The sequence below is a fragment of the Gastrolobium bilobum genome, unplaced genomic scaffold (genome assembly GCF_033153095.1).
Source record: "Gastrolobium bilobum isolate Gb01-03AN ecotype WA unplaced genomic scaffold, APGP_CSIRO_Gbil_v1 utg5188, whole genome shotgun sequence".
NCBI classification, from domain to species: Eukaryota; Viridiplantae; Streptophyta; class Magnoliopsida; order Fabales; family Fabaceae; genus Gastrolobium; species Gastrolobium bilobum.
The window spans coordinates 1,122,972-1,186,710 of NW_026899969.1; the positions used below are offsets into that span (position 1 = coordinate 1,122,972).

Here is a 63,739-nt window from a genome sequence, read left to right on the forward strand (position 1 = left end):
TGTATTTGAAGTGATGTGTGTATATGTGTGCATGTGTTGAGAAGGAAATGATGCATGTGTGTATGTGTGCTAGGGTGTTTGCTGGTGTGTATGTGTGTATGGGTGTTTGCTAGGGTGTTGAGAAGGAAATGATGCATGTGTATATGTGTGCTAGGGTGTTTGCTGGATCCATTATTGTTGTGTTTCTAGTATGTATATATCTTGCAAGTAGGCTGGAGTAAAATTTAAAATGTGGTTCTGTTGAGATTTGCTGGTGTAATGAATTGTTGTTCATGCAATATATGTAGCATGACTTATGTATTTGAAGTTATGTTTATTGGCACAAAATGTTGTATAAACTCGATGGAGATAAAAAAAGGAATGAAAACAATATATAAAGACTAAACTAAGAATGTCATGGTGTGAATTATGCAGAAGTTGATTGTGTTATGCATGACTAATATGAGCATGTACAAGGGGAAATGACATTGCTGGTGTGTTAATAACAAATGGTGGCACTGATGTTAACAAAACTTTAGCAGGGACTAAAAAGGACCTCGATAAAAATGTTAGGGACCATACTGGTCCCCTTTGTTAAAACTGTTAGGGACCATACTGACCAACGTGGATGAGTCTCTCAAAACGACGTCGTTCCTCAACCCACGTGGCCTCCAGCATGTCACTTAACGTGACACGTCATCACCGTCATTGACACCGTAAGTTTTGGATTGACAGAAGGACTAACGTGGGTCCTGTTTCACTTTGTTGGGGACTATCTAACGAGTTTATTTTTGTGAGGGACTAATTTGGGCACCGAGTTTTTTGTCAGGGACCAATTTGGGTCTTTACTCTAAAAAGAATTCGTTGATATTGTGTTTATTACAGGAAAAACTTATAATCCTCCATATGAAACAAAAAAATTGTGAGACACAAATTAAAAAAAAAGAAAAGCTGATGGGATAGATTTTTGTATCTGCAGCCTGCAGGAGTGGAATAGTTTCTCGTGCTCATTCCCCTTATTTTTATAGTAAATAAGTAAGAATTGTTTTATTTATAAATTTTAGTTATTCAATAATATAATACACGTTAAATTAAATTAAATATAGATACGTTTTAATTATTTTATTTTAAAGATAAGTTCACTTTAAATTTTCTATTTACTTTTATATAATAAAAATATTACGGAGATAAAGTGATAAAATCAACATCACTATTGTCTCAAATTAATTGCTGGATAGAACACTCAGAGATGTTTTTAGATTTTCTGACACGAGTTACGTTGATATGTCATTTGGTGGAAAAATTGTAGTTCTAGGCGGTGACTTTCGGCAAATATTACTTGTCATTTCTCACGGCAGCAGACAGGAGATAGTAAATGCAACCATAAATTCTTCTCATCTATGGTTCTATTGTCATTTATTAACTTTGACCAAGAACATGTGTCTTAGTTCTGGAAGTACCACCGATGATGTGAAGGAAATAAGAGAATTTTCTGAGTGGCTACTTAAAGTTGGGGATGGTGATCTTGGAGATGATGAAGATGGAGAATCGATGATAACAATTCCAGATGAATTGTTGATTACAACATCAGATGATCCCGTTTCAGATATGGTTAATTTTGTTTATCCGAATCTCTTGGATAATATTTTAGATCCAACGTTTTTCAAAGAACGTGCTATCTTAACTCCTAAATTGTCCGATGTTGCTATGCTGAACGAGCACCTGATGTCGATGATTCCTGAAGAAATGATATTTTTGAGTTCTGATAAAATTCTGAAGCAAGATGTGGCTTCCTCTGTTGAAGATGATGAATTCACACCTGAGATCTTAAATACATTATCGTGTTCGAGGATTCCTGATCATAAATTAACCTTGAAGGTTAAAGTTCTAGTAATGCTATTGAGAAATATTGATCAGTCCAGAGGTTTGTGCAATGGCACAAGGCTGCTCATTACAAAATTGGGGGATCATGTTGTTCAGGCAATTGTTCTTACAGGAAGCAATATATGTGAAACTGTGTTAATCCCTAGGCTGACGATGAGCCCATCAAGTCACACATTTCCTATAAACTTCCAAATAAGACAATTCCCTCTGATTGTTTCATTTGCCATGACTATCAATAAGAGCCAAGGACAATCTCTTTCTCATGTTGTAATTTATCTCCCCAAACCTGTCTTCACTCATGGGCAATTATATGTGGCACTGTCTAGAGTAAAGAGCAAGCGTGGATTGAATATATTGATACTTGATGAAAACGGTTGTCACAAATAGTACCCTTAATATAGTTTACAAGGAAGTATTTCAAAGATTAATGTCGTGAATTTCCTTCAGTCTACTATGACATAACATCACTGCTTGGTACAGGTAAAGACAAAAAAAAATGGCAATGGAGTGTTTTTTTACTTATTTTCGTTACCGTTTGGTTTTTTTAACTGCTAACTTTTTCTACTCATACAGAAATCATTTTTCATACACACATGCTATTTTTGAACAAAGAATATTCCATCGTCATGAATATATGGAGGTATTGTTATGACAGTTTTTATTTGTACTCATTTGTTCGTGTGCCTTTTTCTTTCATACTTTGATTTGTACATTATTACTCATTGATTCCTTTTATACTGAAGGATAAAAAATGCAGGTTTAGCATCTTACATGTGTTGCGTTAGTTCTCACGAGACAAACAAATTGATTTTTTTCTTCTTCCGTGCAATACACGGGTAATTCACTAGTATAAAATTATAAATATGTACAAGTAAATCCTTGGTTGGCTAAAATATACTAATACTAATGTAGATGAAACTAGTGAGCATATTTTTAATAAAAATGATGACCAACGAAAAATAAAAGTATGATTTAACGTACATTGGGTCAGGTCATGACTCAGTTCCACCAATCTAGCAATTCTGCTCCTCCTCCTAGACCAACCAGCCCCAAGTGCATCTTCTTTTACGCAAATGAAGTAAGTAAAATGTGTGCAGCGAAACATGGACAACGACAATGTGGAATGATTTATAACCAATAAAATAAAACTAGTCATAGTCGTGACTCGTGAACTAACTACCATTCGCCACGTGGCCACTCTCAACTTCATTACATAATAAAACTGCTCTCTAGCCCTCTGTCCGAATTTCAAGCATTTTCCTTCTTCCCACTCGATTCTACGAAGCGAGTGAATCAGGTACACTCTAATTCCCGCTTCTCTCTCTCTCTCCCTCTCTTTTGCGATCTCAGATCTCCGTTCCGTTTCTCCTCTGTGGATTCCAATCCCGTCATTGTGAGTTAACGTTTTCACCATTTGGATTCTGTGTTTTCGTTGCGCGCTGAACAGTGATATGCTGCATTCCTAATTCTCCATTCGTTGTTTCTTTTTTTGCTGAGTTTGAAAACTGCGGAATTTCAGAAAATCTGCGTATTCACGATATCCTCTCTCTCTCTCTCTCTCTCTCTCTCTCTCTCTCTCTCTCTCTCTCTCTTTTAATTTTGATGTTAGAATCGAAATTTCGGTTTCCGTGGATCGTTTGGAGTTTGGGAAATCTTAATGGATTCCGTCGCGTGCATTGCGGCAGATTTGGTTTTGCTTAGAGATCCGGCGGGTTACGTTTTTGTGGGTTTGATGAGCCTTAGCTTTTAGTTAATTTAATTAAATGTCTCGTGCCACGTCTGTTTTGTTGGGGTAGCTGTTTGGAAGTTCAAAACTTGTTTTGGTTTTGCATCTGCTCCGTTGATAAGTTTGCTTATTGTGTTTCCCTTTTTGCGAATTCAATAATGCACTTTTGCATCATTTTTTTTCTTGTGGTTATTTGCTAAAGGGAATGAGTAATGGGTTTTGTTTTTCTTTGTAAATGTGTTTGCTGTATGTGTTGCTCTTTTTCTTTTCTAGTTAAAGAGATTTCATAGTCTGGTTTGTTCTCTTCCTTTTCTGAGTGTGATAACTTCATGCCTCGTGGATTTTTGGCTTTTTTCGCATTATGAGTCTGGTTGATCTCTTTTGTTTTGTTACATCACTAATCCATATGTCTTTTTGATTGTTTATTTATTAATCCTTTGATCTTGGAATAGTTACATGTAACTATTAGCCGAATGAGTCAGTCGACCTTAAGAGCCACGTTGCTATTTTATAACCTACGTATCTTAAATAATTTATCTTCTTAAATTTGCATGTTGCATTTATGTTTGATCCTGGAGAGAGATATCAATCTCCATGTGTGATTTTGACTGGATTAGAGAATACGTTATAATTTTTTATATTTTAATTTTATTTATTTATTTATATTACATTTTATGCTTACAAGGATTTCCTTCACCCCACACCCGCTAGTCAGGTTTAACGAGGAGTGTTTTTTTTTTTTATATTACATTTTAAATATCACTTTTGGTATGGTCCCAAATTTTCCTTTAAACAGTTAATAGTTTCTATTGCAATCTAGAAAGTAATGCACTGGTATGTAATCAGATCTATCTGTTTCTTCGTCATGGCCACTGGACAACTATTCTCCCGTAATACACAAGCTTTGTTTTACAACTACAAGCAACTTCCCATCCAGCGGATGCTTGATTTTGACTTTCTTTGTGGTTTGTATCATCAACTTTATCATCTTAATATTCTTCCAGACAAATAGTAGCAAATTATAGAGTTACATTAATCTGTTTTTAATATTAATGGAATCTCCAATTTTGTATTCACAGGTAGGGAAACACCATCAGTTGCTGGAATAATTAATCCTGGTTCTGAGGGATTTCAAAAGCTCTTTTTTGGTCTGGAGGAAATTGCAATCCCAGTTCATGCTGCGTATGTGTTGTTCATTCATAATTCACTAACTGTTCTTTTTCTGCCTTAAATTTGGATTTGGTGACTTGAACACAGTCAAGGAGTGCTTTTTCTTCATTTTGGTGATCTCCTTACTATTTGCTACATGCTACTGAAATATAATGTAGCCTGTAATGAATGACATTCTTGTTTGTCTGATTGTAATGTGTTCTTGGCCCATATGTTGACTTAATTTGCAGCATCGAAGCAGCTTGTGCTGCTCATCCTACTGCTGATGTGTTCATCAATTTTGCATCATTTAGAAGGTTTGTATTATTACTATTAAATTATTCATTGTTTTGAGTCTAGGGGCATCTTATTGCATGGTGCAATGAGAAAAGTTTGATATACTTGCAGTGCTGCTGCATCATCCATGGTCGCTTTGCAGCAGCCAACAATTAGAGTTGTTGCTATTATTGCTGAAGGTGTACCTGAGTCAGACACTAAGCAATTGATTGCATATGCTCGGGCAAACAATAAGGTGAAATGAGAAATGGAAATTCAAATAAAATAAAATCAACTTAATAGCTGATTAAATTAACCTGGAAATACTTATTTTAGTGCTGATGATGTGCTAGGTTGTTATTGGCCCAGCCACTGTTGGAGGCATTCAAGCTGGTGCTTTTAAGATAGGTGACACAGCTGGAACAATTGACAATATAATTCATTGCAAGCTCTATAGGCCTGGATCTGTTGGATTTGTTTCTAAATCTGTATGTAGTTATTCACTTCCCGTTTAATTCATTGTCATCTTTCTCATATTGAGAATAGACCTTTTTATCTAATACTCAAGTGAAAGAATCAAAGAGATTACTTGCCTTTTAATAGTTTGGTGAACACTCATTCTCATTGTTGATTTCAGAATGGAAATTAAGGTTTAAGAGTGATGTATCTATTTATTACTAGAACTGCAGTGCTACTTAATAGCCTAACACTTGGTAATTAACTTTCATGATAGGATTTGTATTATTAGTAGCTATTATCCCCCCCGCCCCCTACCTATTGATAAATAATGGGAAGGGGAGCCTTGTCACAACTGTTAGAGTTGCCGCCATGTGATCTAGAGGTCACAACTTTGAACATGTAATCATCCTCTTGCAAATGCAAGGTAAGGATGCCTACTAAAGACCCACACAATGTGTCTGACCCTCCCTTGGATCCTACTCAAAGCGGGAGCTATATAGCATGAGGTTTCCCTTTTATTGATAAATAATGGCGCTAGCTAATATAGCTAAGATGATGTGCTTACATTTTGCAAGTGAAATTGCTTTTCTCCAATGTTAGATTACCGAATGGTGGTTTATAGTCACTAGAAATTTGGAATTTGAGCTTTATTTCTTTTGGTATGGTCTAATGTATACACTGATGGTTTTGAGAGAAGACAGCCTTATTGAAATGCAGGGTGGGATGTCCAATGAATTATACAACACTATTGCCCGTGTAACTGATGGAATTTATGAAGGTACTGCTGAATTTATCTTTCCGTATTTCCTAATGCTAGTTTTGAGTTATATCCTGTTTTGTAATAGGCATTGCCATCGGAGGAGATGTTTTCCCAGGTTCCACACTTTCTGACCATGTTTTGCGGTTTAACAACATACCACAGGTAAATTTTTGCTTTCATATTGGGGTACTGCATATAATATCTGCAATTCTTAAAGAATTGCCAATATTTTGGATTATATCTCTTTCTTGTCAATGACCTGTCTGCATTCACATTATACTTAACCTCAGGTTAAAATGATGGTAGTACTCGGGGAACTTGGTGGGCGTGATGAATATTCTCTAGTGGAAGCCATAAAACAAGGGAAAGTAACCAAACCAGTTGTTGCCTGGGTTAGTGGAACCTGTGCACGACTCTTCAAATCTGAAGTACAATTTGGTCATGCTGTATGTCACTGCTCCATTATCTTTGACTAATTCTCAATTAAAGCATTTATCACAAGGAGGCTAAACTCCTAACGTCCATTGGCACTTGTATAAATTAGGGAGCTAAAAGTGGTGGTGAGATGGAGTCTGCTCAAGCAAAGAATCAGGCACTGAGGGAAGCTGGAGCTGTTGTTCCCACTTCATATGAAGCTTTTGAAGCTGCAATAAAGGAAACATTTGACAAACTGGTTAGTTTATCTTGAGATTTTCCATCTCTCTAACTGACATTTTTACCTTGTCCCCATCCCCTGAAGGATTGAACATTTTAATGAAGTCTCTTCATTTTCTTATATTAGCTATAATATCATAGTTGGCTTTTCTTTTGTTAGGTTGAAGAAGGGCAGATCACGCCAGTGAAGGAATTTACTCCTCCACTAATCCCTGAGGACCTTAACACTGCAATTAAGAGTGGAAAAGTTCGTGCTCCAACTCATATTATTTCCACCATCTCTGATGATAGAGGTATGTTGGGATGCATTGATGTTGTATGTAAGTTGCAACTTAGAAATGAGGTGTCTTTCTTTTTGCTTCCTATTAGTTAAATTAAAGTTCTCTTTCAATATTTTCTAAAGGTGAGGAGCCTTGCTATGCTGGTGTACCCATGTCGTCCATTATTGAAAAGGGTTATGGTGTCGGTGATGTTATCTCTCTTTTGTGGTTCAAACGCAGCCTTCCCCGTTATTGTACTCAATTTATTGAGGTAGACTATTCAATACTCCAGTCTGTGGAACTTTCCTTGATTTTTTCTCTCTCATTCTCTGTGTATCTGTCTCTTACGTATGTGAAACTGTTTATGCTCAAACTTTTTTGGATACGTCATTTTTCTGTCAGTTTTTTTTTTTTTCCTTTCCTTTTTTTTCTCTTCTTTTTTCATGTACATATTGTTTTTGAAAGCAAACTAATTATATCATCTTCTAGTTTCTATTTTTCTGATATGCTACATTGGTCAGATATGCATCATGCTATGTGCCGACCATGGTCCTTGTGTCTCTGGTGCTCACAATGCTATAGTGACAGCAAGGGCTGGGAAGGACCTTGTCTCCTGTCTTGTATCAGGTAAATACATGCCGTCAGTCTTACTACTGCTGTAGTAAGCTTAGTATCTGATTAGGTGACCACATCTCTGCGTGCTAATATTTTCATTAAATGGTATGCACTTCTGAAACAGGTTTGCTTACAATTGGTCCTCGATTTGGGGGTGCCATTGATGATGCTGCTCGCTACTTCAAGGATGCTTATGACAGAGTATGATCAATAGCCTTTTCATGTTAAGCTGCCATATGTCATCTTTGATCATCCAACTACAATTCTAACGTGGTACTATGCTTTTTCTTGTTGCAGAGCCTTACACCTTACGAATTTGTTGAAAGTATGAAGAAGAAGGGCATTCGTGTGCCAGGAATAGGGCACAGGTAATGTATACTGCCAGTTCATTTACTAATTTATAATTATTCTGTTTTTCTTGATGTTATTATAAAAATCTAAATGTATGAAGTTTGCTTTTGTTCTGTAAAACAGAATCAAGAATAGGGATAACAAAGATAAGAGAGTCGAGCTGCTACAGAAGTTTGCGCGCGCACATTTTCCATCAGTGAAATATATGGAATATGCTGTTGAAGTTGAAAATTACACCCTTACAAAGGCAAATAACCTAGTTCTAAACGTAGATGGTGCCATCGGGTCACTTTTCTTGGATCTTCTTGCTGGTAGTGGAATGTTCACTAAACAAGAGGTTGATGAAATTGTGGAAATTGGCTATCTGAATGGGCTTTTTGTTCTGGCACGCACCATTGGTCTGATTGGGTGAGTTTAATTTAAATAATCCATATTTGTCATGAAGAGCAGTTTAATATTTTGGTAATTCATGAATAGCATATTTTGGATATATATATATGCTCAAGTTACAACCATGCTCGGTGTCAAACAAGTGAAACATTATTGTAGTTTTAGAACTTTTCCCGTTTATCCACAATTCCCCTACCTCCAAAAACACAGAAACTAACAAAAAAGAAAAAGACAGAGTATTCATGACTTGGTATAATTCATTGTTCCTTATTTAAAAATTTCAGGCATACCTTTGACCAAAAGAGATTGAAACAACCGCTCTACCGCCACCCATGGGAGGATGTTCTCTACACAAAGTGAGGGGTTTCTGTGGCCAGCTTGAAGAACTTTGTCATGCTTCTAATCAGCAAATTTTTGGGAAAACTTGCATCATACTGGAATGATTATTTTTTTTAGCCGTTAGCTAGCGTACAGATCTATTGGTGCTGAGGCATATTCCATTTGTAAGTTGTATTAAAAAATTGTTAAGGAATGTCTAATTTAAAATTATTCTTTTTTCCTGGTGAATATTATGATCTTTTTCTATTTTGGCTACAAAAGGAAATGATCGCTAAGTTAGAGGGCATTATTCTGCAATTTTGTCAAGTTCTGATCATCTTAAACTTATATGGTATATATGTAGGGGTTTGCATTTATCATTTAACATGACCACAAAAATTTTTCTACACACACAACATTTTGTGGGGCCCACATGTTTTGAAGAGAAAAAAAAAAACTACCGCACGCAAAACGAATATCTATAACATAACATAATCATTTTTCCTACGACATAACTTTTATAGAACACATATATGTATTCTAATAACAATTTTAATAGGCCATAAGTAGGTGCAACACAATTTTCTTATATTATATCAAGCAGCGTGTATCAAATCAGTCATTTTTATCACTAATCTTTGATACTGTATGAGTTGAAGTCGTTGTTAGTGTGTAAGAATGGGAAAAAAAAGATCGAAAGTGAAAGTCAGATGTAATTCTAACAATTCGTATTGCTATTTTGCATTAAAACAGAACCTGTTTGCTACAGCAACCTAGTGAATGGCTTTGGTTAATATATAGCCAAATGTAATCTTGAAGCTCACTGATGAAGCTATGGTAGAGTATATGAAAAGCTCTTCGGTCAACATTTGCACATCTCTATAACCAAGTGGCTGCCCTGCGAAATTGTTGAGAGAAAATGCTTACAGGATGAGCAGCTGCTGCGGACTTCACGGTTGGATTGAACTGCATCCATCTCCTGCCATTGTTCTCTATCCTGAAAGAAACTGCTTATGCTCTATTTGAGTATTTGTTTCCACATTTGCGTGAAACTGTAAAATATTTGCCTGCTTCAAGTTTACTATCTACCGTGTTAAGTACCGGTGAGTGAATGTCTTCTTCGAGAACTTCATTGCAGATGTTAAGTATAATGGTTTGATGAGCTCCTAGGCTTGCGTAGTATTAATTCTTGTGCTCACCATTCAGAGTTCTGACCATCACGAATTGGAAAATTATTTATTTTTATTATTCAACAATAAAATATAGAGTAAACACCTTTTTTAGTCCCTAACAGTATGTAAAAAGGGCCACATCAGTGACGGAGGAGTTGACATAAGGACTAACGTGGCCCCTTTTTTCATAATTTTAGGGACTGATTTGGTCCTTTTTTATTGTCAGGGACTAAAAAGAATTTCGTAGATATTGTCAAGGACCAAAAATGGTGTTTACTCTATATTTTATGGATAACATGACTGAAGAAAATTTCGTAGCTTTTACAGCAGTAACTTTGGGTTTTAGTTTGAAATATATTTTCTAGAAGATTTTATTCTATAATAGAAATAGAATCTTACATATACATATATAGAAGATGGCTTTAATAGCTCTCCTGTTGCTCCAGATCAAAAAATGTGCAGCAACACTTACTTCCACTAAGATCCGATTCTGTATCTTGAAATTTTTATTTTTTTTTAATTTCAAGATTCGGCTCTGTATCTTACGTAAATATATTTGCTGCAAATTTTTCCATCAACAGTGATAGTAGAAACGAGGAACCCACAGAAGATATATATGAAAAAGAGATCATTCTTCACGTTACTGTTTAATGCAGATTTATCTTCTCTTAGTAGAACTCATAGTATTATTGTTTTTTAACATGCTTGTCTGTTTGAGGGAGAAAGAGAGTTCAACGATGACCCAGCAGCATAATTGAACATCATGACAGAAATTTCGTCAGGACTGCCGTGCTATTCTTCTCCCATGACAAAGTTCTTATTAGATATAGCTTTGGCAACTCCAAAAATGGTTTATAAGGATATGTTTCAAAATATAAAATAAAAATAACTCAGATATGTTATCTAAATTATTTTAAAAACAAAAAAATAGCTACATTTTTTAAAAAAATTTAACAAAACAAATCCTATCAAACAGATTTTTTTTTATATTTTTTCTTCTAAAAATCAAAAAATTATTTTTCAAAACAAATTTCAAATATGTCCTAACTCTCCGTTTTATTGCCTGTGGGGTCAGCATGTTCTGACTAACGATGGGTTTTTTGAATCGGGACGACAAGATAATTTTACAAAATATATAAATTTAAAATATTAAACTATAATTAAGTCAAAATAATTTAAAGACACTAATTTGACAAATTTTGTTATTTATCATTATTGAAATTCTTACAAATTTTAAAATATTATATGACATCGAATTATTTGGTACAGCATCAATTGAAACCGAGTTTAATTCAAAAAACATGTCAGGTGTAATTTCTAAAATTAAAACTGTGCCAATTAATTTTAAATCAAGATTAGTTATCGAGACAAAACCAGTTTTAAATACATTAATTAAGCAAGGTTCCATTGTCTACATTACTGTTCTGGTCACAATTACTTATTCCGTTTTAACAGTTTGAATAAAAATAAAAATCCTACCACTAAAACCCAAGCTAATGCCAAGTTGTTAGTACTTGGTGGCACTTCCAATGCATGCATTATAGGACAGTAAGTCAGTAAGTCAGTAAGTTGCTTTGATGATAGCTGAAAATTCCACCTATTCCAGCTGGCAATGTAGCACTTCGTATTGGTAAAATCATTCGGATATCTTGGTTAGTTGGAAGCCACAATTGAATAAAGCTAAACACTGATGGAGCCGTAAAGGGTAATTAAAGATTGGCAGTTTGTGGTGACGTCAGAATTTTGGGATAATTTAAAAGTTCGGAACTTGATTGAAAAGATGAACGGAGGAATGTTATTGTAGAAAGTGACTCTAAATCAGCTATTGCTCTGCTCTCACTAGTAATGGTGATGTAGTCCGTGAGAATCAGCTGATTTCTAGAGTACGGACATGGATTCAAAAGGATTGGAGAGCTCATATGGTTCACACCTTCAGAGAAGGAAATTTTTGTGCAGATTGGCTGACAAATTTTTTTTTTATGAATGTTAATTCTGATTATTTTTGTATTTTTAATTCCCCTCCCCTTGAAATTGGTCTGCTGTTTGATGCAGATTTAGCTTCTGTTTGTAGAACTCGTCGTATTTTAGTTATTTAATTTGTGTTGTGGTGTGTTTTACCCAGCTTACCAAAAAAAAGTACCATCAATGTTTTGTACTAAAAAAATAAAAGTAAAAAATGTTTATCCTTTTAAATGATACAAGTTATATTATTTCACTTTCACAAAGAGATGAGACTTACATCTTTATTTTTTTTGTCAACTATCTCCTCCTTTATCTATCTCTTTCTCTCTTTTAAAATGACACAACTTTACATCCTTTAAGATGACACACACTTTTCCCAAAACAAAAAATACATCAGGGGGCGTTTGGTAGAGGAGAAATATTTTTTTATCTGAAAAATAATTGTTACTGGAATGTAGCCGGAAATATATTTTACTGAAATATTATTAAAAAACTGTTTGGTAGACCTATATTTTCCTGGAAAAATTAAGGTTATTTTGCTGAGTTTGTGTTTGGTTGATTATGAAATATTAGTGGGAATCTCAGCTTTACCCTTTTGATTCAAAATTTCTAACGTTCGTTCCTGAAGACAAACTGAAACAGATCTGAGTTTGAAGTGAGTCAGATCTATTGACGCCAGGGAGCTTTGCAAAATAACCCAGCTTTGCTTTGGTGGGAGCTCTGCAAAATAATATCCCACTTTTTAGCGGAAAAAAAAACCCATATAGTTACTTACGGGTTCCACCATGGGAGTAGCATGTTCAAAGCATGCAGCCCAGATTTCAACAATCTACAAGTATACCTTCTAATGGGAGTAGCATGTGGTTCTCTTTTGCGAAGACCTTATCCTCAGATTGTATAAGGACAAGGTCAGTTTTGTCAATAACTTCGCGTCCTACTTTTTGGTTCCCCGCGTAGCGAAAAACTCCCCATATTTTATAGATTTCATATTTGTCAATCCGTACCAAAATTATCAAACACTCACATTTTCCCGTAAACAATTTTCGACAGTGAAGTTATAGATTTGGGGCTACCAAACGCAGGTAACAATTTTCCCCTACCTGCCTTTCCCGGACATTCAAAAATAAGCTGGCTACCAAACACGCCTTCAATGTTAAGCGTGTAGCTCAATTGTTAAATGGATTTCAACTTCAGGATCAGGATAGTTGATGAAGTTATTTATAAGAAATATTTTAAGGTTAGTAATAAAAACTTTCTTATTTTAAGTCACGAAGAAATTACTCTTATTTTATGGAATGGGAACACCCTGAGTTTACTGGGAAAAAAAAGCACTATCAATGTTTCGATTTGTAGTCAAAAAAAGCAATAACTATCCCCTATTACAATGCTACATTTGCGTCATTTAACAAAGTACGAAAAATTATTTATATTTATATTTATGTTATAAAATTTAAATATTTGATTAGTTATATGACTTATTATGGACTCTTATATGTATTAAATATAAATTATATTATATATTAAAAATTTTATTTAATATCAAAACGTGTTACAACGTGTCAAAATATGACATTTTTTAGAATTAACGTGTCAGCGTGTCGTGTCATGTGTCCGTGTCCGTGCATCATAGCCCTAAACCTTTAGTCACCCTAATTTTTTATACAACAGCTACTCTTTTAAGAGAGGGGCAAAAAAAGTAGAGTCACATAAAATTTACTGTAAAAAAAATATACATATAATATATGCTCTAAATGTGATATACTCATATCATATAAAATATGACATATAATAACGCATTTACATATAAATTATCAAATTAGTTTTCAAAAATAATTTAAGTCGTTAAGCATATTAAAAATTGTTGACTGCAAGACTTTTAGTTTTTGCCTTTTTATTTTTTTTAATAGCTCTTTTGTCTTTTCATTATGACAAGTTGCCATTTGCCAGGTCAAAAAAATCTCTAGTTCTGTGAATGCTGGGTTCGAACCGAACGCTTGAGGATATTACTGTTTACTCATCACAGAAGATAAGGATGCAGTTACGAATACCATTATCATAGTATGGTGCATTCCGTTTCACAGAAAAGTAACCTTTCGAAAAGCATGCAACTCTAACTTTATTTCTCTTTAAAGGAATATATATTCTAAATGGGGAAAGATAACAAGATTCCATTTTGTCTATTGTGTCTTTGAAGCCTCCCAAAGTTTTGTGCGTGCACGCCCTTATATATTTATGATGTACACGAAACCAACCCCTTACCCCTAATAATTAAGGTATGAGTTGTTTCTTTAGCAGATAATTTTATCTCTACAAGGCTTCATTAAGAGAAAGAAACCACGCAATATTTTAAAAGAGAGAGAGAGAGAAAGAAGGAAGGTTGATGATCATCACTAGTTCATTACTGCTTCACCTAACAGCAGATCAGAAGTTTGAAGTTCCTATCCATTATCTTATGATACTGTTTTAATGATCTCTCTATCAGAAATGTTTATGCATCATGAAAATATATATTACATCGATCCTGATATAACATAATAATACATGTCAACGAATAAAATTTAAAATGATATAAAATACAATTTAAATTAAATTGAAATTGTTGAAAATATTACTATTCCAAATATATTAGAATTTTTCCTATCTATAATATAGTGTACCATTTATAAAATGTTTTCAAAATTTTAATATAGTCAAGGTAATGAATACTTAAAATAAAAAATACAACTGTCTTGTTACAAGAGGTTTTATAGCTAAATTATCACTTGGCATGAAAAATAATTACATATTTTTACTATAATTAATTTTTATTTAATTATTCCAAACATTTAAGATAAATATGTGTAAGAAGCACGAGCCCATCCAGCAGCTCGAGAGTAAAATATTAACATACCGCAAAAGGTAAATGTTCGTATTCCGCAACATTTCTCCCACATAATTGATATACTTTACATTTTGATTATATTTTTTATTTATTTTTTTCTCTCGTTTCTTATATATTATTAGTAATTCCCATTTTTTAAATGCGACTAATGTAAGTTGCTAAACATTACTCATTGCAAAATACTCATTATAATAATCATCTAAGAAATTATACGCCTAACTTCTATTCGAAGTTTTAAACCTCTGAGATAAAGGCACTCTCAGAGGCAGAGGAGCTGCGTTCAAGTGAGGGGAAGATTTTATGTGGTAAAATTACAAGAGTGAATTAAGAAATTGTGTGGGTTTCACCCAAAAAAAGAAAAAGAAAAATTGTTGGTTACTTTTTTACCACTTGCGAATCTAATGGATTAGGATAACAAGGTACAAAACAACAAATCCGAGAGTGACAAGGTACAAATTCAACAGTAACGAGGTAAAAACCGGAGATGGTTACGACTTACGGCAAGTTGCAACACAAGCTCGCGGCTTTTTATTTTTAGAACAAAGTTATGGTAAATACTCTGGCTCAGTTTTATTTTCTAAAAACTAAGAGATGGTATAATATAAAAAAGGAAATATTACTCATTTTTCACATGAGATATCATCTCTTATTTTTTCTCACTTCGATTTTTGTACCTCACTTTCTTCTTGTAATGATGAGACTCACCTATTTTCTCTCTACAACATAGTTATCTTATGTTAAATGAGATTAATAAAACCCATATAAAAAACGATTTAATATTTTTATTTTTTGTTGCAAAAAAATCTCTCTATCATTATTGTATAAAAGTAAGTGGGTCTGGTTGTTAAGAAAAGAGAATGAAAAAAATTAATAAAATTCACTTATTTTTTATGTAACTGTAGCAAAGAGACTTTTTCTATAGCAAAAAGTAAAAATATTTTTTTCTATAAAAAAGTTATTTTTTAACTGATCAACTGAATACTGATGTAAAGTAATACACCAACAAGCTTTTCTTTATACTGTTATCTATGCAAGTCCTAGAGAAGAAATTCGGAAGAGACTTTGGGATGATTTACTTCAGTTATCAGAAGATATCTCGGTTCCTTGGTTAATTGCAGGTGATTTTAATGAAATTGCCTTTCCAAGTGAGAAGCGTGGTGGTGCTCCAGTTGATACTAGCAGATGTAATAAATTTTCTTCTCTTCTAACTGATATAAAGATGATTGATCTTGAAGGAATAGGTTCTAAATTTACATGGTGAGGACCAAGATTTCTTCATTTAGATAGAGTCTTTAAACGTTTAGATCGAGCTTGTAGCAATGCTGAATGGAGGTTGATGTTTCATGAAGGCCAGGTTCGAGTGCTTCCTCGTATTAACAGTGACCATAATCCTATCCTTATTACCTTAGAGCCAAGCAAAGTTGATGGGGTGGAACGCCCTTTCCGTTTTCATTCTTTTTGGTTGGATCATCAATTTTTTAACAATTTCATCAAGAAAAACTGGCGTCAGGATCAAAGAACAGTTGATAGTCTTCGTGATTTCACTCCTCTTATTAAGCAGTGGAATAAAGATGTGTTTGGTAATATCCATCATAAGAAGAACAAGTTGATTGGTAGGCTTGAAGGTATCCAGAGGGCAATTTCTGAGCAGAATAAAAGCCATTTAGAAAAGATTGAAGGCAAGATAAGGGGTGAACTTGAACAAGTTTTAGAACAGGAGGAACTTTTGTGGTTTGAAAAGTCTCGTGCTACTTGGATAGCTCAAGGAGATAGGAATACAAAGTACTATCATACAAAAACAATTGTTAGACGTAGAAGGAGCAAGATCTTGGAGTTGAAAGATGATGCTGGAAACTTGATTAGAGAAGATCACAACATTGCACGGGTAATAAATGCTTACTTCTCTAAACTATTTTCTGAAGAAAACCATGATCGTCTTTGGGTCCAGACTCTTTGGCCAAAGGTGGATGATGAGACTGCTATTAACTTAGGTGCTCCAATTTCAAAAGATGAAGTCAGACGAGCTTTCTTTTCTATGAAAGATTCGAAAGCTCCAGGGGAGGATGGCTATACCGCAACATTCTACAAAAAGAACTGGGAATTTATTGGTGAACAGATTTGGAGAGATATCAAGTATTACGCAGAAAACCCTTCCAGCATTGAGGAAGTCAACGGTACTCTGATCACTTTGATCCCCAAAGTTCCTAAGCCAATGTATGTTTCTCAATTCAGGCCTATTTCTTTGTGTAATGTCATTTATAAGGGTATGAGCAAGATCATTGTGGATAGGCTTAAGCTTACAATGGAGAATTTAGTTTCTCCTTACCAAGCTAGCTTCGTGCCAAATCGTCAGCTTCAGGATAATATTATAGTAGCAAAGGAGCTGGTTCATTCTATGGGGAGAGTAAAAGGAAAGAAAGGTACAATGGCAATCAAACTGGACCTTGAAAAAGCTTATGATAAACTCAGTTGGAGTTTTATCTATAAAGTGCTTATTGAAGTTCAGTTTCCTGATTGGATGATTGGTGTTATAATGGCTTCTATAACTTCTAATCGTTCGAGGGTCTTGATAAATGGTGTGGCTTCGGATTGCATAGTTCCTCAGAGAGGAATTCGTCAAGGGGATCCAATCTCTCCTTATATTTTTGTGTTGTGTGTTGAGAAGCTTTCCCACTTGATCGCTGAAAAAGTGACTATGGGTTCGTGGAAGCCTATTAGAGTCTGCAGAAGAGGGCCGAGTGTATCCCACCTTTTATTTGCAGATGATATCATTCTCTTTGCGGAAGCAGATATGGAGCAAGCTAAGGTGATTATGGATTGTATTAATCTCTTTTGTGAGATGTCGGGGCAAAGTGTTAGTGCAAATAAATCTTTGATTTATTTTTCCCCCAATACTGATACTCAAGTTGCTGCAAGGATTGTCAACAGAATGGGCTTTAAGCGCACTTCTAGTATTGGCAGATATTTAGGCTCTATTGTTAAACAAGGGAGATATATTAAAGCAGACTATGGAGCTATCAAGGATAGGATACGTTCAAAACTGGATGGTTGGAAAAGCCATTGCCTTTCTTTTGCTGGTCGAGTTACTTTGGTGAAATCAGTCATTGCTGCAATCCCTTCTTTCCATATGCAGAATGGTCTTTTACCAGTAACGTTTTGTGATGAAATTGAGCAGATACAAAGGGCTTTCATTTGGGGAGATCAGGATAGCAGAAGGCGGGCTCATTTAGTAGCTTGGGATCAAATGTATAAACCCAAAGATAGAGGTGGTTTGGGAATAATTAATCTTTGACTCCAAAATGAAGCTTATATTCATAAACTGGCGTGGAAGGTGTTAACTAAGAAAGATGATTTATGGGTTAAGATTTTAGTAGCCAAGTATGGTAGAGGTCAAGACTTAAGGAGAGGTATAAAGGCAAAATCATATGACTCTAAACTTTGGTGTGATCTTGCTAAATGTTGGAGTAATTTTCTTGCTGGTCTTAGATGGGAAATAGCATATGGTTCTGAAGTAAAGCTTTGGACTGATAACTGGTTGGGATGGGAGGAAAATTTGCAGCAGTTGTCGAGCAATCAGGTGCCGTGGGAGGAGAGTCAGAAATCAATTGCAAATTACATGGTGGATGATGGTTTCCGTCTTGAAGTTGTTCATCAATTTCTGGAGTCAGATTTGGCTGATGCAGTAACAAATCATCTCTGGCTTATTCCAAGGAATGGGGAGGATAGATTAGTTTGGATCAATAATCATCACTCAACTTCTTTGGTTAAGGTCGCTTACTGTAATCTTATGAACTTCCCAGCAGATGTTCACACTAGCTTATGGAAAAAAGTTTGGTCGTGGAATGGACCTGAACGAGTGAAAGTGTTTATGTGGATGACTTTGCTTGCTAAACTTTCAGTGCGCAGCAGAACCAGTAAGTGGTGTGGAGGTTCAAATGTCTGTCCAAGTTGTCCAAATCATGAGGAAACTATTATTCATGTTCTTCGTGATTGTAGACATGCTAGGAAAATTTGGCAATCTTGGTTTACAGGTTCGATACCCAATTCCTTTATGAATTCGAATTTGCAGGATTGGTTGACTTTAAATATCGATAACATGTGGTCCTCCAATAAAGTGAAGGACTGGAGGGATATTTTCTTTACTACTTGTTGGTTTTTGTGGAAGTGGAGAAATTTGGAGATCCATGAAGATCATTTATGTCATGATGAGCAATCGCAGGCTTCAATTTGGATGTTTGTCCAACAGATTCTGCAAGCCCGAATTTATCAGCGTAGTGGTGATTCCAACGATAGCGTTTGGACAGCCCCCAAGCAAAGGTGGGTTAAGTTGAATTGTGATGGAGCTTCTTCTAGTGGCATGAAAAAAGCTAGTTGTGGTGGTATATTAAGAGATCACAATGGATCCTTTTTGGGAAGCTTCTATTGTAATTTAGGTTCCTGCAATCCTCTTGATGCAGAATTATGGGGATTACTGAAAGGTTTGGAACTGCTTTGAGGAACAGGATTAAAAAGAATAGAACTAGAATGTGATTCTAGCCAAGCCATCCAGATGTTAAAGGAGCAGCATGAAGATCCTAGGGACTCTCAAGTCACTAGCAAATTGAGATTATGGTTAAAAGCAGATTGGACTATTCATCTTGTTCATACCAAGAGAGAAAACAACAAATGTGCTCATTGGTTAGCTAAAGCTGGGCAGACTAATAATCTCCATTTCAAGATTTTTAAAGATCCTCCTCCTCAGTTGATGGAACTTATAGTTGCTGATGCTAGAAATATGTCTAGCTTGTTAGTTTCTGATTTGTAATTTCTTTCTGTTTCTGGGGCTTAGCCCCTCTTTATTTAAAAAAAAAAAAAAAAAAAAAGTAATACACCAACAAAAAAAAGAAAAAGGATACGATCAATTGAAAACGTTAGGTTTCTTTTTTGACAGAAGAAGAATAGATGTTTTTCTCTTTTAACGGCATAATCATTTTTTGATTGTTAGATTACCTACCTAAGAAAGAGTGAACGCAAACATTATTTGATTTAGACAGCTTTAAGGCAACAAAGCCGTGATTTCCTTTTCAGACGTTCGGCCTTTTGATAAAGCTTAGCTTAGTTGAATGGCGGCTGTATCCCTTTATCATGATATTCTATTTTTACTATAAAAAAAATGAAAAAAATAAAAGAATTAGAATTTTGACATTTGACAAAAAAGTAAATTCCCACGTATGACCTGTAGTCCTTACTCCTTAGAAATAGAATTAACGTGGGTCTTTTTTAATTTTCCAGCCAATAAGTAAATTTTAAAATAATCAGTATATTTAAGAGAAAAATAGGTTGAGTTATAATTATTCAATAAAAAAACTAAACATTAAAATTATGAAAAATATATATACATACAGAAAAAAAGGAAAAATGAAAAAATTATTTTTTAATTTTTTATCAATTATTATAACTTGTTGCTTTTTCCCCCCTAAAAACATACCCAGATACAGGGAGAATATTTAATAATCATCACCCAAAATATGAAGAAAAAAAAGTGTATTGTTTACTTAAGATTTTGTTTCATATTGTTTTCGGATGGCACATTCCAAAATTTGCAATCAAAGGAAAAACTGAAAAAATATTGGCAGTATTGTGTGAATCAAACTAAAAAAAGTGGAGTCTTCTTGAAGAGAAAATATTCTGTACAAAGAAAAAATATATATATATAAAAAGTGATGGTGGGAGAATGAACCAATGGGAATGAAGCGACTTTAAACTAAAAAGACATAGTAGGTTAGCTAACTGAAGCAAACGCTGGAAAGGAGGTTGCGAGGACGCTCTTACCCGATTGGTCCAATATTAAAATGTCCATATGACCATTTCCACGTATCACAACAATTGGCGCGTGGAAACATTTTTGTTGTTGTTTTATGATGTATTTTTTTTTTTTATATAAATTATTGTTAAGTTGTACGATGTATTTAATTAACTCTTCTTTTGGTCTAAATAGCTGGATGATTTTGATATTAATGATGAGATTGAACTTCATCCTACCTACAAAGAGAGAGTTGAAGTAAGAATAAACAAAAGCAAAGGAGAAAAGCAATAAGAAAAAACAAGCTGAGAATAATTTATTTTATTTTATTTTCTTGTAAGAAGAAAAAAAGGGTGATGTGAAGAGCAGCAGCTAGATGAAGCAAGTTATTGACTGTTAGAAAGAGAGAGTCAGAGATAAGACCTTCAACTTGAATTGAAAATTTGAGCAATCTTTTTTGTCTATTCAATTTCAACCCATAACTCTTTGTGTGATATTGGCCGTGAAATTTATCAGCTGTCTTTGTTTGTAGCATTCAAACACAGAGAGAGAGCGAGAGAAAATAAATGAATGTTGTTAGTGGAGACTTCTGAAGAGGGTTGTGTTGTGTGTTGTGGCCTTGTGGGTAATAAGGTAAGAATGGGAACCCCAGGAACAGAGGAGCTTCTGAAGAAGATCCAACAACTGGAGGAGGGACACGCAAACCTTAAGCGAGAAATGTCAAAGCTTAAGGTCTCCGATTGCAGAAGCAACCAGAACCACGGTCATCGCCAGAGGTCTCACTCCGTGTCTCCGCAGCGTTCAAGATTGGGGAGAACTGATGGAGCATCTGCTTGGAAGAAGGGTTCTTGTTCCTTCAAACAATCATCGCCTCTTTCAAGAGAGAGTCGCGGTGATGGAGAAGGAGAAGGCCGTGCACGCTGTGGACCTTCCGCTGTGAACTTCACTGAACGCCAGTATCTGAATATTTTGCAGTCAATGGGACAGTCTGTTCATATTTTGGATCTTAGCTTTCGTATTATATACTGGTCGGTCATTAATTTCACGCTTCTCTCTTTCTTTTTTTGGTTTGTTTTTATTTCAATTCATTAGTTAATGAAGAAGTATTACTATGTGGGTGTTTCTTTTGGTGATAAATGGAGATACAAGTTTTATATATATCTATACTTTTGGCATTTGGAGATGATATGCCTTCAACTTAAGTTTTATTATATTGTTCTATCATGTTGATTGCTAAATTCTGGGAGGCTGCATTAAAAGCTTTTATTTATTTTGGGATTAATTTTGTTTTGCAGGAACCGTAGTGCCGAAAATTTGTATGGTTATGCAGCTGAGGAAGCTCTAGGCCAGGACGGGATGGAGCTTCTTGTAGATTCCAGGGATTTGGCCTTGGCCAATGATACAGTGAACCGTGTCATAATGGGAGAGAGCTGGACTGGGCAATTCCCGGTCAAGAATAAGATGGGAGAGAAGTTTGTAGCTGTAGCAACTAATACACCTTTCTATGATGATGATGGAAGCTTAGTTGGGATTATTTGTGTCTCAAGTGATTCGCGGTCCTTTCTTGAAATGAGAGTTCCGTTGTCAGGTGTAAAGAACTCTGAATCAAATTCAGGTTCCACCTTTCCTAGAAGTAGCATTACAAATAAACTTGGTCTTGACACTCAACAGCCACTTCAAGTTGCTCTGGCATCGAAAATTTCAAATTTGGTTAGTGCTGTAAGTTTCATGTTTCTGTCATTTAGTATACCATGGTGTGTTTTGATATTAGAACCATTAAACAGGCATCAAAGGTGAGTAGCAAAGTTATGTCAAGAATCTGGACAGGAGAAAATAATGTGAATCCTGAAGGCGGTAGAGGAGAAATTCATCATTCTGAGCATAATTTCTCAGAATCTGTTGTTTCAGACCAGAGAGAGGATGCTAATTCCAGTGGAGCTAGCACACCCAGAGGTGATGTGCTACAATCCCCTTTTGGTGTACTTTCTCATGTTGAAGAAAAATCGCAAGGAAAGACTGTGGGAGACTCTGGTGATGAGAGTGAAGGAAAACCTATTCATAAAATCATACCTTCTAAGGCTGAAGCTTGGATTCAAAAGAAAACATTATCGTGGCCATGGAGAAAAAATGATCGAGAAGGATCAGCAGCAAGCAATGTTCGTGTTGCATGGCTGTCGAGGCAGAATGATCAAGAAAATGAGTCAGTTAATGAGAATATTCTTTCCTCTGGCTTGAAGCAAGAAAGCCAGACAGTCGAAAGTAATCGCCCTATTAACAATGAGGCTTCAGGATCATGGTCCTCCTCTTTTAATGTCAACAGCACAAGTAGTGTCAGCAGCTGTGGGAGTGCTGGCAGTTGTGCTGTCAATAATAAAGTGGATGTGGACACTGATTGCTTAGATTATGAAATTTTGTGGGAGGACCTGACAATTGGAGAACAAATTGGACAAGGTAGTCACGTTCTTAACTAAAGGGGAAAGCCTGAGAACATAAGCTTTTGACAATATCTATGTTTTAACAAGTATTTGTTTAAGAATCTTGACACATTATCGGTATTTATAGTTCTTATGTTTGAAACTTTGTTTGCTTCTTTATGGAGCCCTGATAATTTATGGAGCCCATGCTCGCAAACCCAAATATCTAGTTATCAGCAGTTATTAACTTATTATGCATTTTATGCTTGACCCATTTCCTATATACCTCTCTGTTGTTGAATTGCAGGTTCTCGTGGAACTGTATATCATGCTCTGTGGTATGGATCAGTATGTTCTTTTCTCTTCCTGTAATTTCTGGTTTTAAGTTCATGCATTATAAAAGGATATTCTACAAGCAACTTACCAGAACTTAAAGATTTTGTTGATGCTTTCTTTTCCTTCTCCCCTTTTTGGGGTGCAAGAGCATATTTGACTTTTTCATATATATTGATTGTGCAAAGTGTGATTATGTTGCAACTGGAATTACTAGCCTTTAGTATACTGAGGTCTTTCAGTGTGTTAAATTCAGCATTCTTGAATTAAGGCATCATAGGATTTCTGGTAGGACTATGAAATGTGTACTGTATGGCAACTCTAAGGTTGAGAATGTTAGAAATTTTCTTTTATAGGTTGACAAACCACATTTTACTGTCTGCAATTCTGATGTCAATTTGTATTCTTGTTTTTGTAGGACGTTGCCGTCAAGGTTTTCTCACAGCAAGAATATTCAGATGATGTGATACAGTCCTTCAGACAAGAGGTATGCTTTCTTGTACTCAATTTTGCTGATTATGTTGAGCCACAGGCTGAATCTGATCCATAAAGTGAGGAAGTCAGCATAGGTTTTCAAAACAACTCTGGTTGCTGATGCATTTGGGAGAGAAAAATTGATTAGAATATTATAGTTTTCCTCTGAGGATTTTATTTCGATGATGTTTGCACAATGAAATCATACTTGCCGCTTTTATTTTTTTTTACCATTTATTGCTTTTATGTGACGCACCAATCCACATACACGTTTGGCGTCAGACGCCTCTAATACGTGAACTTGGTTCATTGATTAATGAATGATACGTGTGTGAGATTGCTTTCCTACGTTAGATTATTTTAGATAAGGATCAATAATCATCCTGTTGAATTTGGAAAGCATATGAAAGAGATAAATATGGTTTATGCTTCTAATTTAAAGTAAATGATTCAGGTCAATGGTGGAGCCAGAAATTTTTTTGAAGGGGACAAAATTATGATATAATTTTTTCTTTAAAATTACAATTATTTATGTGATAAACAAAAAAATATATATACTTACAATTAAAAGCATCTATAAGTTTTGAAGGGGGATGAGCTACAAATAAAAATAAGAAATAATGTTCAATTCTAAAAGTTTGTATAAACTTGAAGGTGACTAATTCAGGGATAAAGAAACATAATGTTGCCATATCATAGTGGATTTTTTTCAGACACAATGGAAATTTTATTTTTGGGAACTTGGCCTAGAATAGAGTGGATACCAAAGACGGTGTAAAGCCATTCGTTTAAAATGGATGATAAATGCATTGTTTTCATACCATAAAACTCGTTGAATATAGTTAAGTCTGATTAGCCACAATGGTATGAATACGGATGATTAAACTGAGAGATAAGTACTTCTTATCTTAATCACTTTTTTAACGTTGAAAAAGTTTAGAAGAAGGGGAGGTTGCCCCATTCTAAGGTCAAGCATACCACAATACTACTCACTTTAATCCTTTATTTATAAAAAGGAAATAAAAAGTTTTGGTCTCCTTTTTGATTGAATGACTTTTTATCTTCATTAGTTGTTTTTCAAGTACAATACTATTTAATTAGTCAGCATCTTGTTATTAGCCACATAGTTTTACATCTTCCAACAAGAGTCCATTTCTAAATTTGAAAAAAGAATAAATAAATTTTTCACTGAGCTTTGGGTGGAGCCATAGCCCATACCTATCAGTATGGGTGACAATTCGTGTAAGAGGTCATATTCGAGTTGGGTCAAAGTCTGACACAAATATGAATACACTTACCTGAACATGGTGCAAATAAAGATTTGTGGTACAAATAAAGATTCGTGTCAAGGCTCTCAAGACGAACACGACTAGTTCATTTTGCGGGTTGACACACAACATGACATGAATAACCTATCAACTTTGAAGTGTTCTGCTTATTATGCAGGTTGACATGACATTGTCACTAATAATCGAATAAATGTTGTTTTCACCAATGTCACACGACATGAATAATTCAGAAGAAGACATGACAGGCAACACAATAAATTTTTTCGTAATATATTTTGTAACACGAACACAAAACAAATATAATGTAGGTCAATTCAAATACAAAATTTTTGTGTCATGTTCGTGTCGTATGAACGGATTGTGTAGTATTGTCACCCTTAGCTCTCAGGTTTACCTTGGGTTTGATATTGAAGTACTCTTCAGAATTCAGCTAATGTGGAGCTGTGACTTGTTCTTCTACTTTGTCGTGTGTTCCTATTTGATTACTTTTTTCTTCTACTTCCACAATCAGACATATTCTGCTCTGTTAGATGTAGTTTCTGTGTGTATTTGAACCTCCTGTCCTAGGTGCTTGGCATCCCCTTAAATACTTCTTTTGTCTTGATTTGACAATATTTTGTGTAATGAAGGTGTCTGTGATGAAAAGACTTCGACACCCAAATATTCTTCTTTTTATGGGGGCAGTGACTTCTCCTCAACGTCTCTGCATTGTGACAGAGTTTCTCCCACGGTTTGTTCTGAACCTTCCTTTTGACCCCTTGTATGATGAGCATTTTGATTCTAGTTTGTTATGCAGCATGTCACAAAATACTGAGCTGGGCTGATTATTGTTGCTTTCTTTCGTAACTTATGAATTCAGGGGAAGCTTGTGCCGCTTGTTACACAGAAACACATCCAAACTTGATTGGAGACGGCGAGTTCATATGGCCTTGGATATTGTGAGTATTTGGTAATAGAATTATGGACCAAATGATATTCCTTCTACATAAAGATATCTCATTGTTATGATGCTGACTTCTTTTGTTGGAAAAGTGACTTATTCAGTTTCTTTATTTTCCCCTTTTTTTGGTGTTATTAATTCATTTTGGATTTCTGTGCTTGGAGCACTACATGGTTTTTACTTGTTATAGGAAACATAAATTTCATTGGTATCTTAGAATGCATCTCTCACTCTGTTTGAAGCAATGTTGTATGCTTACAGCTTAACTCTTTCTGCAGGCACGAGGCGTAAATTATCTTCATCATTGTAACCCGCCTATCATCCACAGAGATTTGAAGTCTTCAAATATTCTAGTTGATAAAAATTGGACTGTGAAGGTCCGCCACTTGTCACTTTTTGTATTTATCCTAGAATGTTGGGTTGGAAGCTTTCACTAACATTATTTTCTATTAAGCTAGACAATATCTTAATCATGTATTCACTGAACAGGTTGGTGATTTTGGTCTTTCACGTCTTAAGCTAGAAACATATCTCACAACTAAAGGGAGGGGCACGGTAGGCTCATCTTTTGTTTTTTCTGGGCTATGAAATCTTTGATCTGTTTGAAATTGTCCCTATTATTACAATTTCACTGCTACGGAGTCTCAGAACATCTTTCTGATTCTATCATTTTCCTGCTTTGTAGCCTCAATGGATGGCACCAGAAGTTCTTCGTAATGAACCCTCAGACGAGAAGTATGACCAATCTTTGCCCCAAATTAGTCTCTCCCACTCATGTTTTTACCCAAAAATTTTCAATATCTATTTTTTATGCTTCTTGGGAACATCAGGTCTGACGTATACGGCTTTGGGGTGATATTATGGGAACTTGCAACTGAAAAGATCCCTTGGGATAATCTCAACTCAATGCAGGTATTGCTTTTATGTGTACTTGAACCTTTGAAAATATATCGAAAAGGGAAGAGGCGCAAAATGCAATGATAGTTAAGCCTATTGAATGAAAAGCTACCAGCAAAATGTGTTTTTCATTGTTGGTGAAACATTTACATTTTTGTAAGATTTGTTATTCCACAACTATGTTACCATATAGAATGCAAGTTAGGTGTTTAAATTGCTTAGTTGGTTTGCAGCTTATATAGTTTATTGAATTACTCTTATTCTAACCTCAAGTCCATGCTGACTGGGAAATTCTATCCAATAAATATTTTGCCCAGTTCTTCTGATATCATATCGAATATAAAGAATTTTTCAACGCAATCATGTACACTGTGGGTGCATATATGATCAACTGTTCCTCTAGGAATCTCGCAGGTGATTGGAGCTGTAGGGTTCATGAACCAGCGGTTAGAAATCCCAAAACATATTGATCCACGGTGGGCTTCTATAATTGAGAGCTGCTGGCATAGGTGTGCATTGTCATCTCTTTGTTAAATAATTACTTTTTATTTTTTTGTCCATAGCTCTGAATATCCAAGCTTAAATGTTATTACCCAAAAGAACATAGATCAATTTAAATTTGACTTGGTCCTAATAGTAGTTGGCCAGCTTACCTAAACAATCTTCATATCGATTGCTGTTTCATCAAACTGGAATTATTGGCCCTTATATTTTTTCAATATTAGGTAACATACTTGATGATGTGTAAAGAACCTTGGGATACACCACCCAAAAGCTAGCTCGAGCCCAATCCGGCTCTGATACCAGTGTTGGGAAATTCGTTCCCTCAAACTCCAATGTCAAGCGGGTCCAGGGGAAGTCCGTGGCGGAGAACCACCACCAATGAGCTAAGGCTACACCAACCGTAGCAAGTGGATCCGACACCATGTCTCAACCCAAAACCTTAAGGCTAATTCCACTTTAAAGTGGGAGGCGGTGAGGGCTCAAGCTCTGATACCATGAAAAGAACCTTGGGATACACCACCCCAAAAGCTAGCTCAAAGGGTGGGAGTGCCCAAGACCTTATAAACACGCCCCCTCACACGAGAGAAAGTGGGGGACGGCGACGCTCTGATACCATGTAAAGAACCAATTCAACCCAAAAACTTAAGCTAATTCCACTTTAAAGTGGGAGGCGGTGAGGGCTCAAGCTCTGATACCATGTAAAGAACCTTGAGATACACCACCCCAAAAGCTAGCTTTATTTCAAGTGGAATTTCTTTGTTCGCACAGGTAGGTGGGCCTGTGCATTGTCCACCCTTCAAGCCCAGTGGGCTCTCGTGTGAGGGGGCGTGTTGAGATATTATATAGTCCCACTGGTTGTATGTGCAACTAATGTGGAGTTTTTAAGGCCTTGGACACTCCCACCCTTTGAGCTAGCTTTTGGGGTGGTGACGTCAAGGTTCTTTACATGATGTGGCCCGGATTTCATATTCGTAATTGGCATTGGATTGTTGACTTTGCTGATCACAATGTTTTTTGTGCAAATTCTTAGTAATCTATTTTTCTACCTCTTGATAGTCTTACTCCATTAATATTGAAGCCAAGGTGGTACTATTACCAAACATCTTATGCCAACTTATAAGTTTGTTCATTCCTTCCAGTGATCCAACTTGCCGACCAACATTTCGGGAACTTCTTGAAAGGCTTAGAGAGCTGCAAAAGCAGTATGCCATTCAGTTCCAGGCAGCCCGATCCGCAGGTGGGGAAAGCGCCCAAAAGGAGTCCTAGACACAACCTTGGAGCTATTTTTTCTTTCTGTTACTTTGTGGCTGATGCATAAGGATTTTTTTGGCATATATTTTACCAAAGTTCCTCAAGTAGATGAATTGGTACAAACGGCTGGTCTTGGAACCATGTAGAATGGCTGGTCTGAGTTCTTCTTTATCAACATTTGTCAAGGTATTATAGAGAAGGTGTATAGAATGATATAAAAAGTGGTGGGGATTGCCAAACTCTCAATGGTGGTTAGGTTAGTCATTTTATTTTTCTTTAGTGGCAACATAAAGTTTCTTCAATTTATTGGTGGTGCTGTATGTTTGGAGTCTTGTGAGATGACCACCCCCGTTGTAATTGTCTATGCAAATGTTTGCACCACTATTTAAAAGTTGTACAGAAGGTAGTGAGAAGGAAAAAATATATTCATTTGACTACATTGATTAGAATCAGAATGTTCATCTGCTTTATAGTGTTGCATCTCTATCATTACCCACTTGAAGCAACAAAGTGCAGCTCACCACGTTAGACTGGCATTTCGATTGGCCCGTTTTAATTCAACTAATCGAATGAGAATATACAAGAATTCCAGGTAAAGATAGCAATTCTATTGCATGTACATTCTATAGGCTGAGCCCTTGTTTTTAATATTAACGGAACAAGAAGACAGTAGAGTTCAGATTACTGAACGGATGCTATGTTACAAAGAAATTGTTGTTTTCTCAATATTAGCTAGCAGTGGTAGTAGTTGTTGGTATAATAAACTGAGTAATATACTATCACGATTTAAAAAAATTAAGAAGGCTTACAAGAAAGTTCACAACTTTGCATCTTTGCTGTTGATACTGTACCTTTTAAGATTCTGTCTAAACTTCACATATAGATGACTAGTATGCAGAGTTGTGCTTTCTTTTCGTTTCGTTTCTTTCTTTTTCTTTTCTTTTGGGGTGGGGGGTGGAATTATATCTGAGAAATGTTTTATTTTGAGTCTTTTGATCGTAATAAAGTTGTTATATATATATATAACGGAATTTACTTACCACCAATTAGATTTATTACTTCTTATTATAAAATCTTAACTATTGATTCGTCAATTTGACAGTTATAATTTATTGGATGACACTTATTAGTTAATTATTAATTTTCAAGAAATTATAATCATCAAATTAACGAAAATAATGGTTCAAATTTAATGATAAGTGATAAATTTAATTGATGATAAGTAAACCTTCTTTGATTAATTTGTTCCAACTCTGCTCATCATAATTTCTTAAATTAAAGTTGACGTGGTACTTTCTTCTGCGTTACTAAAATGTCAATTTTTACCCACCTCACATAGTTGCGCAAGACAAACTCGACCTACATCTGCTCCCCTGCGGCTGATGAAACACGTCAAAAAAACTTTTGCCAATTTTGCTTCTTGGGTTCTTTCCTTAACCCCAATTTTTTGTGGTGAACTATTTGCTTATGAAGACCTCAAAAACTAAAATGAATCCTTACAACTACTTAATCTTAAGTGGTTGAGGTGAATGTAATTTGAAAAAAAAAACTATACCATATTGTCCATACGTTCAAGTTATGACGATACGCCCATCACTTCCATGCACAAAAGTACAAAGAAATAGGAAAACTCAACTCTTAAGGAATGTTAGAAACCTGTTTCGAGAAATAGTTCTTTAAATTTTATAAATAAAAAAAAAACTTGTTTAATAAAATCTGTTTTGTATAAAAAATTTAAAAATTGTAACTATTTTTTTTATTTTTAGAATCAAATTTGAAAAACATATCTAAATTATTTTAATTTTATATTTTAACTTTAAACTTTCAAAACAAAAAAAAAATATAAAAATACTTATTTCGTTAACTATTCTTCAAAACAATTTTAAGAAAAAAAACCAAAATACAATCAAACATACCCTTAATTTCTACCAAATTGTGTCGTATAACAGTGTTACATCTTACTAGAGTGATATAATCTATATTCTAAACCATATTGTATGAGCTCATGCTCAAGGAGAATATTATTGATCATTTGGATTTTTTTTCCCTGCTGCCAAGTTTATTGTTGACAAGTGGAACTGTGGAACTATGATGTAAGGAATGATATCAAAAAAGACATGATAGGGGAGCCACACTTTCGCAGAGATTAGATTCTCATGCAAAAATATACATAACCTGATTATGTGAAAAATTGTGTGAATCTCTCCTCTAACAAGGGTTAAAAGAATGGAGCTCAATCAATACTTGTTAAATTTTATAAAGAGAGATATAGACATAAAACTTTCACAGGATAATGTGAAATTTACACATGAAAAGATCAGTTTTCCACTTTCTCGTGCATCTTGTAATTCATATGAAAGAACTCCACCAGTTAGGAATTTACGAGGCCTACTGAAGGATCTAGGTACGAGGCTTTTATGACTTGTAATGTGGAATTATACTTTCAGGTGATGTAACCAGGGGTATTCCCGAACAAACAAAGAAATAGGATGACAAATTAGTGACTCTAAAAACATCATGAAGGTGTGAGCATAAAGAAAGAAAAGGCACATTAACATGGGGAACTGTTGCAGGGTCTGGAGCCAGCTAAACTTTTCTATATGAATCGCATTGAATACGCAGAAGTAAGCAAAAATATCGTGGACGCTTCCTTCCCGAAAATGTCAACTAGAAGTAACGCACGCGAGAATCTAGGCTTTATCGACTTGGATGTAATATAATGGAAATACTATTTTCCCAAACTGTCCCCAGAAGAATTTTCAAGAGGATGTAAAGTGCAGAGTTTTCAATTTGAGAAGTTAATTGAACATGACTGAGCAGCAATATGTTAAACAAGCAAATGAGCATACATAAATGACAAACATGGAGACATATGACACCAACTACTCCCATCTCTAACACAGCACAAACTAGCACTGTAGATCCAACGGGTGCTCCCATAAGGTGATGCCCTGTGTTCAAATCACACTCCCCATATTTCCAGCTAGAAAATCTACCTTCAAACTATCAATGCCAAAAAAATGTATAAAAAAAAAATAACATAATCTACTCCTGGCTCCATGTCCCTAGCCCTCATGAAGCATTAGTTTATTGGTTCTAACTTCTTATATTGAGCTCCATGTCTCGTCAAAGCCACGGTTACAGTCAGCACTAAAACATAAGACAGAACAATGCAAGCAACTTGGCTGATCTTAGCTCCCTTATATGGCTATGCTTTTGGCACATATGATATGGTTACAAGATATCTGAACAAGTAAGGTCTTGGAATTCATTTGATACTCAAATTTCAATGCAAAACAAACAACCAGATAAGTATCAAATTGGGAAACATTAACACTTCCCCACAACGCTTAGCGAAGCAAGTGCCGAATTGCAGCAACAGCATCACCTTTATGCTCACGCAAGGTTCGTTCAGCCACCTTTTTGTCCAGCTGTTGGAAACAATAAATAAGAAAAAATATATAAATTAATTGAAAGATTAAAAAGAAAAATGAACTTGTAAAAAAATTACCTCTAGTTCATTTGCGATTATGTCAACATCTGCAGCGTTTATCTTAACCGCAGCTAATTCTTTCTCCCTATAATCAGAAAATAAAATTAAAAGTTAAAAGTTAAGAAATCATTTATACAATATAGAAAGTAGAAACTGAAAAACTCAAGACAGTTAACCGAAACTTTGATTACCTCATACGCATGGCGTTCCAGTCCGCTTCGGCAGATGCAGAAATTGATGCCATCGCCTGCGAAGATCGTTAGAAAATACCGCAAAATTCAGTTTCGTTGCGAATCAATCCGCAGATGTGAAATTGTATGGCAATGTTTGGTTTCTAAGAAAACACGAGAAAAGAGAGGAACCTCTTGGACGCGAGTGGAATCGAGCTGGCGATCCTCGACGCGATCTGTGAGCTTGTCGAAAGCTTTGCTCTGCTGCTGCAAGTCTTTGGAGTCCACAACCATTTCTACTCCTTCGTCTGCACCCTCCATTTTTCCCTTTCTCAATTCAAACTTTTTGCCCTAAAACGCAGTTGAACAACACACCGAATGGAACTCTCGAACTACACTAGTCGAGGAGGAAAAAAAATTCATTTCTTATTCTACCAAAAACAAAACAACATTTCCCATAGTATGTGCAATATGGATCTTCGGGTTTATTGGGCTGACAGTGGGACCCTTGGGCCTAAAGCCTCTTGCATAATTAGCCCAATAGGCTAAGCAATCCATGAAATTTCTTCTTATTATTTTAAATGATTTTTTTAGGGAAAAAAAAAATTAGATTAAGAAAAGACATACTCTTTTGCCAGGTTAGAAAAAATACTAATCTCAATAAGAATTTATGGTAAAATTGTATATACCTTACCAAAAGAGAGAAATCTGAACAGCAACCAACATAAATAGATAATGTACTAATTCTCATTGATTTATTTTTTTTATTTTTTTTTAATGTTGGTAACGAATATTCATAATATAGTATTTTCATTAGAAAAACAATTTAGAGATGTTAACCTATGTAAAGCAAAAGATTGTTAAAAACCTACATGTAATGACAAATCTAATTAGCTCAATTGATATAGAAGTATTTTTTTTATACTCACTCTAATTATTTTTTTTAAGGCGAGTTGATCTCTTGGTATTTTCATAAGTTTCAACTTTCAACTCTTTAAATCGACTATAAAATTAATCCCTAATTGAGACTTAGTTATCCTAATCGAGGCTTAACCACACTTAAATCTCTTGGTCCCTCCCCAAATATGTTTGCATTGAAAACATAAAATTTATTTTTTAAAAAAAAATATAAATTTGTTATAAAATAGAGGACATAAGATTTATTTTAAGGCAAAGGGGTTGTGCTAGTGTTATAAAATAAAGGGAGAGAATAGAGAAAGGAAACTGAAGAGAGAAAATATACGAAGATCAGACATGAACTCTTAGGAAAGCATAAAAATATTATCAAATTCTAATTCACTCATCTAATATTTCATACAAGTCATGTCATTGTATAGGACTATACATGAATAAAGGGAATAAGTACACTTCATTCAATACATCGTTAGTGTAGTGATAACATTTCATACCAAAAGTCATAGGAAAAAAAAGGTTACATAAACCTCTTGTATTCCAATAATCATCCACATGTAAAAAAATTTATATTTTACAACACTTCATACCATTAATATGTCTTGTTAAAACCTTGCTAAGAAATCCAATGGGCAAAACAAGCGAAGAAAAAATAGTACATATGCTATAAAACATTGCACGCCTCATTAAAAATCTTTGGCCAAGAAAAAACTATTGGGAAAAACTTGGTAAAAGAAAAAAAAAAGCCCAATATGTATAAGTGCCCTTAATTGAGCCATATAACTACTTCTAGAGTGAAGGAAATGAACAATAGTTACAACTTTCCATAATGACAATCTCATTATCTTTTCAAATAATAAATTGTAGTAATGTCCACTTAATTATATCAGTAGTGTCCATTTATAACATTTCCCTTTAAAAATTAATGCGCTAAGTTCATGCCTTAGAAGTAGTTCTGGCAATAGGAGTAATTTCCATGGTATGAGATTCACCATGCCTATCCTTATTTGTTTTTTTAGCCATTTTTATTTGCCTTCTTTCCTTCTTACCATTTGACCCAATGATGGATTTTCTACGACCACTTCAAAGGTTATATCATTGTTTGCATTCACAACGCTAAAGATTGATGTTAGGTGATGGCTTTTTTAAGAATTTATATTATTCTCTAACACTCTCTCTCACGTAAGAGCCCTTTGGGCTTGAAATGTGGATATTGCATAGGGCCAATTTTGTTGATTTTAAATATCGATCAGGCCATACTTGTAATTTAGGTCTGCATAAGCTAACAGGTCAGATCAGCCCTAAGGTTTTTTATACAGACTTGGCATATTTAAGTCAAAGTCTAGTCAAACATATTTATACCCCTAGATACAAGTTACAATTAAGGGAAAATTATTTCTCTAGTCACTAGAGATAAAATTATATCCAGTGAGCTCAAAACAATGTCGTTTTGGATTATAAGATTAAAAAATTATAATGATAAACACTAATATAACCTTGCAATATATTAGAATTACAAAAATATCTTAATTTCTGTCCCAAAACAATATCATTTTAGACTCATCAGAGATAATCTCAATTGACTGAACAAATCCTTCAACCTACAATTAAATGCTGGTAAGAAATTAAATCATGACTAAGAAGGGTCATGCGGCTATGAATTAATCAAGTCTCAAGACATGATAATATATATCTGCTTTATTTAAAATAATTTTATATTTTAAATCAATACATGTTATAAAATAAGAAAAAATTCATAAATCACTTTATAGTTTATTTTTTTATCATTTATACCTCTATATTTTTTTTATCAATTATTCCGTGTAATTTTTTTTCCATTCAAGCCCCCTTTTAACACTGTTAATAATTTAGTTAAATTGTCCGTTTTATCATTTAATTTAGCTCCAGTGGCATGAGATTTTGCATTTATCCTGGTTGCCGAAAACTTGAAAGATTTTACTCGGGAAGTTCCAACTTGAATTTACCATGTTTGAAAAAATTGGTGTTTCGCCATTGCCACAAATTTTCCGTTATACTGACATATTACTAAAAGAATTGGAGGTGACAATAGATTGTGTCGATTGGGAAGCTGATATAAAATTATAAATGATTTGATCAAGCAACACTTGAGGAAAGAGGTAACCTGAGGTTTTTTTTGTTGTTGTTGTTGTTGTTGAGGTTACAAGGAATTGAACACAACACCCTACACTACACACATTCTTAACACACACACCCCACACCGCTAGGTAGCCTGAGTTAGTATAATGTCAGGTAGCTAATTTTTTTTTGTAATCAGGTAGCTAATTTAGTTCTCAATCACATTATATATATATATATATATATATATATATATATATATATATATATATATAGGGGCATGATATTCTTACACCGGTGTAAGAATTAGAAGTCTTACACTCAATCTTGACCATTGATCCACTTGTATCCAATGGCTCACATTACTAAAAAAAAATTAGCCGTTAGATATAAATGGAATCAACGGATAAGATTGAGAGTGTAACTTACACTGGTGTAAAATGATCCTGACCCATATATATATATATATATATATATATATATATATATATATGAGAAAAACTATTCTCATGTTACATGGGATAAGTTTTCTCTCATACACACTCTTCTATAACTGTGCCATTTTTTTCTTATATTTTCTTTTATTTTTTCAGGTGGTGGAGCTCACAAATTTATCTCTATGACATGAGATAATTATCTCCTTTAACATGAAATTAATAAAACCATATATATATATATATATATATATATATATATATATATATATATAGGAGAGAGATCATTTGACTCGAGAGTAAGACTTATAAGTTTTACTCGCTATCCTAACCGTTGATTTCCGTCCATCAAACAGTTATAGTTTAGGAAGTTATATTAATTAATTAATTATTATATTACACTATAAATGACAACCATTGATTTTCGTCCATCAACAGCTGAGATGATGAGTAAGATTTAAAAGTCTTACTCTATATTCAAAAGAACCCTCCCCATATATATATATATATATATATATATATATATATAAGTTTTATTTTTCTCATATTTCATGAGACAAAATATCTCATGTAACACACAAAAAAGTGGGTGAGATTCACTTTTTTATTTTCTCTCTTTTTTAGTGAGTTACACCTACTTTTTTGTGTGTTGCATGAGATAATTTGTCTCATGCAACATGAGAAAAATAAAACTATATATATATATATATATATATATATATATATATATATATATATATATATATGAGGTAGGATCCTTTGACACCAGTGTCAAATTTAAAGTTTGACACCTCGTCTGAGAACTGTTAGATCAAAAAATATCAGTGATGTCACATGCTTATAAATCAGAGTCGTTGATATCAGTTACTAATTTCCTTCAACAGCTATAACTTTGAGAATCATTTTCATCATCTAATAATAGTCCTTTGTTTTCAACGGAATGCAGAATGACGGCAACAACAAAGAAGATGAATATCCAAGCCCTAAGTTAAAATATTATGGGTCCTATTTTTCTCATGTTGTAGGAGATAAGTATCTCCTACTATAGATACATAATATGGTGGAGCCCACCATCCATTAAAAAAAGAAAAAAGAAAAAATGATGTCATAACTTTTTGTGTGAGAGAAATATGAGATAGTTATCTCATGTAAAATGAGACAATTATTTCCCAAATATTATATACTTTATAGTCAATGCCAAACAATGGAAAAGTTAAAATATTATTTGATATAAGGGTAAAATGGACAAATTAGCTCAATTATTTGTATTAAAGAGAACTCGATGGAAAAAAATCTTGGATAGTACTTGATAAACAAAATGTATAAAAGTGTAAGTGATAAAAAAGTAAATTACAGTAAGAATTTATGAGCTTTTTCCTATAAAATATCATTTCACGGATGGTAATTGACAAAAAAAATAATGTATAAGAGTGTAAGTGATAAAAAAATAAATCACAATTGGGGTTTATGAGCTTTTTCCTATAAAATAATAAAATATCATTTATAAACATATTGTAATGCATAGATTCTAACAGAAACTGTGGTATGTGCCAATAAAACTCGGCTAATAATGCTGTATATCTGTGCTTGTAGATTTTAATTCTGATGTTATCTCTAGTCTTGCTGGACAGCTATAGCTCCATTATGGCTTAGATTTTTGGTAGTTGATCACATGATCCTGCCGTACGTCCAGCTATTCTCAATTAATCAGTACCGTTTTTTCTTACATTTTGAAAATGAAGGTAAGTGCCTAATATGTATTTTTTTTATCCATTTCTTAGTTAATTTTGAAGTGCACGTTACGTTATCTAGATATATTTTTTATATTATGCATAATTACAAACATATATAAATCCATAATTTAATAAAATGATTTAAATATATACACTCATATACAAAATTACAAATTTGTAAAGAATTAACTCAACCTTAAAAAGTTAAGATGCTGGTTAAGTTAGTTTTGTATTTATCCAATATGCCCTCTCAAATAATAATTTATTGGGCTTGAAGGGTACCATTTTAATTATTTTTTATTAATAATATAGGAACGGTGCCTGCTCAAAGAGTCGAAGCTCGTGGGGATACCGGAGGGAGCCAACTCGACTCAAAGAGATAATTAGGGTTGGGTAACTCCAAAAAAAAAAAAAAAATCGTGACCACTTAATTACACAGGCATTAATACTATGTAAAAAACTAATTCAATCCAAAAAATTAAGATTTTTGGTGAAGTTACATTAATAATTTTGTATTTCTCTAACAATCTTATTTAGGTAATTTATATAATTACATATAAATAACAGTCTAACAAAAATAAATGTTATAATCATTCGACTTGAACAATTCTTACGTATGATAGCTCTATAATACAAATTTAGTAAGAATTTTTTTTAGTAAAATCATCTTTATCCATTAATTACATGCTATTATAAAGGACATTTATCAATTAGTTATAATTTTAAAATTAGATATTTTTTTGTAAAGATTTATCAATTTGTAAAAGTTTAGAGATTTATCCATTAATTACATGCTATTATTTATGTTTTTTAATAGGAAAAAGTGTTTGTCATATTAAATGACATAACTTTGTGTCATTTTTAATGAAACTATACGTTGTTTTGGTGTGTTTTTGATATATATTTTTTTATATTTTCTCTTTTTTATAAAATTAGGGGGGGATAAAGGAGAGGGAATGCAAAAATACACTAAAACGGCGCAGTTTCATTAAAAATAACACAAAGTTGTGTCATTTAAAATGATAAACATTTTTTCTTTTTTAATATTATCTAAAAAAACAAAGATAACCAGAAAAAGGTAATTCTACTTCCCCAAATTGTTAAAAATATGTACATTTCCATCGAATTAAAATGCTGGTATTTGTAACCAGCATTCTTTAATTTTTCTATGTCGTCATTTCTTTGGTAAATTACCTTTTGGTATTTATGTTTTGTGATAATATGCATGTTACTAGGCATTTATGAAGCAACTTCTGCATCTGCTGAGGTGCCTAAACGCACTGGAATGCTATGTTTCCAAAACCAGGTCAAACACTACAAGTTGTGAACTTTTTTCTAGATAATGATGCCTAAAAATGTAGCTCACATGCTAATACCATATAATGGTTTGGACTAGGGGTGTAAATGGGCTGGCCTGGGCCGGGCTTTGGCCTTCCTGGCTCAAGCCTACGTCAAAAAAAATTCAGCCTATCTGACCTACTGGCCTATTAAAGGCTTTATTTGTAGGCCAAGTCCGACCCATTTTTAAAAATAAGAAAGCCTGACATGGCCTACAGGCCTTGTAGACCTCCCACTGTAGATACTAAGCAAAAATAATAATAGTATAGAGCAAAGAAAGTTTCATTCATGCATGCACTAATACTTCTCATAAGAAAAAAATGACAAACAAGAAAGAGTCAACATAATACCCAGCTCTAGAATGTATATCATAGAGGAATAGAGTCAAAGAAATGGGGAAAATAAGAAAAATACAATTATTGGATGCTGAAATAAAGTCTATAAGAGAATATTATTCATCTAAAAATCTTTAAACCACCATCAAGACAAGGGAAAGAAGAGTATTATTGAAAGATCTTCATTAGTAACATCATAATCCAACAAGGTACCCATTGCTCCATGGTATTAAGCTGCAACATGTAAAATTTGGAGACATTAGACAAGTTTTCCTTTCTTAAAATAAAATAGCACAAAAAGTAAGAGATATTGGTATTTGGTACTTTGCGTCTTTGTCACATAAAATAAATATTATTTTATTATTTTATTTTAATAAATTAAATAGGCCAGCCTACAAGGCTGTAGGCCGGGCTTGACAAAATTGGCCTATCACCTATTTGTTAAAAATTTTTTTTTATAAGTTTAAGTCTACTCTACTTTTTTGAAAAGCCGAGCCTGGACCGGACTCAATGTAGACCAGGCAGTAGGCTGGGCCCAGCCTGGCCCATTTACGCCCTAGTTTGGACTATCAAATACTACACACATGGTAGGGCAAGCTTGCCATTTATGGATGACAAGAACCATATGAAGACGTTGCTTCTTGATTCTTTTTTTTTTTTCTTTTCTTGAAAACGTTGCTTCTTGATTCATAAGTGCAATTACTGTCACTTTATATCAAAATTTGCTACGTACATATTTTACTCAGAGTGAATACAGGATGAAAATTAATGGCTCCGCATCCTAGACCTTGACTCGTTACCTCGCGCATTGAATATTTTTACCAACCAGTGTCATTCTATTGGACTCGAATAAGAGCAAATTATTGTGACTATGCATTAAGGGTTATGTTATTTACATATCATATTAATTTTTAAATTTTTTGGTACAAGAAAAAGAGAGAGTATTAAAATGTATATTTTTATTTTATTATTAGAGAAGCTTTTAAAAACGATGTAATAAAAATAATATATGAATTTCAATATTGTAACTTAAACTAATCATTCTTATATAAATTCTTAAGATTCGAGCAAAGCTCTTTTCAGTTTCATTTGTACATGTTAGTACCTAGTAGTTAGCACTCTTATTCACAGCAGGGAATAGATGTTAAAATTTCACATGGTAAAATTTTTGTGTCTATCTTTTTTTCTATAAATAATAATTGAACCACATCAATTTAATGCATTTGAAAAAAAAAGTACAATTTTTTTTTTTGGTACATTGCCAGGAGGTGTTCCCATTCAACCCGGGCACCATGCCCTCAGGGTACGGCCCGTTTGGGTTAGCCCCTCATTGTAACAGTGGGTGCACTAAGCTTCGCAACCGGAGAAAGGACGAGACTAATCCCTCAACCGAAGATTTTTGGCTTATCCTCTGGCCCCCAAAGATTTTCCTAGAAACTGCTTGAGGTAGGGTTTGATCCATGCACCAACCAATCCCTTAGGAGCTCAGCTGCGAACTCAGCTACCCAAAAATTTTATATGACTATATCATGTGAAATTTTAACACCAGATAATCACTTCCCTTATACTCAATAGTACTCAAAGACTAAAGTAGTTGATGGTTGAGATGTGACAATTATGAATCACCGGCCAATAAAATCTACTTCCAAACAAGTTTGAAACTTTTGTCCATGTTTGTTAAAAGAACTATGTGAGACGTCCTTAGGTCTATGGGTATTAATGGTACGTACTCTCCTTCAGACTATAAATACACGTCTTTGCCAAGATTTGTAATCACAAGCAAAGCAAGTGTTTTCAGTTTCAGCTGTATTATTTCTCTCTTCGTGCAAAGATATGGGGAAATTACAAAAGTATGTTGGAGTGCTTGCTGTGATATTTGTATTGGTGATAGGAATAGCGGAATGCCACCGAAAAATTAAAGATGATGAAGTACTTGACGGCTTTGGAGGAGGTGGCCTGGGTGATGGTGGTGGTGGAGGTTTTGGTGGGGGTGCTGGTGCTGGTGGAGGCGCAGGTGGTGGTGTAGGAGGTGGAGCTGGCGGGGGAGCAGGTGGTGGCGCTGGAGGGGGTGCAGGTGGGGGAATTGGAGGTGGGCATGGCGGTGGAGTAGGGGGAGGAATCGGTGGTGGTGGAGGCGCAGGTGGAGGTGCTGGTGGAGGCTTTGGTGGTGGTGCTGGTGGGGGTGCCGGTGGAGGCTTGGGAGGTGGTGCAGGTGGGGGTACTGGCGGAGGCTTAGGAGGTGGTGCTGGTGGCGGTGGAGGTGCTGGTGGTGGGTTTGGAGGTGGTGCAGGCGGTGGCGCTGGTGGAGGCTTGGGAGGTGGTGCTGGTGGCGGTGCAGGGGGAGGTGCTGGTGGTGGATTTGGAGGTGGTGCAGGTGGGGGCGCTGGAGTTGGCGTTGGTGGGGGTGCTGGTGGCGGAGCTGGTGGAGGGGCTGGCGGCGGCTTTGGTGGTGGTGGATTTTGAATTTAAAAATTCTTATACTGTCATGCAAGTGTAATGCTCATATTCATGTCATGGTGGAAATTAAAGTACTTAATGAAGATTAATGAAATAAATGCAGGTTCTCTGTCATGATCTTCTCCTTTGGCTTACGACCTGAATTAACCACGACAAATATAATTAACAGAGTACTTACTAGTTACTACTTAGTAGCACTTGATAAAGTAGTGTATAAAGCACTTAGTAGTTAGTAGCACTTTATACCAATCAACTTACATAAAACAAACCAAAATAAAAATAAAAAATGGCACATGGCACTTTTAAACTGGACAGATATGCATACTAATACTATTGAATCAGTTCTTTAACAACTAGGATTCTATCCATGATTATGCATACGTAATAAAGGATTTTCTCCAAACCAAATTAAATATAACTCAGCTACGTATTTCGAAGTCATTTTGATCTCTACATCTCACTTCCTAGTGTAAGAGCTTGTGCAGGACTGCAGAGCGTGAATATAGACAAGAAGCTAGGAAGCAACAACTTCCGGGTTTTTGACCCTTTTGTCCCTAATTAAATAATTAATAATCAATTTGCCCTTCTCCCAGAACTATCTACCATCCTGCCCCCATTTAGTCGATTAAGTTGCACTTTTAATCGACTAAATGGGCTAAACTCAGAAATTATGAAACGCGAATTTTAGTCGACTAAAAACTCACCTTAATCGACTAAATTGTTTGCACTTTTAGTCGACTAAGCACATTATTTAGTCGACTAAAGATCGCGAAAAACCCTATATCCAGACCTCTCTTGGCCTCATTTTCAAAATATTCGAAATCAAAACTCCTCTCTTGGTCTCTTTCTCTTGTTTGTCAGCTGGGAACCTTCCAATCACCCTTCCATTTCATCCCACCACCTCTAAGGCATAGTAATTGTGAAATCATTGTCATTTTCCTTTATTTCTCAATTGTTTTCCCCAAATCCGAACCCTAACCCCTAAAATCTGATTTCTACCCCTAAAATTCGTGTGAAAGATGAGCTCAAGTCCAAACATGTATGTTACCATGATTTACTATGATGGAAAGCATTATGAAGGCCCCAACGGTGTTCAATTTGAAGGAAAAACGAAAATGTTGAAAATCAAACGGGGCACTACATATAATGAGCTGAAGGGGAGGATTAACCAAAAATTGGGGCTACACGGCAGCCATGGCGTTCAACGGATGATCGCCAGGGTAGAGTCTACAGTTGGTAAGGATGCTATATTCTACATTGGTAATGATATATGTGACGATGAAGATGTGGACTGTGTCATAGATGCAATTGTGGACCGAAAGTTTCAAAACTTTATTGAGATATATGTTGAAATAGACTGTGGTCAATCTTCATCTGCACCTGTGCATGGAAGAAGTCAAAGTCAAGAAGACAGAGTGGTCGGTTTATCTGCACCTGCACCTGTCTTAAGTCAGATACCACTGAGGGAAATAGACGAGGATGAGGATGGGCATGACGAGGATATGGACAGTGATGACGATGGTGAACCCGAGAGTGTTATTCCCCTGGGTGACACCTCAGATACAGACGTAGAGGGGAATTTTGACGCTGATACTAGTTCAGGAAACTTGAGTTCCCAGGTTATGCCACCGCTCCGTGTTGACCCTGTTAGCAGTGGTAAGATTGTAAATTAAAGTTTTAATTTTGCATATATATATTTGTGTTTTCTTTCGTACTGAGGGATAAGTTTAAATTTGGACGTAGGGTCTGAGATTGAGCCATTTTGGAACGACAGCCCACACTATTCGTTCATTAATTGGGCTCACCCTAATGATGAGACGGAGATATTGTATGGCGACGATGACATCCACGGTGGCTGGCATTTAGGAGATCCATTACATTTGTACCAGGAGTTTCGAACTAAATCTGAAATGCATTATGCTGTCAAATTATATTGTATGAAGTCTCATCGTACTGTTGTGGTGGCAAAAAGTGATGACCATAGATTTGTGATGAAGTGTCGACACCATAATGATGGTTGTTCCTGGTACGTGCGGGCTATGTTGCCCAAGAATGGAAATAGTTGGGTTGTTAGTAAGTGGGGTAAAAAACACACCTGCCTAAACCAAGGCCTTACTCGGGACCATAGACAGCTGGATTCTGATGTAATCTGTGCAGCCATTATAAGTATGTATTACATTCATTTTTGTTTATGGTTTAATTTTTCGGTATATTTATTGATTGTGTTGACTTGGAATTTTGTATAGGTATGTTAAAAGAATATCCATCCACGAAACCAGTTCTTATTCAGGAGAGGGTACAAAGTTTGTAAGGATACAACATATCTTATAGGAAGGCTTGGAAGGCTAAAATGAAGGACATTGTGAAGTTGTTTGGGGACTGGGATAAATCATATGCCATCTTACCTGGTTGGCTGAACTACATGACACAGATAAATCCTGGTTCTGTGTTCAAGATTGATACATGTCCTATGAGGATTAATCCTAGCTGAAGCAATGTTGTGCATGTATTTAAGGTCTTTTGTAAGAGTTCATGTAATTTTTGTAAGACATTGTGATGTTACTTTGTGTTACTGTATAACTCATTATGTAATTTGACATTTCATTTCTAAGTCCATTATCTAACATTGGTCCATATTGATAGATTGAAACTCATTACTAATACTAATATTACCAAAAAATGAAATCACCAAGTTTCGGGGAGCGTAAACAAACGGTTTGGGGTAATACGTACCCAATCGCATACGAATCCTGTACAATACTATTTTGTACCTGAAAGTGTGTTCCCCAAGTCATTATATGCGTGTACATTGATATTCGATCGGTTCCGTGCCAAAAAAAATCGTAAAAAATAGAATGGGGTGTCAAAACCAGTTATTTAGTCGAGCAACCCGTACTGGTTTAGTCGACTACACAGTTTAGTCGACTAAACCAGTACGGGTTGCTCGACTAAATAACTGGTTTTGACACACCATTCTGTTTTGCACGATTTTTTTTGGCACGGAACCGATCGAATATCAATGTACACACATATAATGACTTGGGGAACACACTTTCAGGTACAAAATAGTATTGTACAGGTTATAAACCACGAATGTACATGTACTGCATAAATGCTCCAAGTTAGGGTATCCGAAACTTGTGTTCTTATTTTAACTCTGTTAAGGTCACATGTTCTGAATTTCATTGGACATTTTAGACCCGTTGGACTGTGATTAGACACAAATTGAAAACATGAAGGTAAAAGATATTTGTTCCTTCATTTGGTAAACAAGAAAACAACAATAATTACGTAAACGGTTCACAACATGATGGGAACATGAAATAGTTCATTTCATAACCATAATATTACATAAACTACAAATGTCAAATAGGAAGACCGAAGTCAATTACATAACAACATACACTAGAAACGTAAAATAGAAACATAAACCCTAAATCTAATCCTCATCCTCCTCGGACGCCGTCTCCTCGTCATCCTCATCTGACACATCAGCCCCCTGCCCTGCACCATCCTCAATCTGTTGTCCTCGTCCAAGCTCTAGACGAGCAAGCCTATCTTCAACACCCTTGAACCGTCCCTGTATATGTCTAAATCTTTCATTTCCCTTCTGCACGTGACTCTTCCTTCATTTTTTGTGTTTCAGCGCCATTTTTCCTATTTTCTTCAGCGTGGCGTTTATGCCCTTCATGACATCACGTAATGAAAACCCACCATCAGGCTCAGCTATCTCCTGCTGGTCACCCTCATCATCATCGTCATCATCATCCTCCACCTCGGGGTCAACCATGTCTATAACTGGAGCAACATCAGGAACCTCAACATCAGCCGCACCTGTGAACTGCCACACTCCTGTTTGGGGGTTCTTTGTCATCTTGCACTGCTCCAGTAGACGTTTTCCAAACTTATGATTATACCCTGTGGTCTTCTTCAACGTCACATTACCCATGGGAACATCAAAATGCTCCAATATCCTCTGAACAAGACAAGTAAATGGAAGTGCACCCTTGTGTTTGGCCTTATACATCATCCAACACACGTAGTGCCTCCAGTTCACCGAAGTACCATGTCGGATAGCCCACATGATGGGAATGTCATGCTCCAACACCCTGGAATGATTGAACGCTCGCGGAAACAAAATGTGGGTGATGACATAGTGTAGTATGCGGGACTCCACAGTAAGCAACCCCACCGTATAGGCAATGTGTTGCCCACGGACTCTCCTCTGCTCCTGCACGACATCACCGCGTGTATATCCTGGAAGTATGGTCCCGCTGTCTGCGTCATATTCCACAGTCTGCGCAGAATCAAAGTCATACCCCAGTAACTCCAACCATACCGGAGCCGTCATGATGATGTCCACCCCGCAGACCCTAGACCTCAGCTCACCCTGATGGTAGCTGAGATTATGGTAGAAGGCCCGTACATGCAGCTCAGAATATGAACACGACAGTTCAGCCAAGGTCCTAAGATGTGATTCCTCCAACCACCTCACAATGTTAAAACCTTCTTGTTCAAAAAAGGTTGTATCAAGTGATTTGGCCCCACAAATCGGTCGGTTAACAAAGCCACGGACAAAAGATTCATGAACCACCGGGTCATTCTCGAACAAGTATCCGAATGGGAGGTCCACAACAGCGGGGTCTTCCTCTTGTGGCCTTGACGAAGACGGACGGTCTTGTCGTAGCTTCTGTCGTCTCTCATTTCCAGTGCTAGACGATCTTCTACGGCCAGCCATGGGAGCAACTGTACCTACAATGCAAGTGGAAACAAAAATCAATGAACAATAACAATATCAAAAAATTTAAAATTCAATATAAAAAACAAAACCTAATCCTAAAATAAAACAGAAATCAGAAACCCTATCCCTAACCCTAAAACAGAAACAGAAACCCTAACCATAACCCTAACCCTAAACCCTAAAACAGAACACAAAAACCCTTTCCTAACCCTAAACACTACAACCCAAACAAAACAGCAACGTAAACCCTAACCCTAACACTAACCATAACCCTAACCCTAACCCTAACCCTAACCCTAAGCCTAAGGCACCACATCAACCCTAACCCTCACCCTCACAACAAACTTAGCACCCTACCCCTAACCTAAATCCACAAAACCGCAAACAGAAATCAAATGCATGGAGAAAACCAAAAAAAAAACTAAACTTAAAACCAAATGCAAGTCAGAATACGTTACCTAAATGTCGATTTCTCAAGTGTGAACCAAGGAAGCTTCAATCGCACCTTCAAGGGTTGAGATTCGGACTTGGTTGGAGAGAGGGGACTGAATGCAGCGATTTAGTCGATTAGGGTTTGAAAATAACCCCCTTTGCGAAATGGGTTTTTTTTTAAAAAACCTGATCTGCGACATTTAGTCGACTAAATAATGTGCTTCGTCGACTAAAAGTGCAAACAATCTAGTCGATTAAGGTGAGTTTTTAGTCGACTAAAATTCGCGTTTCATAATTTCTGAGTTTAGCCCATTTAGTCGATTAAAAGTGCAACTTAATCGACTAAATGGGGGCAGGATGGTGGATAGTTCTGGGGGAGGGGCAAATTGGTTATTAATTATTTAATTAGGGGCAAAAGGGTCAAAAACCCAACAACTTCGTCCATATAACAGCAGTTCTTCTACCAAGAAAGCTGGTGGTTACAGGTTCATGCAAGGCAATGGATACATTCTGCAATTTCAATTTCAAAATTAATCAACATATGATTTTCATCAATACTTTTATATGTTTTCATCAACATATGATAAATTTTCGCAAGTTCTTCCACTTTAAATTTTCTCTCCATAATTTACTTTCATATATTATTTTTATTAATTTTATATAAAAAAAGTATTTTTATTTTCAATATTCAAATAATTTATTAATTAAAAATAATTTTCAGGTATTATATTCAAATTCAAAATAGCTTTGGTTTTTAAAAAATGTTTCTTGAAAAGAAATATATAAAAATGTTATTTTTCAAAAGCTTCTCCAAACAAAACCTTTAGCTTATTTTTATTTTTTTAAATATAATGAAAAAAGTTTATCTCTAAAAGTAAATCAGCCTTTGTTGCGAAGTATAAAAAAACAAACAATAAGGAAAAAGTTGCGCAATTCATTTAGCTCAGTTACTTTAATATAAAGTGTTAGAGAATAATATAACCCATTAAAAAATAGATATTTATTTTACTTGTTTTTAGAGTCTCGTGTCTCAAGTTCAAGTTCGATCCTCACTAATTCTATTTTTTTTTTTTTTTGTAAAATTTCTTAATACCAATTAGTTCTTTTACATAAAGAATGGAAAAACACTTCTCCTATTTCCGAAGAAATGTTTTCTGTTTTCTTTGTTGGTGAACCGTCAAAAAATCATGCCTCACCTTTTTCTTACAGGAATCTCGAAACCTCTCCTGTGTATAAAGCCCATAAAGAATTTGTTTCAGAATCAAAAAGCTATAAAATTAAAAGAAAAAGAAAAGCCCTTAAAAAATAGGATTCATTTTTTTTTGCGGTTAATATAAATAAGTTATTTACATTAAGCTCAAACGATGTCGTTTTAAGATAGAAATTTAGGTATTTTTATAATTATAATTTATTTTAGAGTTATAATAGTATTTCTTATTATAATTTTATAATCTTTTAACTTAAAACGACGTCATTTTAAAAATAAATATAAATAATTTATCTATATTCATTACAGAAACATTATCACCTATATATATATATCCTGTTGGATAGTGGATCCCGTCACCTGTAAAAAAAAAAAATTATACGAAAATTGATGACTTACACAGGCTACTGGAGAAAACAACTCTCAGCAATTATCAGTGTCATTGACAGCGGAAGGCATTGGGCCATTGGGGAATGCTCATCCAGTCATCCCTTTTAAAAACTTAATATATTAACAGCAACATAAATGCATAATAATAATAATAATATGATCAGAAGAGTTATATTGATAATTTTTTTATAAATTTATAAATTATATTATGTCTTTCTAATAAGACTCCACTCAAGAGTATCTTACCAGTGAGAAATAATATAATTTATAAAAAAAAAATCTGTAAATACAACATTTCACTAATAATATTATCATTTATTTTATTTTATTTATAAAAATTTGCTAAATTTAATAATCAATATATTCTGTTTGCCCACATGACATCCCCTCTCTCTCTCTTAGCTTGCAACGCGAAAAAGTGAATTTGCTTCCCCTAAGGACAAGTGAAAAGTGATATATATACCCCCAAGGGAGCGTTTGTTATAGGAGAATGACTCGTACCAAACTGCCCCTAATTTCTTTTCCAATTTGCAAATTTATTTTGTAATTCGTGCTTAATTGTGAAAAGGCCATATTTTAGTTGGGGATTAATTTAAGTTGCGCCATCAGTGTGGACGTTGCTGCAACGGCTAAACCCTTTTAGCGCAATGGTCACGGAGAGGTCTAGGTAAAAAACACACCCTTGGCCCTCCCTATATACGCCCAACATACCCAGAGATTCTTGTGCATTCTGATAATATTACACTCAATTTGATAAAAGCGTGAAGAGTATAATCACGTAAATAATTAGATTAAATTTAAAATTATTTTATAAGTTATAAATCACAAAATATATTTCTACAGTCAAAAGTATTGCACTTTGACGGAACAGTGACTATTTTGTCACGCCTGGCCAAAAAAATTATCAGACTGCTATGCCAACAGTAAATTTTTCCAGAATGCCACGTGGGATAATTCGCTACACTTTGTAACGAAATATGCTTGCAAATAATTCGCTACACAGTGTAGCGAATTATGCCACGTCAGAATGCACAGTCAACAAGAATGACATGTGTCAAGCAGGGCGTAATTCGCTACACTGTGTAGCAAATTATGTTCGCGAATGATTTTTTGACATGTGGCACACTTTCGCAGAAAAAAGCTGACGTGTCATAATTCGCTACCACTGATAGCGAATTTGGTCTGCATATGACCACGTGTCACGAAATTCACTACCAATGGTAGCGAATTATGACACGTGGCAGTCTGGTAAAAAATATTGTTCGCGTAGCATTTAAATAAAATTTTTGACAAAATGTGACATTTTGGTCACTGTTCTCACTTTGACTGTAGAATTAATTCCCCGTACAACTTACATTTGATAAAGACTAACGTTCCAGTGACTAACGCTTTCACTTTTTGAGCAGTGACTGAAAGATATTGAGCTTTTTATTTTAATTCCACTTGAAAGTGGGGGGTCATGAGGATCGAACTCGTGACTTTATAGTCACTCAAGCTCTGATACCATGAAAGATATTGAGAGATGGAGTAAAAAGAAAGAAAGTGTAAATTGAATAATACTTTGTATATTGAATTGTTGATCAGTGATTACACAATGATACAATATATACTGATATTGACTTAACAGATTAACTAACTAATGGATTGGGCTTATGGACTTAATGGGCCCAATAGGATATGTATCATTTCATCCCCCTACAAGCTGAGTGGGCTTAAATTCTAAGACATGAAGCTAGTATTTGAACTCCAAAAATTTAGTAGATGTAATAGCTTTGGTTAGACCATCAGCTATTTGTTTAGAGGCTGGTATATGATGGACAGAAACAGTGCGGTTGTTGACTTTTTCTCTAACAAAGTGTAAATTGAGCTCAAAGTGTTTGGTTCTGGAGTGGAAAACAGGATTTGCAGATAGCATGACAGCAGAGAGATTGTCACAGTATAGTGTTGGGGATCGAGGAATGCAGACACTAAGTTCAGAAAGCAAAGATTGAATCCATGTGAGCTCAGCTATGGTGGCTGCTAGACATCTGTATTCAGCTTCTGTACTAGATCTGCTGACTACAGGTTGTTTCTTGGAGGACCAGGAGATCAAGTTATTTCCAAAGAAAATGCAGAAGCCACTGGTGGAGCGACGATCACCAACATCAGACCCCCAATCTGAGTCGCAGTATGCAGCAAGGTGAAAATGTTTTGAAGGTTGAATGGTGAGTCCATGTGATGCAGTACCACTGAGATATCGAAGTATTCTTTTGACAGCTTTCCAGTGATTGTTTAAGGGATGATGCATGAATTGGAAAACTTTATTGACAAAGAAGGTGATGTCTGGCCTGGTTATTGTTGCATATTGATGGGCACCTACAACAGAGCAATACTGAGTTGGATCAGAATGTGGTTGGCCATTGTGTGCAGAAATTTTGCATGTTGACACCATTGGTGTTGGCATGGGCTTGCATTCGGTCATGTTTGCTTTTTGGAGAAGATCCTAAATGTATTTGGATTGACTGAGGTGATATCCACCAGTGGAAGTTTTCTGAGCTTCAATGCCAAGGAAGTAATGAAGATGGTCAAGATCTTTTAAAGGAAACACTTGGTTGAGAGTACGAATTAAAGTGGAGACAACAGATGCAGAGGAGCCAGTGACTAGGATATCATCGACATAAACAAGAACATATACAGTTGTGGTACTAGTGGTGTGAATGAACAATGAGGTGTCACATTTTACAGATTGAAAACCAAGATTATAAAGAGTATTGGACAGTTTGTTAAACCATGCACGTGGAGCCTGCTTGAGGCCATAAATTGCTTTATGGAGATGACAGACTAAAGATTTGTCTTTATGAAGAAAGCCTGGAGGTTGTTGCATGAAGACCTCCTCTGTGAGATCACCATTTAAAAAGGCATTGTTGATGTCAAGTTGGTGAATGGGCCAATTTCTGGAAAGTGCAAGAATGAGAATGATTTTGATGGTGGCAGATTTGACTACAGGGCTAAAGGTCTCTTGATAATCGAAGCCTTCTTGTTGATGATATCCTTTGGCAACTAGGCGTGCTTTGTGTTTAAGAATAGTGTCATCTGGGTTGTACTTGGTGCGATAGACCCATTTGCAACCGAGTGGAGTCCTTCCTGGAGGCAAAGGAACAAGTTGCCAAGTGTTGTTGTTGATCAATGCCTGATGCTCTTCTTGCATAGCCTTGAGCAAGTGCTTGAGACACACTGCTTGGTTCAACAGATGTGAGAAAAACCTTTGGTTTGTGGATTCCTGCTTTGCTTCTGGTTACCATGGAATGTGCATTTTGCAGTGGTGTCTCCTGAATAGAGGAAGATGTGGTGTGTTCAATATTGGTGGGAGTAATGAACCTGCAATCAGTGTTAGGAAAACTAGCAATAGAGACATCAGTAGGAGCAATCACAGTATTATTGGGTGTAGTACGACTAGGAGGTGGGGAGATAGATAAAACGGGAATAGTGGGAAGTGGTGCAGGAATACTGTCACTGTTAGTAGTACTGGATGTTGAGGTTTCTTTGTAAGGGAAGAGTGTTTCATCAAAGAGAACATGCCTAGCTAGGAGGACTTGGTTAGTAAAGGTAAGACATTTGTAACCTTTATGTCTTGGGCTGTATCCAAGAAAGATGCATTGAGCTGATCGAAAATAATTTTGTGTCTGTTGTAGGGTCTAAGATAAGGATAACAGGCACATCCAAAAGTTTTGAGAAATTAGTAGTCTGGAATTATATGGAAGAGTACCTCAAATGGATATTTATTGAGAAGTGTAGGTGTAGGAAGTTGATTTATAACATAGGCTGCTGTGTGGAAGGCAAAGTCCCAAAATTTTGTTGGAAGATGTGAGCTAGCTAGAAGAGCCAATCCACATTCAACAATGTGTTTATGCTTTCTTTCAGGTTTCCCATTTTGTTGGTGTGTGTAGGGACAAGTGAGCCTATGGATGATGCCTTGGTCCTGTAGATAGCTTGTAAATTTAAGATATTCCTTTGCATTGTCAGTTTGTAAGGCTTTAATTTTGGTATTCAGCTGGAGTTCTACCATAGACTTAAAAGAGAGAAAGATGTCAAAGGCTTAGGACTTTGCTGTTATAGGATAAAACCAAGTGAAATTTGAGAAAGCATCAACAAAAATGATATAATATTTGGATCCAGTGTGACTGTCAATGGGTGCTGGTCCCCAGATATCAGTAAGAATAAGTTCAAGGGGAAAATTGTAGACAGTGTCAAAAGCAGGTAAATGTAACTGATGCATTTTCGCCATACAACAAGCACAACACAAACTTTGATTATTTTTATTGACAAATGGAATATTGCATAGTCTAAGAACCTTGGTGACAGTGGGAAAAGAAGCATGAGCAAGTCTTGAATGCCATAGATGTAAAGTATTATTGGTAAAAACATTATTACATGAAATGGGATTGCTAGAATTCACAGATACAATATTGAAATGCAAAGGGGGCAATTTTGAACTGAAAGCTAAAGAAGTGATGTTCTTTGGTCTTGGTGCTCCATCAAAAACATAGAGGCTATTCTTAAGTATCCCTTGGAGAAGGATCTCCTTGGTAACCTGAGATTTAATGTAGCAAGCATTAGCATCAAATTCAAAAAGAACATTGTGTTCTCTAGCAAATTGGGAAACACTTAGTAAATTCTTTGATAGACCTGGAACATGTAAAATGTCAGAGAGAGTGAAAGATAAAGAAGGTAGAAATGAGTGTAAAATGGAATGTCCTGTATTTGCAATTTTAAGATTAGTACCATTTCCAATTTGAACTGCTTCTTGGCCATAATATGGTGTTTTATGTAACAGATTGCTAGAGTCGGGAGTGAAGTGATGAGTTGCTCCTGAATCTGGGTACCAACTTGAATCAGTTGTGGAGAGGTAGTCACTTGCTGCATCTAAAGATTGGGAAGAGGATCGAGGATTAGAGTTTCTGATTGCCATGTTCATTTGTGGAGGAGGTGCAGAAGAAGAAGCAGTGTTGCTGGTGATTGAATGATAGGGACTTTGAAAATTTTGGTTGAACCTGTGATAACACTCCCATCCCATATGGACAAATTTGCCACAAACCTGACATTGGAGTCTGTTTCCATTCCTTTTGCCACCTCCTCTTTGAGATCTACCTCTTCTGTAGGTATTGTTTCTGCCTCTTGTGTAATTGAAATTGAAATTACCTCTGTTGGGATTTGAATAAGTGGTATTCTGCCTTCTGAAGGGAGATTGTGTAAGGTTAGCTTGCATAGCTATGGTTTCAGTGGTTTTTTTGTGTTTGTCGAATCTTTGTTCTTGAGCCATGAGCAAGGCTTCTATTTCTCCCACTGTGTAGGGATCGGTTCTGGAGATGACAGATGTAACAAAAGAGTCATAATCTTCATTTAGGCCATCAAGGATTGCATCAATATGATCTTCGGAGTTGATTGGAGAACCTGATGCAACCAAGGAATCAACTATTTTTTTGATTTGCAACAGGTATTGAGAGACATTCGTTTCTTTCTTGATGTTCTTGAGTTGAATTTTCAGCTGTTTGATCTTTGCTCTTGTTTGGGAGGCAAAGAATTCTTCAACTTTCTGTCAAACTTGGAATGAGTTGGAGCAACCTACCATGCGTGTGTAGATGGTTTCAGACATGGAAGAGAGAAGCCATGATAGGAGAAGTTGATCTTGCTGAGTATCAATAGAATCTGGTTCAGGTGAGATCTGTTTGCCTGTCTTCGCAGATGTACTGGTTTTGTCTGCTGCTGCACTCGTCTTTTCTGTTTCTTCTTGAGAATCTTGATGTGATTCATGCGAAGTCTTTGCAGTAGGGACTTGAGTCTCTTTCTCAATGAATCTGGTCAGATTATAAACTTTGATTGTTGCCAGGGCTTGCTGCTTCCATGGCAAGAAGTTGTTTTCATCAAGCTTGAAGGATAGTGGGTTGGCAAAATATTGAATTGAATTTCGCTTTTCGGTCTCCATGGATCACAAGCTCTAGATACCATGAAAGATATTGAGAGATGGAGTAAAAAGAAAGAAAGTGTAAACTGAATAATACTTTGTATATTGAATTGTTGATCAGTGATTACACAATGATACAATATATACTGATATTGACTTAACAGATTAACTAACTAATGGATTGGGCTTATGGACTTAATGGGCCCAATAGGATATGTATCCTTTCAGTGATTGTGCAAGAATTTTAAGAGAAATTTTTTGCTGCAGAGGTCAATCATTTCATCTTTTTAATATTTAAAGCAATATTTAACACTTATTAAAATATTTTAAAGATAAATATTTTTATTGTAGCTCCCATAATTTTATACATCTTAAATAAAAAATTGAATATTTATAATTAATCATGCTAATTAAATATGCGCTCAAGGATTTTTAACGAGGTTCCAATTTTATTTTTAGTTTTATTTCAATACCCGGATCTCTATTGCGATTTGTCAAACGCATGTTAGGAGATTCTAGTTGTGTTACGCTTTTTAGAAATAAGATACGTCGTTGCCTGGTTTATCTAAAATCTAACTTCACTCATCTCATTTGATTAAACAAATTAGGTTCAAGATTTTTAAAAAGGTTAATTAGTTAAATAAATTTGAATTTAAGTCTTTAAAAAATATTTTAGATTTGGTGAGATGATATATTTATATATTATATGTATGGGAGGAGTTATATTTACCACCTAAATAGTTTACAAACTCTTACAACCATATCTTAACCGTTGATTTTTGTCAATCAACGGTTGTCATTTATTTTGAATTAATAATTAATTAATAAATTTAATTTGCAAAAATCTAAACCGTTGATTGATGGAAATCAACGGGTTAAGATATGATTGTAAGAAGTTGTAAACGAAAATAGGTTGTAAGTATAACCTTCTCCTATATGTATATATATAATTAAATTTATTTGACTTATTTAAAAAGCTTAATCGACTAGTTTATTAGTCTATTCTCCAATTTAAAAATAAGCTTTATCGTTTTTTCTGTTACATGAGATAAAAATATCTCCAACAACCTCAAAACTACGGCATTTTGAGAGTTGAAAGAATTAATGAATGGTGTTTTAATAAAATTTCTATTGTAACTACATGCCTTAATTATTGTAATAATAGGTGTAAAGTGGATTAGTGTTTAAGGTCTTTGCAATTTGATTGAATATTTTATGCATGGTAAATAGTTTATGTCAAAATTTGAATATTTTATGTTACTTACACTATAAGAAAAGCGGTCTTTAGCTATATATGTTTTGTCACATTTGATAAAATCATCATAAAATCATAAAAATATCCTTAAATTTACTTATTACCCTAGGAAAAAAAACAACGCTTTCTGACTTGAGCAAAACCAAAAACACAAAAGCTCAACTCTTTGATTTCTTCATTAGATCTTCAATTTAATTGAATAGTTTTAATTTTTAATTTATTTCATCTTTCTTCAAATCTCCATCCCAACAATCATAGCTTCAAAGTTTTTTTCCGCTTTTTATTCTACCTTAGCATTTCTTCACCTTCATCTTTAAAACTTCTCTAATGGAATATCTATAAACCCTTGGAAAATCTATTTAATTACTCTTTGCTTCTTCTATTATATATATCCATTAAATTATTTCTTTTCTCTAAAGGTTCCTCGCTCTATTTTCTCTCTTCCTCTATTTTCGCTCTCACTCTTTGAATAAACTGGTCAATTTTTGTAACTCAATTTTGCCATCATCGATTAGGGTTTCTTCAATTCTTAGTTGATCACATGATCCTGCCGTCCAGCTATTCTCAAGTACCGTTTTTTCTTACATTTTGAAAATGAAGGTATATATGCCTAATATGTATTTCTTTTAATCCGTTTCTTAGTTTATTTTGAAGTACACGTTACGTTATCTAGATATACTTTTTACCTTATGAATAATTACAAACGTATATAAATCCATAATTTAATAAAATAATTTAAATACATGCATAGGTAGAATAACAAATCCTAGGCTATTTATTTAATTACATATAAATAAGACTCCATCAATATTAAATGTGTCATAAATTTTTTGACATAAACAATACTTACGTATGATAACTCTATAAAATAAATTTAAGAAAGAAAGGTTAAGTAAAACCTGTTGTAAAATATGAATTTTATATGTGGATGGTTATTGGAATACAATTATGTATCCTTTTGTTTACATATGAATTTTTGTATGAAATGTATCTATCATACTAATGGTGTATTCGAATACAGATTGATGTACATTTCCATCAAATTAAAATGTTAGTATTTATAACAAGCATTCTTTAATTTTTTTTGTATCGTCATTTGTTTGGTAAATTACCTTTTGGTATTTAAGTTAATTTTGTGATGATATGCATGTTAGTATGTTACTATGCATTCACGAAGCAACTTCTACATCTGCTGAGGTGCCTAAACGCACTGGAATGCTATGTTTCCAAAACCAGGTCAAACATTACAAGTTGTGAACTTTTTTCTAGATACTGATGCCTAAAAATATAGCTCACATGCTAATACCATATAATGGTTTGGACTAACAAATAATTACACATATATGGTAGGGCAAGCTTGCCATTTATGGATGAGAGGAACCATATGAAGACGTTGCTTCTTGATTCATAATTGCAATTACTGTCACTTTATGTCAAATTTTGTTACGTATAAATTTTACTCAGAGTGATTACAGGATGAAAATTAATGGCTCGGTATCCTAGACCTTGACTCGTTACCTCGCCCATTGAATATTTTTACCAACCAGCTATTGAACTCGAATAAGAGCAAATTATCGTGACTATATATGCATTAACATACTGTTTGGTAGAAGATTTATTTTAGAATTGATGGGAAAGTGTAAGTGGATATTGAAAAATAACACGTTTGTGGTTCAGGTTTTTGTAAAAAATACTAGGCAAATAGGATAGATGGAGAAATTACTTTTGTGTTAATTTTTGGATGAAATTCACTGTTGCCGAATACCACTTGAGATGTGGTATTTTGAGATAATTAGGGAAGTGAAAAAACAGGTGCGAAGTTTCTCCCGAACATAAATTTTGCAAATTTAAATAAATTTTTCAGGTAATATTTCGGTCAACCAAAAACTTTTTTTACATTTTTTACCAAACTCACTTTCCTAGTAATTACATTTCCCTAGTATTCAAAAATCCATGATGATAGTTTTCGAAGGCCAAGCAATGATAAGTGTGTCATTTCTGATTTTATTGCGCATTTAATTGAAGCTAGAGGTAAGAATAGAAGCATTCTTGGCCGCTTCCCTAATGCCCATCAGCCTACTAAATGGTGTCGTCCTGAACCTGGTCGGTTGAAGATTAAACAGATGGTGCTTCTTCCCTATCTAGGCAGCATGCTAGCTGTGGAGGCCTTGCTAGAGATCACAATGGTGCTTTTCTGGGTGGTTTCTCTTTCAGGTTAGGTTTCTGTAATCCTCTTGATGCAGAACTCTGGGGTATCCTCAAAGGTTTAGAGCTGGCCTGGGGTACTGGTGCTAGGAGAGTGGAGTTGGAATGTGACTCAGAAATTGCTCTTAGCACTATCCAAGAAGGGAGCAACAATCACAGAAACTCTCAGGTTGTTTCCCGTATTCACAAATGGCTTGCTGAAGATTGGGATGTTCGTTGGGTCCACACCTTTCGAGAAAATAACAGATGTGCTCACTGGTTTGCTTCTAGGCATTTTGAGGATGATAATAATCTTATTGTTTATCATTCTCCTCCTTCTCCTTTGTTAGAGCTCCTTCTTCAGGATGCTTCTGTAGATCTTTTAAGTTCTCGCGTCGTGTAATTTTTGTTTTGTTCGGGGCTTTTGCCCCTCTTTATTACAAAAAAAAAAAAAAAAAAATTCTCTTCAACCAAATGCTCCCTAAGTGTTATGTTATTTACATATCATATTAATTTTTAAATTTTTTGGTTCAAGAAAAAGAGAGTTATTATTAGAGAAGCTTATAAAAATGATGTAATAAAAATAATATATGAATTTCAATATTTAACTTAAACTGATCATTCTTAAGATAACCTCCAAAAAAAATATATATGTATATAAATTCTTAAGATTCGAGCAAAGCTGTTTTCACTTTGTTGTCCAGTAGTTAGCACTAATACTCAAAGACTAAAAGTAGATGAAGGTTGAGATGTGACAATTATGAATCACCGGCCAATAAAATCTATTTCCAAACAAGTTTGAAACTTTTGAGTTTTGTCCATGTTTGTTATAAGAACTATATCATCAGACGTCCATAGGTCTATGGGTATTAATGGTACGTACTCTCCTTCACACTATAAATACACGTCCTTGCCAAGATTTGTAATCACAAGCAAAGCAAGTGTTTTCAGTTTCAGCTCTATTATTTTCTCTCTTTGTGCAAAGATATGGGGAAATTACAAAAGTATGTTGGAATGCTTGCTGGGATATTTGTATTGGCGATTGGAATAGCGGAATGCCACCGAAAAATTAAAGATGATGAATTTCTTGACGGCTTTGGAGGAGGTGGCATGGGTGCTGGTGGTGGTGGAGGTTTTGGTGGGGGTGCTGGTGCTGGTGGAGGTATAGGAGGAGGCGCAGGCGGTGGTGTAGGAGGTGGAGCTGGTGGTGGCTTTGGAGGTGGTGCAGGTGGGGGAATTGGAGGTGGGCAAGGCGGTGGAGTAGGGGGAGGAATGGGTGGTGGTGGAGGCGCAGGTGGAGGTGCTGGTGGAGGCTTTGGAGGTGGTGGTGGTGGCGGCTTTGGAGGTGGTGCAGGGGGAGGTGCTGGTGGTGGATTTGGAGGTGGTGCAGGTGGGGGCGCTGGCGCTGGCGCTGGCATTGGCGGCGGTGCTGGTGGCGGAGCTGGTGGAGGGGCTGGCGGCGGCTTTGGTGGTGGTGGATTTTGAATTTAAAAATTCTTATACTGTCATGCAAGTGTAATGCTCATATTCATGTCATGGTGGAAATTAAAGTACGTAATGAAGATTAATGAAATAAATGACAGGTTCTCTGTCATAATCTTCTCCTTTGGCTTACGACCTTATCAGCACTTGATAAAGCAGTGTATAAGCTGGCATTGATCTGGTTTTATACCAATCAACTTACACAAAATAAACCAAAAATAAAATTAAAAACGGCACGTGGCACTTTTAAACTGGACATGAAATTTGAATCAGTTCTTTAACAACTTGGATTCTATCCATGATTATGCATACGTAAATGGATACATTCCGCAATTTCAATTTCAAAATTAATCAATATATTTTTTCATCAACATATGATTAATTTTTCACAAGTTCTCTTCCACTTTAAATATTCTTTCCATATATATTAAAAATAAAATTAATTGAAAATATGAAAAGGTGAACTTGCAACACGAAAAGGTGAACTTGCTTCCGGAAGTGATATACCACTAATTTCTTTTCAATTTTTATTTTTATTTTTTTGTAATTCGTGCTTAATTGCGAAAAGGCCATACTTTAGTTGGGGATTTCTTACGCTGCGCCATCAGCGTAGCTCCAAGGGCTGAACCCTTTTAGCGCAACGTCGTTCACGAAGAGGTCCAGGTAAATTTAAAAGCGTGAAGAGTATAATCATATAAATAATTAGATTAAATTTAAAATTATTTTATAAGTTATAATTCACAAAATATAACTCTACAGTCATTGCGCTAATTTGACTGTAGAATTATTTCCCTGTACATCTTACATCTGATAAAGACAAACGTTTTAGTGACTAGCTCTTTCATTTTTTGAGCAGTGAGCCAGTGACTGTACGTGCCATGAATTTGAAGAGAAATTTTTAGCTGGAGATGGTCAATTCTATCATTTTTTTAATATTTAAATCATTATTTAACACGTATAAAAATAGTTTAACGATAAATATTTTTATTGTAGCTCCCATAATTTTATATATCTGAAATAAAAATTTGAATATTTATAATTAACCATACATAGATTTTTAACGAGGTTCCAATTTTATTTTTAGTTCTATTTCAATACACAGATCTCTATTGCGATTTGTCAAACGTATGTCAGTCAGGAGATTCTAGCTAGAGCCGTCAAAACTGGCTCGGCTCGGCGAGCCAATCCGTTCAACATGTCAAACGGGGTAAGGCGGGCTGAGTTTTTCAACCCATCCAAAAGCGGGACTGGGCGAGGCGAGCTCATTTTTTCGCGGGTTGATGGCGGGCCGAGGCGGGTCAATGTAAAATAGGCTCGGACTGGCGGGCCAACCCGCTCAACCCGCCAAACGAGGCGGGGCGGGCAGAGTTTTTCAGCCCACTTTCAAAAGCAGGGCAGGTCGGGTTGACTCATTTTTTGACAGGTTAATAACGGGGTGGGCGGGCCGCCCACTTTGCCACCTCTAATTCTAGCTGTGTTACGCTTTATTACGGTTAGAAATAAGATACTATGTTGGCTGGTTTATTTAAAATATAACTTCATTAATCTCATTTGATTAAACAAATTAGATTAAAGATTTTTAAAAGGTTTATTTAGTTAAATAAATTAGAATTTAAGTCTTTAAAAAATCTTTTAGATTTAGTGAGTTGATATATTTATGGGTTCACTTTTTCTAAAGTTAATGTAAATAATTTATCTACATTAAGCTCAAAATGACGTCGTTTTGAGACGGAAATCAAAGTATTTTTGTAATTATAATTTATTCTAGGGTTATAATAGTCTTTTTCATTATAATTTTTTAATTTTTTAACCCAAAACGACGTCGTTTTGGGAGTGAATGTAGATAACTTATCTACATTCACTTTAGAAACATTAAAGCCTATATTTATATATTATATGTATACACATAATTAAATTGATTTGACTTATTTAAAAGGCTTAATCAACTAGTTTATTAGTCTATTGTCCAAATTAAAAATAGAATTTATCGTTTCTCCTATCACATGAGATAAACATATTTCAGCAACCCTAAAATTATGTCATTTTGAAGACTGTGGGAATTAATGTATGATGTTTTGGTAAAATTCATATAATAAAAAAGTAAAATCCTAAAATATCTTTCATTAGTTTCTCCAATCGTCAAAATGATATAGTTTTAAGGTTGCCGGAAATAACTTTTTCTCTTGATACAGGAGAAATATTTTTTCCTTAAAAATAAGCTTATGATTTATTTAAACGCCTTGAATAATGCAAAAAAGGCATTCGAATAAATTTTCAAGATACACTAGGATTTAAAAAAAAATCATGTTAATTGAATCCTAAAAACATAATATGAAATAATAAACTAAGATCAAGCCTTTTATTTTAAAATTATTATATTTAAAGTGAAGTTTGAGTTGTCTATCCTATTATCGGTCTTAATTGCGTTTAAGCATATAACAGAAAAAAATAAGAAGGATTCTCCAAAGTGTTTGAGAATTTTGGGAAGCAATTACAGATTCTATTATCAAAACCATTCTCAAATCAGTCAATAAAAAATTTAGTGAACTAAGTGGAATGATAGATGAATCTAATGTCTTAAATTTCGGATTAAGAGATCAGTTTCACTTATTATCATTAGTAATCAGCCAACCATGGGCTCCTTACTAAAGTGGAGGGAAAGTCTGCAGTAGCACATGTTTATTGACATATTTCCCCACAGGCAATTGCAATAAAAATAAGAATTTTTCTCGTTTACCTATATCTAAAAAGAAAAGTTTACATAAATTAAGTATACGGGTATGGAATTAAAAATTAAACTGGGCTTGACAAAATGAATTTTAAATATTAAAAAATATTTTCATAATTTAATAAAAAAAATTAAAATTTCAGTATAATTCACTCTCACTCTCTCTCATTGTTGTCAAAAACTAGTGTAAAAACGTAAAAACTTACGTTTTTACGTTTGTGGTGCGTGTTAAAATGCAAGTAAAAATGGTCCTTGATAAAAGCTGGTAAAAACGCCGTGTAAAAACAGTAAGTTTTTACTTAAAACGAAATTTTTTTAAAAAAAAAAAAGATTTACAAAAAAGGAAATTAAAAAAGAAAACCCAATTTTCGTTTTCCCTAAATCATATGCAGATATCTTCATATCTTTTTGTTTGGATATATGTCTTTTATAATTATGTCTTATAAAACTGCAATTCTATTATAAGTTATGCTATGAGAATTGTTTTGTGTTTTTGAATCATTGTGTGCATTGAAAGAAGTGAAATTATATCCTGATGAGCGATGATTCAAAATTGCAGAGCGTATGAAGCAGTTAGAACAGATTGGTTATCCATTACTTATTAGTTATCACTGTTTATAATTTTGATATTTGGTTATCAAAAATAATTTTCCTTTTTAGATAGATAAGTGGTCAACATACATCTTTATTATGTGATATTTTTTTTACATGTATATATATAATTTTATATCTCGATGTTAACTAGTATAATGTAGAAATTTTACGTTTCGTGTCGTTTTTACATTTTACATTTTTACCACCCCTTTTCGTTTCTACGTACAAAGTTTTGGCGCGCTCTCTCTCTCTTTACTTGGCCTTTTTCTTATTCTCTCTAGTCTTTGCTGCCTAATTTGGAACAACTCAGGTCCACACCAGATATCAGAAAAACTTGAAAGCCTTCTTAAAATTTAATCCCAAATATGGTTGAATTTGGCCCATTCTGTTATCAACTCTCTCTTTTTTTGGGCCCCTGGGTTAACATCAGCACCCTCAGTACCATTTTCTAAAAATATTCATTCGGTTGCTTAAGGTTGAATTTTACAATCTTGAAAAGGATATCGTTCATGCACACCCTCTACAATCAATATTCAGTAATGCCTTATTAATTTGAATTGTGTATAAACACAAATTTTGACCGCATTAATGCCACAAACTACCCTTGGCAGTTTTTTATTCTGTACAAGCACAATGCTGAAAGCCCATACCTTTCGTCCACTGCGCCAGACAATCATGAAATTTCAGACGTTGGGAGTTGAAATTCTCACAAATTATTTATCTAAAAATTGATAATAACTCAAAGTCAATGGGCACAAAGTTAAGAAAAGCAATATCCAATGTTAGTTTACAAATTAAAAAAATAAAGGGCAATCAACATTACTTCTCAACTTCAGTTGAGGATATGGCAAGTTCCAAGTCAAACTGCCCCCATTACAGTTTACGCGGTTATGAACATGATGCCAGACATGTTCAACAGGTATGGGCCATCCTCATTCCTTACTATTGATAGCTGCATTTCATTCCTAAACCTTTTAGGTGTTTAACAATTGATATGTGCTCTTCATTCTTCCACATGCTGTGCACCATTAATAAAGAAAATGAATTGCTACTGGGTAGGTTTCTATTTGGCAAAAGTTGCAAACATAAATAGTTC

General features: G+C 34.9%; 7 protein-coding genes across 10 annotated transcripts; 6 read left to right on the top strand and 1 right to left on the bottom strand.

Annotated features, from left to right (window-relative positions):
* Positions 1-1,416: 1,416 nt before the first annotated feature.
* LOC133294494 (uncharacterized) lies at positions 1,417-2,250 on the top strand. The gene has a single exon (XM_061493174.1). The coding sequence runs from the start codon at positions 1,417-1,419 to the stop codon at positions 2,248-2,250; it is 834 nt and encodes a 277-aa protein (XP_061349158.1).
* A 2,185-nt stretch (positions 2,251-4,435) lies between these two features.
* LOC133294468 (ATP-citrate synthase beta chain protein 1) lies at positions 4,436-8,979 on the top strand. The gene is made up of 16 exons (XM_061493145.1): positions 4,436-4,554; positions 4,669-4,771; positions 4,990-5,055; positions 5,147-5,270; positions 5,368-5,502; positions 6,191-6,251; positions 6,319-6,395; positions 6,524-6,679; positions 6,778-6,906; positions 7,048-7,180; positions 7,291-7,418; positions 7,669-7,774; positions 7,887-7,963; positions 8,060-8,130; positions 8,237-8,521; positions 8,788-8,979. The coding sequence occupies exons 1-16, from the start codon at positions 4,455-4,457 to the stop codon at positions 8,861-8,863; spliced, it is 1,827 nt and encodes a 608-aa protein (XP_061349129.1). The 5' UTR covers positions 4,436-4,454; the 3' UTR covers positions 8,864-8,979.
* Positions 8,980-15,320: 6,341 nt separating this feature from the next.
* LOC133294495 (uncharacterized) lies at positions 15,321-19,843 on the top strand. Its single transcript, XM_061493175.1, has 6 exons — positions 15,321-15,336; positions 15,829-16,020; positions 16,141-17,256; positions 17,743-18,065; positions 18,168-18,750; positions 19,821-19,843. The coding sequence occupies exons 1-6, from the start codon at positions 15,321-15,323 to the stop codon at positions 19,841-19,843; spliced, it is 2,253 nt and encodes a 750-aa protein (XP_061349159.1).
* A 1,123-nt stretch (positions 19,844-20,966) lies between these two features.
* Positions 20,967-29,129, top strand: LOC133294438 (serine/threonine-protein kinase STY8-like). Of its 4 annotated transcripts, XM_061493091.1 has the most exons (14): positions 20,967-21,533; positions 21,576-21,646; positions 21,914-22,328; positions 22,403-23,069; positions 23,340-23,380; positions 23,784-23,852; positions 25,758-25,858; positions 25,988-26,066; positions 26,347-26,445; positions 26,558-26,623; positions 26,754-26,803; positions 26,899-26,980; positions 27,380-27,474; positions 28,609-29,129. In XM_061493091.1, exons 1-14 carry the CDS (start codon positions 21,189-21,191, stop codon positions 28,733-28,735), a joined length of 2,307 nt encoding a protein of 768 aa, XP_061349075.1. In that variant the 5' UTR covers positions 20,967-21,188; the 3' UTR covers positions 28,736-29,129. The 4 variants fall into 4 exon arrangements, 2 of the variants coding, with proteins under 2 accessions (XP_061349075.1, XP_061349074.1); XR_009749213.1 differs by having other exon boundaries at positions 20,967-21,646; positions 27,283-27,474; positions 28,609-28,649; XR_009749212.1 differs by having other exon boundaries at positions 20,967-21,646; positions 27,369-27,474; positions 28,609-28,629.
* Positions 29,130-31,479: 2,350 nt separating this feature from the next.
* Positions 31,480-32,812, bottom strand: LOC133294539 (uncharacterized). The gene is made up of 4 exons (XM_061493226.1): positions 32,576-32,812; positions 32,405-32,460; positions 32,232-32,298; positions 31,480-32,151 (listed from the first exon to the last, which is right to left on the bottom strand). The coding sequence occupies exons 1-4, from the start codon at positions 32,702-32,704 to the stop codon at positions 32,071-32,073; spliced, it is 333 nt and encodes a 110-aa protein (XP_061349210.1). The 5' UTR covers positions 32,705-32,812; the 3' UTR covers positions 31,480-32,070.
* Positions 32,813-41,065: 8,253 nt separating this feature from the next.
* LOC133294496 (glycine-rich cell wall structural protein-like) lies at positions 41,066-41,695 on the top strand. Its single transcript, XM_061493176.1, has one exon. It carries the CDS (start codon positions 41,066-41,068, stop codon positions 41,693-41,695), a length of 630 nt encoding a protein of 209 aa, XP_061349160.1.
* Positions 41,696-58,826: 17,131 nt separating this feature from the next.
* LOC133294497 (glycine-rich cell wall structural protein-like) lies at positions 58,827-59,324 on the top strand. Its single transcript, XM_061493178.1, has one exon. It carries the CDS (start codon positions 58,827-58,829, stop codon positions 59,322-59,324), a length of 498 nt encoding a protein of 165 aa, XP_061349162.1.
* Positions 59,325-63,739: the final 4,415 nt, after the last annotated feature.

What these genes read in the sequence shown, in the direction of transcription:
- LOC133294494 (XM_061493174.1), top strand. Translation starts at nt 1,417, where the DNA reads ATGTGTCTTAGTTCTGGAAGTACCACCGATGATGTGAAGGAAATAAGA.
- LOC133294468 (XM_061493145.1), top strand. Translation starts at nt 4,455, where the DNA reads ATGGCCACTGGACAACTATTCTCCCGTAATACACAAGCTTTGTTTTAC. An exon ending in ATGCTCGGGCAAACAATAAG is followed by an intron (nt 5,271 to 5,367) that starts GTGAAATGAGAA and finishes ATGATGTGCTAG; the next exon opens with GTTGTTATTGGCCCAGCCAC. An exon ending in GTGCCAGGAATAGGGCACAG is followed by an intron (nt 8,131 to 8,236) that starts GTAATGTATACT and finishes TCTGTAAAACAG; the next exon opens with AATCAAGAATAGGGATAACA.
- LOC133294495 (XM_061493175.1), top strand. An exon ending in GCAGAAGGCGGGCTCATTTA is followed by an intron (nt 18,066 to 18,167) that starts GTAGCTTGGGAT and finishes CTGGCGTGGAAG; the next exon opens with GTGTTAACTAAGAAAGATGA. An exon ending in TTCAGTGCGCAGCAGAACCA is followed by an intron (nt 18,751 to 19,820) that starts GTAAGTGGTGTG and finishes TTTGATTGTTAG; the next exon opens with ATTACCTACCTAAGAAAGAG.
- LOC133294438 (XM_061493090.1), top strand. Translation starts at nt 21,189, where the DNA reads ATGTTGTTAGTGGAGACTTCTGAAGAGGGTTGTGTTGTGTGTTGTGGC. An exon ending in TGGAGAACAAATTGGACAAG is followed by an intron (nt 23,070 to 23,339) that starts GTAGTCACGTTC and finishes GTTGAATTGCAG; the next exon opens with GTTCTCGTGGAACTGTATAT. An exon ending in CAACTAAAGGGAGGGGCACG is followed by an intron (nt 26,624 to 26,753) that starts GTAGGCTCATCT and finishes CCTGCTTTGTAG; the next exon opens with CCTCAATGGATGGCACCAGA.
- LOC133294539 (XM_061493226.1), bottom strand. Translation starts at nt 32,704, where the DNA reads ATGGAGGGTGCAGACGAAGGAGTAGAAATGGTTGTGGACTCCAAAGAC. An exon ending in ATTCCACTCGCGTCCAAGAG is followed by an intron (nt 32,461 to 32,575) that starts GTTCCTCTCTTT and finishes CGATCTTCGCAG; the next exon opens with GCGATGGCATCAATTTCTGC. An exon ending in TGGAACGCCATGCGTATGAG is followed by an intron (nt 32,299 to 32,404) that starts GTAATCAAAGTT and finishes TTCTGATTATAG; the next exon opens with GGAGAAAGAATTAGCTGCGG.
- LOC133294496 (XM_061493176.1), top strand. Translation starts at nt 41,066, where the DNA reads ATGGGGAAATTACAAAAGTATGTTGGAGTGCTTGCTGTGATATTTGTA.
- LOC133294497 (XM_061493178.1), top strand. Translation starts at nt 58,827, where the DNA reads ATGGGGAAATTACAAAAGTATGTTGGAATGCTTGCTGGGATATTTGTA.